The sequence below is a fragment of the Lycium barbarum genome, chromosome 1 (genome assembly GCF_019175385.1).
Source record: "Lycium barbarum isolate Lr01 chromosome 1, ASM1917538v2, whole genome shotgun sequence".
In the NCBI taxonomy this organism is placed as follows: domain Eukaryota; kingdom Viridiplantae; phylum Streptophyta; class Magnoliopsida; order Solanales; family Solanaceae; genus Lycium; species Lycium barbarum.
This window is the reverse complement of record NC_083337.1, coordinates 108,305,430-108,377,518: the sequence shown is the minus strand read 5'-3', so window position 1 is coordinate 108,377,518 and position 72,089 is coordinate 108,305,430.

Sequence of the window (72,089 nt, the reverse complement as noted above, 5' to 3'; positions counted from 1 at the left end):
TAAGGTATAATGTGATATGCTGCCTTGGGGTAACTCTGCTCTGTGATGCTGAGTCTGATTTTGATTCTAATTCACTTCTTGACCTGAGTTTGTGACCCTAGTTCATCCCTTGATATAAGTATTTGATATAAGTATTTTGATATAAGTATTTTGGTACAAGTATTCTGATATACGTATTTTGATATAGGTATTCTGATATAAGTATTTTGATATAAGTGTCTCGATATAAGCATTTTGATATCAGTCTTCTGATATAAGTGTGTCGATATGAGTATTTTGATATAAGTATTCTGATGTAAGTATGCTGATATAAGTATTCCGATATAAGTATCCTGATATGAGAATTCTGAAATCAGTATCCTGATAAGAGCATTCTGATATGTTTATTCTGGTTCGAGAACTTCTGTAAGATTCAATGTCCCTAACTTCCGTATACGATCTCGGATTGCTCTGAAATGTTCGAAGAGGTTTCTGTATCAAGACGTCTCAAATTTTCTTATACGTAAGAATGGTTCCAAAATCTCTATTTGATCTGAGACGTGAGGACATCCGAAGGTGCCTGATATGACTATGACTCTGATTCTCCGAAAAAGGCTTCTGAAACGCTTATAAAGTGCTTTGTACTTCGAACGCATGTAACTTCCTTATACTATGCCGGATTGACCTGAAATCTGTTCCGAGCCTCCAGGTATCGGTACGTATACTGGTCTGTTGAGTCTTGATGTCTATGCATGTGGTTTCTCACGACTCTGCTCGTGCATGACTCAATGTATCTTTCACTGCGACCCGGGCCAGGTTCTGTTATGTCCTCGTGTGTCCGCTACGATATGATTCACTGCGTCTCAGGCCAGGTTCTGTTATCGTGCGCATTCCCCTACATTGTTCACCGCGTCCCTCATAGGCGGGTCGGGCTCTGTTATATGGTATGATGATATGATGATATGGGGTGGTGGCCAGGATGGCATATGATCTGTCTGTTCACCGCGTCCCGTACTAGAGGGCCGGGCTCTGTTACCGCACCCCTCACTTGTTATGTCCAGTGTTTTCGTATATTTGGAAATCGAGAAAAATGAATAAGACTTGTTTGTTATAAGGGAATATTTTGATTCTAGAGAATATGACTATGTTGGTTATCAAACTATTGGTGCTAAGTCATTGGGGAAGGCCGAGGGTAAATTTGGAATTTCGAAAATTAGTTTCGGGAATTACAAAACGAGACTTCAATGGATTGGGCCGAGAAAAATCTAACAAAAAATTGACGCCCAAGTGTTAGGGGTGGCCGGCCAAAGGCCAAGGTCCAAGCCCCATTTTAAATGGTCATGTGAATTACATGTGACCATTAATCAAGATATATATCATTGTACACCTTTAGAATCTTCAAGAAAAAAATCAAACAAACCTTTGGGAGCAAAAACACCCCCTTCGGCCGAACCCCTTATCCCTCAAAAAAAAAAAAAAATTCCTAGCCTTGATTTGATCCTAAAAACCTTGTTCTTTTTGTATTAGTAGTAAGTTCAAGACGCTCTCCGACGTGATACAATTAGTTTGGCGAAAGAGCGACGTTTGCGGCAAATCGGAATTTCAAGAATAAGGTATGATTTCTATGTTTTTATGTTATGAAATGGGTATATATGTGGTAGTGATTAAAGTTGCATGAAGATTATGGAATTGTGTTGTGTTGAGCATGGCCGTGTGTGTGTGTGAAGGGTGTGTTTGGCCGTGAGCCATATTGGTGTGGGACGAGTAGTGAATTTGATCTTGTTTAGTTTGTTCAATGTGTCGTTGCGGCCTTTATGTCGTAAATGAACGTTTAAGGAATGGAATTGGCGTTGGAAAAGGATTTCGGATCATTACGGGAAAGTTTATACCTTTTGTATATTTCCGTATATCATTGTATATCTTTGATACTAAAGACTTTAAATGTGGCTTATGGTTGATGTTAATGAATTCGGAATGAAACAATGCAAGTTAGAATGTTTGTCGTAAATTTTGATGTTTTGAATGAAATATGGAAAGTAATGAATTTCGGGAAATTTCGTATATGGTTTGGAACATATTTGGGATGTGATTGAATAATCTTGAATGAGTGAATGAATACAATAATGTGGATATAGATTTGGAATTTTGAAGTTTGAATGAAGAGTTGCCAACTTATGTAATAAGGTAGAATTTTGAAGTTAGAATGGTTTGATTATGGTTTATGTTGTTTGATGATGTTTGGGTTGTTGTTGTTGATATATTTTGAGCCGAGCTAAGTCTCGGGGGTGTTAGATATATAGGGGAAATGCTGCCGAAATTTCGGTAGACAAAAATCAAGTTAATGGGGATTTTAAGCCTAAGAATCTCTAATTGGTAACTTTGACCATTTGCAGATTCTGGACGACACGGGATTTGATTTTGGGGAAAGCATAAGACGCCTATAAGGTATGTAAAGCTTCCCACTTCTTCGTTTGGAATGTATTAGTATGTTAGGTGAATATTGGAACCTCCGGAGCATTTCTGCTTTTCGAAACCCGATCTACAAAATGACTACTATTCATTCAATTCAATTGAAGCCTAAAGGCTTTGTTTTGGCTAGAATGCAACCAAATGTTCGGAACCTATCGAAATGTGATCGGGTCACTTTGAAATCATTATGTATGATCTTTTGGCCTTTAAATGTTCGTAAATTATGTTCGCCACCGCAATTTGACTCGAGGTGGGCCCGCTAACCCCGAGACGCCCTATTTGTCCTATCGGGCTCTCTTTTTGGATGAACTTCGATATGAGATCTTCGACTTTGAGACTTCCTTCTATGAATTATGTTTTGACTATTATGATATGTTAAGTTTTGTTTTGAGCCATACGTACCACTTTGGAAACATTTTGTGAAATAAACCTTCGTATCAGCTAAGTATTCGATTATTTTGGGTTATGAAATGACTTATGAAATTATTATGTTTTGAAAGGCTATTTTGAAATATGATTTGTATTTGTTTGCTCACGACTCCGCTCGTGCCTCCTTATGACTTCGTTCGCCGGTTCCCGGGCCGGTTATGATTCGTGCGCCCTATGATAATTCGGTCGTATGCTGTGTTACGGTTCCCGAGGCCTCGCCATAGGGCTGGGTTCCGTTTGGAGTTATGCTGTGATATGGCTAGTGACGCGATACGCTCACTTATGTTTGTGTTCGGGGATGTACGGAGATTCGAAACCTTCTGGTGTTATGCTGTGTGTGGCGCCAGCGTCGGAGTGGCGACCACGTTCTTGAGCATTTGCATGATTTCGTTTGCATTATGTATATATATATGATTTGATACGGATTTTGACATACTGATTGGTACTTCCCTTTGATATCCGGTTTGCTTTCAGTTTTGGCTCATATTTCTGTACTCCGTGCTTTACATACTCAGTACATATTTCGTACTGACCCCCTTTCTTCGGGGGCTGCGTTTCATGCCCGCAGGTACAGACATTGGTGATCCTCCACTGTAGGCTTCACTCTCTGCTATTTCGGAGTACTCCTTCTTGACTCGGAGTCCACTTTTGGTACAGACTTCTTTTGCTATGTATATATTCTGTACATTTGACTATTTAGGTACGGCGGGGCCCTGTCTCGCCATATGTCTTTGTTTTGAATTCGTAGAGGCCTGTAGTCATATATGTGGGGCGAGGGTCCTATGTATGTTTGTTTGATTTTGTTTTCTGGTCTTACAGCGGTCAGTTTGTTATGATGGCCCTAAATGGCCCTTATGCTTATATTTGCACTTATGACCGGCGATGTCTATTCCGCCGCTCCGTTTGGATTCGATATGACATTTTGATTTGTGCGACCGCTTAAGACATATTTTGATATAACCTATGTTGATATGACTTTTATGAAATTCTGAAATACGTTCGGATTTGGTAAATGAATATGTGATTTGGTCTGGGTACCCAGGTAGGGTGCCAGTCGCGGCCCACGGGGCTGGGTCGTGACAAAAGTGGTATCAGAGCAGTTTGTCCTCAGAATGTCTACAGGCCGTGTCTCGTAGAGTCTTGTTTATCGATGTGTTGTGCACCGCATCTATAAACAGGAAGCTACAGGGCATTTAGGATGTTACTTTCTTTGGGATCTTAGATCGTGCGATAGAGCTGTGCTATTAGGGTGATTCTGATCTGATTCGCTATTGTGTTTGCAGTGATGCCTCCGAAGAAGGCAACGGCGGCCCAGAAAGGCAAAGCGAGGATGGGAGAGAATAGTCAGGCACAGCGAGCTACCCGGGCTAGTGTTTATGATTTGCCGGAGGTTGTGCCTCGTTCTGAGGGGTCTGCTACACCCCCACTACCCACTAGTACAGCCTGGAGCAGGACCTTCAGCAGCTCCAGAGGTCTGTGTACCCGCTCCTTAGACTCCAGCTCCTCAGCCAGGGGCGGAGGATAGGACCCTGAGGGAGGTTGTACAGTTGTTGACTACACTGGTGGCAGGACAGGCTCGCCGACGCGGGCAGAGGGACGATGATGATGATGACAAGCGGGACAGCCTGAGAGTTCGGGAGTTTTTATTATGTGGCCCTCCAGAGTTTTTCGGGTCTAAGCCCGACGAGGACCCCCACGACTTTATTCGGGGGATGCGGCGCTCACTGGACTTGGTCAGGGCTTCAGAGACCGAGTCGGTCGAGCAGGCTTCACACAGACTTCGAGATATTGCCACTCACTGGTATGAGACTTGGGAGTTATCCAGGGGTGAGGGTGCTCCCCCAGCTACGTGGGACCAGTTTGTGACTGCTTTCACCCGCAACTTTCTACCCCCAGAGTTGCGGCGGGCACGGGCCGACCGATTCTTACATTTGCAGCAGAGGGGTCGGAGTGTTCGCGAGTATAATCTTGAGTTTGATTCTCTGGCCCGATATGCACCGGCCGTGGTAGCAGATATGTCCGATCGGATGCACAGATATGTTATGGGATTGGATCGGTATTTGATCGATGGCTGTATGGCAGTGTCATTGCAGACAGATATGGACATTGCCCGGCTTCAGGCCTATGCGATGGGTATGGAGGATCGTCACAGGTCTGATCATTCTGGTAGAGATCGGGATAGGAGGCCGCCCAAGAGGGCTAGGTCCGCAGGATATTCCGGAGATTTTCGAGGCGGACAGCCTCAGCAGCAGCAGTCAGGGAGATAGCTTCCTCCGTCCGGCCGGAGTACTCAGTCAGGCAGCCGGAGAGTTGACAGTGCAGGACCGTCTGGGGCTAGTCAGAGCTCCAGGGCGGCAGGTTCACAGGTATCCAGAGGCCCCAGCCAGGCCAGACCACCCAGGCCCCGTTGTTCTCATTGCGGGAAGTCTCATCCTGGGGAGTGTTATCGAGCTACTGGAGCTTGTTTTTCGTGCAGTGGTAAGGGCCATTTTATGAGAGATTGTCCGTTGGCCAGCGGTTCTGGTAGTGTGGGTCAGCCGACAGGGTCAGCTGCCGGTTCATCATCTGCTCCATCTGTTGCACGCCCGACAGGGCGAGGTATGCCAGCACCGGCAGGACGCGGTAGAGGCCGCGGTGGTACTTCAGGTTCTAGCGGTCCCTGGAACCGGATATATGCTTTAGCCAGCCGCCAGGATTAGGAGGCTTCGCCAAACGTCGTCACAGGTACATTACTGGTTTTCTCCAGATCTGTATATGCATTGATTGACCCTGGTTCTACTTTATCATATATTTCCCCGCTCGTTGCTAGTAAAATTGGGATAGTGTCTGAGCCTATAGAGCCATTTGAGGTAGCTACGCCGGTTGGGGATTTTATTGTAGCGAGACAGATTTATAGGGATTGTTCTGTGACCATTTATGATCGTAGCACTAAGGCTGATTTGGTAGAGTTAGACATGCTTGAGTTTGACGTCATTATGGGTATGGACTGGTTGTCTTCTTGTTATGCTAATGTTGACTGCCAGAAAAAGGTAGTCCGTTTTCAGTTTCCAGGGGAACCAGTTATAGAGTGGTTCGGATCCACAGCATCGCCGAGGGGTAAGTTTATTTCATACCTCAAGGCTAAGAAGATGATCCAGAAGGGTTATATCTATCATTTGGTTCGTGTGCACGATACTGCAGTGGAGATACCTACCCTTCAGTCTGTTCCGGTCGTCAGTGAGTTTCCAGATGTATTTCCTCACGAGCTTCCTGGCCTTCCGCCTGAGCGGGAGATTGATTTTACTATAGAGTTGATGCCGGATACGCAGCCTATATCTATTCCCCCGTACAGGATGGCACCGGCTGAGTTGAAAGAGTTGAAGGAGCAGCTGAAAGATTTGTTGGATAAGGGCTTTATCAGACCCAGCACATCACCCTGGGGAGCGCCGGTATTGTTTGTTAGAAAGAAAGATAGGTCACTGCGGATGTGTATCGACTACCGACAGTTGAATAAGGTGACTGTTAAGAATAAATATCCCCGCCCCAGGATTGATGACTTGTTTGATCAGCTACAGGGTGCTAAATATTTTTCGAAGGTAGATCTGCGCTCAGGTTATCATCAGGTGCGAGTGCGGTAGTCAGATATCCCGAAGACTGCTTTCAGGACCCGGTACGGGCACTATGAGTTCAGAGTTATGTCTTTCGGGCTGACTAATGCTCCAGCGGTATTTATGGATCTGATGAATCGGGTATTTTGGCCTTTTCTGGACATGTTTGTTATTGTGTTTATTGATGATATTCTGATTTACTCGCGATCAGCCGAGGAGCATTCAGATCATTTGAGGACGGTACATGGCATTCTCCGTCAGCAGAAGTTATATGCTAAATTCTCCAAATGTGAATTCTGTTTGACTTCTGTGGCATTCTTGGGCCATATTGTCGGTGCAGACGGTATTCGGGTCGATACGCAGAAGATTGAGGCCGTACAGAATTGGCCCAGACCTACTACACCGACCGAGGTGCGCAGTTTTCTGGGATTGGCCGGATATTATCGCAGGTTCGTGGAGGATTTTTTTTCTATTGCAGCACCACTGACGACGCTTACTCAGAAACCAGCAAAATTTCAGTGGACCGATGCCTGCGAGCGCAGCTTTCAGATGCTGAAAGAGAGATTGGTTACGGCCCCAGTATTGGCTCTTCCAGAGGGATCAGACGGGTATGTTGTCTATTGTGATGCCTCTGGTATTGGGATAGGTTGTGTATTGATGCAGCACGGTCGAGTCATAGCCTATGCTTCCCGGCAGCTTAGACCGCACGAGAAGAACTATCCCACTCATGATCTTGAGTTGGCCATAGTAATTCATGCTTTGAAGATTTGGCGGCATTATTTATATGGGGTCCATGTTGATATTTATACGGACCATAAGAGTCTCCAGTATATTTTTAAGCAGAAGGAGCTAAATTTGCGGCAGCGGAGATGGCTTGAGTTACTAAAGGATTACGACGTTGATATTCTGTACCATCCGGGGAAAGCCAATGTGGTAGCTGATGCGCTTAGCCGCAAGTCCGTAGGCAGTCTGGCTGGTGTACCATCTGATAAGAGGGATTTGGTTCGTGATATTCATCAGCTGGCCAGCCTCGGAGTTCGTTTGGCGGATTCTGGAGATTCTGGGATTTCTGTTCGTCCAGTTGCTGAGTCATCTATTATTCAGGAGGTAAAGCAGCGCCAGTTTGAAGATCCTCTCCTGATTCAATACAGAGATGTGGCCCTTAATAAAGCAAACACTCAGTTTGAGATCTCGCCTGAAGGAGTATTATTATATGACAGCAGATTCTGTGTACCGGACGTTGCGGGCTTACGGCGGCAGATTATGGGCGAGGCCCATAATGCACGGTATTCTGTTCATCCTGGTTCCACTAAAATGTATCGGGATCTCAGGTGTTTGTATTGGTGGGACGGCATGAAGAAAGATATTGCTGAGTTTGTTAGTCAATGCCCGAACTGCCAGCAAGTTAAGATCGAGCATCAGAAGCCCGGTGGATTATTACAGGAGATGGAAATTCCAGCCTGGAAATGGGAGATGATTAATATGGATTTCGTTGTTGGGTTACCGCGCACTCCACGCAGGTATGATTCTATTTGGGTTATTGTTGACAGATTGACGAAATCAGCCCATTTCCTTCCGGTTCGGACTACTTATTCGGATGAGGACTACGCTAGATTGTACATCAGAGAGATAGTCAGACTTCACGGAGTCCCTATATCTATTATTATCGACCGAGGTGCCCAGTTTACGGCAAATTTCTGGAGGTCATTCCAGGAGGGATTAGGGACTCAGGTGAGCCTCAGTACAACTTTTCATCCTCAGTCCGACGGGCAGGCCGAGCGCACTATTCAGACACTAGAAGATATGTTGCGGGCCTGCGTTATTGATTTCAGGGGCAGCTGGGATGATCATTTGCCGCTTATTGAGTTTGCCTATAATAATAGTTATCACTCCAGCATTCAGATGGCACCGTATGAAGCCCTTTATGGCAGAAAATGCAGATCTCCTATTGGTTGGTTTGACGTGGGCGAGACTAAGCTGATTGGGCCAGATGTGATCCAGGAAGCTGTAGATAAGGTAAAGCTTATACGAGAACGATTATTGGCTGCTCAGAGTCGACAGAAAGCTTATGCAGATAGACGACGTCGACCGTTAGAGTTCCAGATTGGCGACTGGGTATTCCTGAAGGTGTCGCCCATGAAGGGTGTCATGAGATTCGGTAGAAAGAGTAAGTTGAGCCCCCGGTACATTGGGCCGTATCAGATCGTTCGAAAGATAGGCGAGGTCGCCTACGAGCTAGACTTACCATCCGACTTGGAGGCCGTACACCCGGTGTTTCATGTGTCTATGTTGCGGAAATGTATTGGTGATCCTTCCAGGATATTCCCAGTTGATGACATTCAGGTGACCGAGCAGTTATCTTATGACGAGCAGCCTGTATCTATTCTGGATCGACAGGTGCGGAGACTACGCACTAAAGAAGTGCCCTCCGTCAAAGTCCTGTGGCGCAACAATAATCGGGAGGAGATGACTTGGGAGGCGGAGGACGAGATGAAAAGGAAATACCCTCACTTGTTCCCGACGTCCACAGGTAATCTAAACCTTTCAGTTTGTTATGTTGGGTGATAAAAAAAAATAATTTTGTATGCCACTAATAATAAAGAACTCCCCCGCCTTGGTCATAAGACATTATAAGGTTAATTTAACATTCGGGGACGAATGTTCTTAAGGGGGGGAGAATGTTATGTCCCGTGTTTTCGCATATTTGGAAATCGAGAAAAATGAATAAGACTTGTGTGTTATAAGGGAATATTTTGATTCTAGAAAATATGACTATGTTGGTTATGAAACTATTGGTGCTAAGTCATTGGGGAAGGCCAAGGGTAAATTTGGAATTTGGGAAATTAGTTTCGGGAATTACAAAATGAGACATCAATGGATTGGGCCTAGAAAAATTTAACAAAAAATTGAGGCCCAAGTGTTAGGGGTGGCCGGCCAAAGGCCAAGGCCCAAGCCCCATATTAAATGGTCATGTGAATTACATGTGACCATTAATCAAGATATATATCATTGTACACCTTTAGAATCTTCAAGAAAAAAATCAAACAAACCTTTGGGAGCAAAAACACCCCCTTCGGCCGAACCCCTTATCCCTAAAATTAAAATAAAAATTCCTAGCCTTGATTTGATCCTAAAAACCTTGTTCTTTTTGTATTAGTAGTAAGTTCAAGACGCTCTCCGATGTGATACAATTAGTTTGGCGAAAGAGCGACGTTTGCGGCAAATCGAAATTTCAAGAATAAGGTATGATTTCTATGTTTTTATGTTATGAAATGGGTATATATGTGGTAGTGATTAAAGTTACATGAAGATTATGGAATTGTGTTGTGTTGAGCATGGCCGTGTGTGTGTGTGAAGGGTGTGTTTGGCCGTGAGCCATATTGGTGTGGGAGGAGTAGTGAATTTGATCTTGTTTAGTTTGTTCAATGTGTCGTTGCGGCCTTTATGTCGTAAATGAACGTTTAAGGAATGGAATTGGCGTTGGAAAAGGATTTCGGATCATTACGGGAAAGTGTATACCTTTTGTATATTTGCGTATATCATTGTATATCTTTGATACTAAAGACTTTAAATGTGGCTTATGGTTGATGTTAATGAATTCGGAATGAAACAATGCAAGTTAGAATGTTTGTCGTAAATTTTGATGTTTTGAATGAAATATGGAAAGTAATAAATTTCGGGAAATTTTGTATATGGTTTGGAACATATTTGGGATGTGATTGAATAATCTTGACTGAGTGAATGAATACAATAATGTGGATATAGATTTGGAATTTTGAAGTTTGAATGAAGAGTTGCCAACTTATGTAATAAGGTAGAATTTTGAAGTTAGAATGGTTTGATTATGGTTTATGTTGTTTGATGATGTTTGGGTTGTTGTTGTTGATATATTTTGAGCCGAGCTAAGTCTCGGGGGTGTTAGATATATAGGGGAAATGCTGCCGAAATTTCGGTAGACAAAAATCAAGTTAATGGGGATTTTAAGCCTAAGAATCTATAATTGGTAACTTTGACCATTTGCAGATTCTGGACGAAACGGGATTTGATTTTGGGGAAAGCATAAGACGCCTATAAGGTATGTAAAGCTTCCCACTTCTTCGTTTGACATGTCTTAGTATGTTACGTGAATATTGGAACCTCCGGAGCATTTCTGCTCCTCGAAACCTGATCTACAAAACGACTACTATTCATTCAATTAAATTGAAGCCTAAAGGCTCTATTTTGGCTAGAATGCAACCAAATGTTCGGAACCTATCGAAATGTGATCGGGTCACTTTGAAATCATTATGTATGATCTTTTGGCCTTTAAATGTTCGTAAATTATGTTCGCCACCTCAATTTGACTCGAGGTGGGCCCGCTAACCCCGAGACGCCCTATTTGTCCTATCGGGCTCTCTTTTTGGATGAACTTCGATATGAGATCTTCGACTTTGAGACTTCCCTCTATGAATTATGTTTTGACTATTATGATATGTTATGTTTTGTTTTGAGCCATACGTACCACTTTGGAAACATTTTGTGAAATAAACCTTCGTATCAGCTAAGTATTCGATTATTTTGGGTTATGAAATGACTTATGAAATCATTATGTTTTGAAAGGCTATTTTGAAATATGATTTGCATTTTTTTGCTCACGACTCCGCTCGTGCCTGCTTATGACTTCGTTCGCCGGTTCCAGGGCCGGTTATGATTCGTGCACCCTATGATAATTCGTCCGTATGCTGTGTTATGGTTCCCGAGGCCTCGCCATAGGGATGGGTTCCGTTTGGAGTTACGCTGTGATATGGATAGTGACGCGATACACTCACTTATGTTTGTGTTCGGGGATGTACGGAGATTCGAAACCTTTTGGTGTTATGCTGTGTGTGGCGCCAGCGTCGGAGTGGCGACCACGTTCTTGAGCATTTGCATGATTTCGTTTGCATTATGTATATATATATGATTTGATACGGATTTTGACATACTGATTGGTACTTCCCTTTGATATCCGGTTTGCTTTCAGTTTTGGCTCATATTTCTGTACTCCGTGCTTTACATACTCAGTACATATTTCGTACTGACCCCCTTTCTTCTGAGGCTGCGTTTCATGCCCGCAGGTACAGACATTGGTGATCCTCCACTGTAGGCTTCACTCCCTGCTATTTCGGAGTACTCCTTCTTGACTCGGAGTCCACTTTTGGTACAGACTTCTTTTGCTATGTATATATTCTGTACATTTGACTATTTGGGTACGGCGGGGCCCTGTCTCGCCATATGTCTTTGTTTTGAATTCGTAGAGGCCTGTAGTCATATATGTGGGGCGAGGGTCCTATGTATGTTTGTTTGATTTTGTTTTCTGGTCTTACAGCGGTCAGTTTGTTATGATGGCCCTAAATGGCCCTTATGCTTATACTTGCACTTATGACCGGCGATGTCTATTCCGCCGCTCCGTTTGGATTCGATATGACATTTTGATTTGTGCGACCGCTTAAGACATATTTTGATATAACCTATGTTGATATGACTTTTATGAAATTCTGAAATACGTTCGGATTTGGTAAATGAATATGTGATTTGGTCTGGGTACCCAGGTAGGGTGCCAGTCGCGGCCCACGGGGCTGGGTCGTGACATCACTGGAGGGTCGGGTTCTGATATATGCATATATGATACATGAATTTGATATATGATGATTCTGTTTACCGCGTCCCTTATCACAGGGTCGGGTTCTGTTATACGCATATGTGACATACGATTCTGAGTATTCTGTATGTTCTGACATCATCTGAGTATTCTGCATGTTCTGTATTCCGTCCGATATATGATATTATCTGAGTAATCTGTACGTTCTGTATTCCGTCCGATATATGACATCATCTGAGTAATCTGTACGTTCTGTATACCGTCCGATATATGACATCATCTGAGTGTTCAGTATATTCTGTACTCTGTCTGACGTATGACCTTATCTGTGCGTTCTGTACGTGCCACACTCCTTCTGACATCTGGTATCGGTATGTGCGATCTGTGTCTGGAAAGTAAGTATGTCGGCATTCTGTATGCTCTGTATGATTTTGTTATGCTTGTATGATTCTTACGGTCTGTATTGGTCGGTATGGTCTGTGTCGGCCTGTATGGTCGGCATTGGTCTGTATGAACTGTGTCTGAGAATCAAGTAATTTGGTAATCTGGATAACATGTGTACTATTGATACTGTTTGTTTCGATTATGGTTCTGCTTTCTGTATTCTATGCCTTACATACTCAGTACATATTCCGTACTGACCCCTGTTCCTTGGGGGCTGCGTTTCATGCCGCGCAGGTACTCCCAGATGAGATAAGGACACTATAAAAGATGTTTCAGCAGTGGTGGCGAACTCCAATTGCTCCTGGAGGACTGCCGAGTCAGGGTTTGGTATGCGTGTTATGGTTTCTGTATGATGTTAGAGACTTTGCAGACAGCGTCGTGGGTATGGTGTGTCAGTCTGTAAGCGGCTGCATCAGCCGACATGTTGGTCTGTGTTGTGTATTGAATTGTGTATGACTATAGATTTGTTCGCTTGGAAGATTCGACAAGGAATATTTCTGAAAAGAATATTTCAAAAAAAAATTTTACTATGTATTTTACCTGATTTGATTTAAAAAGTTTGACGTAATTTTATGTACAGCAAGCGTCAGAGGGTTCGCTCGGCCCTAAGTAAGGGTCGGGTGCCCATCACACCCTAGTAAGGTCGGGGTGTGACAAAGTGGTATCAGAGCAGGTTGGTCTAAGGGTTGTCTGCGAAGTCGTGCCCGGTAGAGTCTTGTTTATGGGTGTGTAGCGCGCCACACTTATAAACAGGAGGCTACGGGGTATCTAGGAATTGTTGACCTTCTTTGTGCCATAGATCGTGCGATAGAGCCCCGATATAGGGAAACGAGACCCCAAATGTAAGCCTTACATACGCTGGGGAAAAGGTGAATAATGATATGGAAGGCCACAGAGGTAAGTTTTGACATGTTCGTTCTGTTATCAGAAACCGGAAACCCTGTACGACAGTGATTTGGTATGATGTGATATGATCCCATATGAAATGACGCGACGCGATATGATACGATATGATATGATGCGATACGATATGATATGATATAACAAGACATGATATAACAAGACATGATATAACATAATATGACATGATATGGTCTGATATGAGGTAATATGATATGATACGATGTGAAACGATATATAAAGGCCCTGGCCGGCTAGAACATGTTATATATATGTACGATCCGTGAGATGTTGTTGATATTTGTAGTGTGTAAGTGAATTCCGAATAGTAAGGGTTGGAAAAGGGTAAAATGGTAATTGCAAGGATAGAACGGGTTACAGAAATGTCTCAGAATCTGTGAGACCTTGATCTGCTCCGGATTAGGTAATAAAGGTTATAAGGGAAAGTGGACGCGATTATATCGGCCTAAGGCACCGAAATCCATCAAAGTTTCGAGGTTAAGCGTGCTCAGGCGGGGGCAATTTCATGATGGGTGACCCCCTGGGAAGTTGTCTAAAAATTTTGTAAAATTCAGATGTGAGCAGCAGGTCAGGAGCTGGAGTAATCCAAGAGAAATTTAATGTATACGGGATGGTTGGGAAACCATACGAGGTCACATAGAACGCGACAGGCTAGACTGGAAAAGAGACAGAAAGTGCAGTGCAGTTTTGGAATTTGGATAGGCTTGAATAGCGTCTGAAGGTAATTTGCGGGTCAGTTGATACTAATTATATGTGGATATGTATATGAACATGAATGGTATCTCCTATGTCAGGATATCGACGGATAATGAAAGGAAAACTTATGATAAGGAATTTTGCTATGTTGTGCACGGAGTTGAAAAGAAGAACTGTTGGCTTATAAGGAGCCCCTTAAAGGGGGGGGAGGCCATATTAGGCTTACAAGGAATAGCGATGAACGAAATAAGCGTCACCACATGAATTCAAAGACAAGTATGCCTGTATCGAGAGATACGAGAAGAGACTAAGGAAGAGTTGTAGTAAGAATCTAAAAGTGTGACTTTTGTTAAGATACGGTCACGAAACAGTAACAGAAAAGAGATGACCTGAGAAGGACAAGGAAAATATGTCGGCCCAGCGGATTAGGAAACTCATGGCACAGAATAAGGACCCATATAAGGATAGAGAGACTCGATTATATGAAATGGGCATGGAGAAACGGGCAACTATAAAAGAAACCCCCTCCCGAAGTGCTACGAGTCCCCAAAAGGCCAGTTGAACATTCGAGGACGAATGTTCTAAAGGGGGGAGAATGTTATACCCCGCGTTTTGCACGCCAGAGTATTTTAAGTTGGTTGCGACAAGTTAAAGACAAGGCTATTCTTCCGACTTTGTTGTAAGACATAAGTCGCTTATGATTTCATGGGATGGAGACATTAAGGAAAAATTTGGGATAAAAGGGAATCATGGAAGTTAGACATTTCATGGAAATTTGGGGCCAAAAGTGAAGTTTTGGAAATTTTATTTCATGAAAAAAATAATAATAATAATAATAGCCATGTGGCCATGCACATGACTTGTGGGCCATAGTCCACATGTAAGAAGAATTATGGGTAGTGGCTTATTAAGTCATCTTTGTCATTTTCATCTTTAAGAAAATTCTAGAGAATTGGAAAAAAAAAAGAAGGAAAAGAAGAAAAAGACATGGAGCATGTGCATGGTCATGTGAACATTTTTTTTATAGATATATATGTATGGATGACTAAGTCAAGCAAGCTTTCATCATTCTCCACTTGAGAAAGTTCAAGAAATATGAAGAAAAAAACAAAGAGGAGGAGGCACGGCCAAGAGGGGATGGCCGAACCAGCCCCATAAAGTGATCATGAAAATTTGTTTTCTTCAAGCTTTCATATCAATTGGAAGGTCCTCGTCAACATGGAAGGGTTGTTGAAGCAAGAAAAACATCCGTTTGTGTGATTAGGGGGCCTAATCGAGTGAAGAAATCCAATGGAAGAGGTGAGGTTTAATCTTCCTTACATGTTTTATGGATGATTTATGCATGTTGTGATGTGTAGAAATGAATAAAATGAATGGAAGTTTGATGTTGAAGTTGTGGCCATGTGTTGTTGTTGTGGCCGTGACTTGTGCCATATGTTGTAGAAATAATGAATTAATGTTATTTAGTATTTTTGTTATTGTTGTAATGTGTGAAAATGAATGAAAAATCATGAAATTTGTGGGATAGTGGTCATGGGCGAATATGGGTTGTATTGTTGGCAAGGAATGAATAAATTTTATTTAGTGTAATTTGGTGGTTGTGTTGTAGATTATGTGATGGAAATGAAGGTATTGGGTAAAACAAGTTGAAGTTGGGATCGTTTGCAAGCTAATGTAGAAGTTAGCATATTGATAATATAGTTCTTACATTTGCATGAATGATGTTGTAAAATGTGGTTGTTGATGTATTTGATGAAATTGAAAGAAAGAAACGTATTGTTGTTGGAATGGTTGTTGGTATTGTTGTTGTTGTTGAATTGGGCCGAGCCATATTCTCGGGATTGGTACATTTACAGGGGAGATGCTACCGAAATTCCGGCAGAATATAAGTGAATGTGTTTGAAAGATGAGGGCAAGTATGTGACAACGAATCTAATGAATGGATGAATCCTCTTGAATGTAGATTAATAAGTTGGAGGCACAAGTGTAACTAGTTGGTCGCGGCGCAGGTATGTAAGGCTTACCCCTTCTTTCTTTGGCATGTCCTAGAGCCAAGTAAGGTATAATGTGATATGCTGCCTTGGGGTAACTCTGCTCTGTGATGCTGAGTCTGATTATGATTCTAATTCACTTCTTGACCTGAGTTTGTGACCCTAGTTCATCCCTTGATATAAGTATTTGATATAAGTATTTTGATATAAGTAGTTTGGTACAAGTATTCTGATATATGTATTTTGATATAGGTATTCTGATATATGTATTTTGATATAAGTGTCTCGATATAAGCATTTGATATCAGTCTTCTGATATAAGTGTGTCGATATGAGTATTTTGATATAAGTATTCTGATGTAAGTATGCTGATATAAGTATTCCGATATAAGTATCCTGATATGAGAATTCCGAAATCAGTATCCTGATAAGAGCATTCTGATATGTTTATTCTGGTTCGAGAACTTCTGTAAGATTTAATGTCCCTAACTTCCGTATACGATCTCGGATTGCTCTGAAATGTTCGAAGAGGTTTCTGTATCAAGACGTCTAAAATTTTCTTATACGTAAGTATGGTTCCAAAATCTCTATTTGATCTGAGACGTGAGGACATCCGAAGGTGCCTGATATGACTATGACTCTGATTCTCCGAAAAAGGCTTCTGAAACGCTTATAAAGCGCTCTGTACTTCGAACGCACGTAACTTCCTTATACTACGCCGGATTGACCTGAAATCTGTTCCGAGCCTCCAGGTATCGGTACCTATACTGGTCTGTTGAGTCTTGATGTCTATGCATGTGGTTTCTCACGACTCTGCTCGTGCATGACTCAATGTATCTTTCACTGCGACCCGGGCCAGGTTCTGTTATGTCCTCGTGTGTCCGCTACGATATGATTCACTGCGTCCCGGGCCAGGTTCTGTTATCGTGTGCATTCCCCTGCATTGTTCACCGCGTCCCTCATAGGTGGGCTGGGCTCTGTTTTATGGTATGATGATATGATGATATGGGGTGGTGGCCAGGATGGCATATGATCTGTCTGTTCACCGCGTCCCGTACTAGAGGGCCGGGCTCTGTTACCGCACCCCTCACTGGAGGGTCGGGTTCTGATATATGCATATATGATACATGAATTTGATATATGATGATTCTGTTTACCGTGTCCCTTATCACAGGGTCGGGTTCCGTTATACGCATATGTGACATACGATTCTGAGTATTCTGTATGTTCTGACATCATCTGAGTATTCTGCATGTTCTGTATTCCGTCCGATATATGATATTATCTGAGTAATCTGTACGTTCTGTATTCCGTCCGATATATGACATCATCTGAGTAATCTGTACGTTCTGTATACCGTCCGATATATGACATCATATGAGTGTTCAGTATATTCTGTACTCCGTCTGACGTATGACCTTATCTGTGCGTTCTGTACGTGCCACACTCCTTCTGACATCTGGTATCGGTATGTGCGATCTGTGTCTGGAAAGTAAGTATGTCGGCATTCTGTATGCTCTGTATGATTTTGTTATGCTTGTATGATTCGTACGGTCTGTACGGTCTGTATTGGTCGGTATGGTCTGTGTCGGCCTGTATAGTCGGTATTGGTCTATATGAACTGTGTCTGAGAATCAAGTAATTTGGTAATCTGGATAACATGTGTACTATTGATACTGTTTGTTTCGATTATGGTTCTGCTTTCTGTATTCTATGCCTTACATACTCAGTACATATTCCGTACTGACCCCTGTTCCTTGGGGGTTGCGTTTCATGCCGCGCAGGTACTCCCAGATGAGATAAGGACACTATAAAAGATGTTTCAGCAGTGGTGGAGAACTCCAATTGCTCCTGGAGGACTGCCGAGTCAGGGTTTGGTATGCGTGTTATGGTTTCTGTATGATGTTAGAGACTTTGCAGACAGCGTCGTGGGTATGGTGTGTCAGTCTGTAAGCGGCTGCATCAGCCGACATGTTGGTCTGTGTTGTGTATTGAATTGTGTATGACTATAGATTTGTTCGCTTGGAAGATTCGACAAGGAATATTTCTGAAAAGAATATTTCAAAAAAAAAATTTACTATGTATTTTACCTGATTTGATTTAAAAAGTTTGACGTAATTTTATGTACAGCAAGCGTCAGAGGGTTCGCTCGGCCCTAAGTAAGGGTCGGGTGCCCATCACACCCTAGTAAGGTCGGGGTTTGACAAACCCCTTGAGGCTTTCAAATCCCATCATTCTAGAAGTCACAGTATTTAGCAAAACATACCTTTTAGACAAAGCATCCGCCACCATATTTTCCTTACCCTTCTTGTAATGGATCACATAAGGAAATGCTTCAATAAGTTCAACCAATTTTACATGTCTCTTGTTGAGTTTGGATTGGCTCTTCAAATGCTTCAAGGACTCATAATCCGAATGAATCACAAGTTCTTTGTGCCACAAATAATGTTGCCAATGGGTTAATACCCTCACAAGTGCATACAACTCCTTATCATACGTAGAGTAATTCAAAGAAGCTCCCTTCAGCTTTTCACTAAAGCAAGCCAATGGCTTGCCCTATTGCATCAATACTCCACCTATACCAACCCCGGAAGCATCACACTCAACTTCAAATGCCTTCTCAAAATTGGGCAATTGCAAGAATGGTGAAGAAATCAACATGGACTTCAACTCTTGAAAAGCCTTCTCTTGCTCATCTCCCAAAACAAAAGGAACTTCCTTTTTGATCAATTCGGTTAAAGGAGAGGCAATAGTACTAAATCCCTTCACATATCGCCTATAGAAACTTGCCGACCCATGGAAACTGCTTACATCAGTTGCATTTTTAGGAGTTGGCCAAGTTCTAATGGACTCCACCTTTTCTTCATCAACCTCTACACCATTCACACTCACAACAAAACCTAAGAATACCACTTTATCAACCCAAAGGAACACTTCTTGAGATTAACAAACAATTTTTCACCCAATAAGACATCAAACACTTGTCTCAAATGGACTACATGCTCCTCTATTGTTTTACTATACACAAGAATGTCATCAAAATAGACAACCATAAATTTATTAATAAAGGGCTTCAAGACATGATTCATCAACCTCATGAAAGTGCTAGGTGAATTGGTTAGGACGAATGGCATAACAAGCCACTCATAGAGACCAAACTTGGTTTTGAAGGCCGTTTTCCACTCATCACCCAGATTCATACGAATTTGCTGATAGCCACTTCTAAGATTAACCTTCAAAAACACACTTGAGCCACTGTTACACCTCAAAAAATTTCATGTCGTCATGTGGTGGATAGACTAATGTAGGGTGAGATGTATGCGATGTCCCTTCAAGTAAGAAAGGTTACTTAACGGTTCTAATGAAGATTCCAAAGACGTTTGAGGCAAGAGAAGAAAGTTCGTTGAAGAATGTCAATTTGTAAGTCGTATTTTGAAAGGGGTTTGCAAGTACCGAGCTAATGTTGATTTAATAATGTCTTGAGGAAAAGTTATAACGCTCCTTAGATTGCTAATGAACTGTTAAACAAGTGTTAAGAAGGTTCCATAAGGATTAGAGATCAAACAAAACGACGGAAATAATTTCAAAAAAATGGAGTTATACGACCACTTATACGGTCCATATAACCCAACATAAATGGGGATTTTGCTGATGATGAAATACGGTCACTTATACGGACCGTATAAGGGTCCGTATATGTTATACCTTGGAAATTTCCCGTTAACGTACAGCGAATAGGCTAGCGACGGGCACGACATATATGATGTTGTGATAAGAAAGACATAGCATTTGATGATCCTAATCGAGATTCAAAGACATTTGACGTAATGGAAGAAGGTTGTTAAGGTAAGTAAAGAATATGTTGCGTGTCGGGTAAGAATTATGAGCGACGAGTTAATGATGGCATAATGATTTCTTGGAGAAGAGTGGTAACGCCCCTTATATTGGTATTGAGGTGTTAAACAAGTTTCAAGAAGGTTCCATAAGGATTGGAGATCAAACGAGTCGACGAGAACGAAAACGGAACAGCTGGGCATTATACGACCTAACGTACTGGCTGTATAAATTATACTGGCCGTATGTTAGGCCGTATATTTAGCCAAGAGGGGCATCATTATCTGGACCAAACATACGGCCACACATACGGCCCGTATAAAATGTACTGACCATATGTTGGTCCATATATTTCGGTCAGGACTGATTTCAAGATTTAATATAAGGAGCTCTCCCTCATTTTATTTCAGTTCATCTCACTCCTCCACACACCAAGAAACCTCTAGAACGTTCTCCATTATTCATCCTCAAGAAATCAAAGGAAAACAATGATCAACTACACCAAATCCACGAAATAAAGTGTATGAAACCTAACAAAAGTTCATCTACACCAAGAAAACTCAAGGGAAGTGAGTTAGGGTTTTGGTGCAAGAAGAGAAGTCCCACTCAAGGGTTGTTCATCCATCATCCAAGGTGAGTTTTACGATCATTCCATATTGTTTAAGGTATTGGAAGGCTAAGAAACTTTAATTGTAGAAAGGTATAGAAAATGGGTCATGAATGTGTGAATAGTGACATTGTTGGGTAAAGGTTTGGATTGAGTCATGATTATTGATATGTTGTGATTTTGAATATATTATGAATGACATTTAGAGCATGGAATAAGTGTTATATGTGAGAAAATGCAATAATGAATTATGACCATGATTATGGAGAAATTGGAGTGAAATGGCGAAATGCGAATAATGTTGTCACGACCCAACTAGGGGTCGCGACGGGTACCCGAGGCTAACCACCAAGAACCGCTCATTATATTACTCATCATACTAATTTAATGCTCTTTTATCAAATTTATACTCAATTATAAGAAAATCATCTTTCATTTTGAAAACATAGCTACTTTCATATACATATGCCTCTCGGCCATCAAAATAATATACATATACATAACAGCATACTCGTGAGACCATATAACCCACACTGCGTATCTACGAGATTCTACTGGAGTGCTAGACATGGAGACGGGACAGGGCCCTGTCGTGCCCAACATATACAAATGAACACAAAAGAATAATCAAGCACCTCCGGAACAAAGCAGTGCTTTCAATCAGCTAACAGCTCCTACGAGTCTGGATCAAGCTCACCTCCCTGTCTACCCGTGGGCATGAACACAGCGTCCAAAGAAAACGGACGTCAGTACGAATGTTGTACTGAGTATGTAAGGCATGAATGAGATAAACATGATAGAGAAATCATAAGTCATAAGGTGAAGGCGAAACCAGCGCGACCTTTACGGATGAATACATTTCATACACATATCATATATACATAATCGTCGTACATGAATCATCACAGCATATACATCATTATGTCATATAATTCATGGTCGGAGTATCGCATCTGCTCATACACATAAAACATTATCCGTATTTGGCCACGTAGGGCTCGACAATATCCATTTTTGGCCACGTAGTGGCTCGACGGTATCTGTATTCGGCCACGTAGTGGCTCGACAGTATGACATACATATCTTCCGTATTCGGCCACGTAGTGGCTCGACCATATCACATACATCATAACAAGAATCAGTATATCTCATCATCATCATTGTCATCATATTCATCTTATAAGCGTATCGTAACCTTTCATTAAGGCATATATTTAAATTTAAGGACAGTCTATGAAAAACCATATCATATTCGTAGCGTGAATTTCGTATAAGTATCGTATGATAGTCTTTATAATCTTTGGGCTTAAGCTCATCATTTCAATATTCATTTCTATAGCGTATCTCTTACCTTTATCTCATATGAAATCCTTTATGAACATAGACCCGTAGTTTCTCGGAACATTGGTCATAGGACATGCATTAAGGCTTATGGACAATCTACAACAATGTCGGGGTGACGTAAGGTCGAGAACCCCCTATTACATTATAGAGCATTCATAGGTATTCTGCCTCACCTTGAAGGAATTTGTAAATAAGGTGAGTGTATACATCAAGCATCACCAATAGATCGTAGTTAGTGTCGTTAGCTTTGTATAAACATTATACCAAGAACTCTAGAATAATTAGACTTAAGCTTATCATCTTCGTTATCGTGCTCATAACATGTCTCTCATCCTTATCTTACGTGGCTATCTATGAACATAGGCTCTTAGTTTCGGAATATAAGGAAGCCATGGAAATGTAGGGAAATAATATCATATCATAGGATTCATGCCTTGGAAAGAAAGGACTAGCCTTACATACCTTTTCCTTTAGCTATTCTACCGCTTGATCGTTATCTTTCAATTCTCGCGTTCCTTCCTTCAAGAGAGGTCGTATGAACGTTAGTCAATCGATTACTTAAACGTGCTTACTATTTCTAGGAAAATTGGACAACATTTCCTTCGTTTATACTACTTTCCTGACATTCCATATAAACTCTTAAGCGTTCATAACAACATTCTCAATATGATAGACCACACTCATCATTCGTTTACAATATCCGTCTTCAATTTCTCCATAATCATGGCAATGGTTCATCGTTGTATTTTTATCACATAGGATCCTTATTCCACGTTCTAAATGTCATTCATAAGATTTTCATAATTGTTATGTTCCGTGTTTTTGTATAATTGGAAATCGAGAAATAATTAAGATTTGTGTGTTATAAGGAAATATTTTGATTTTAGTGAATATGACTATGTTGATTATGGAAGCATTAATGTTAAGACATCGGGGAAGGCCGAGGGTAAATTTGGAATTTCGGAAATTAGTTTCGAGAATTACAAAACGGGACGTTTTATGAATTGGGCCAAGAAAATATAACACAAAAATTTGAGGCCCAAAACTTAAAGTGGCCGGCCATAGAATGGTCCAAGCCCACTTTTAAAGAGTCATGTGCTATGCACATGACTACTATATGGATATATATGATGTACACACTTAGAGTTATCAAGATTAAAACAAATTCAAGAACACCACAAAAAAAAGGGGTTCGGCCGAAGCTAAAGAAAAAGAGAAAGAAAAATTTCCAAGCTTTGTTGTTGATCAAAAATTCTTGTTCTTCCCATAGTTGTGAAGTGCTCGAGACCCTCTTCAACGGGGTATAATTAGTTTGGCACAAGAACTACGTTTGCGACAAGTCGGGGTTTCAAGAAAAGGTGAGAATTCTTACACTTTAATGTTATGGAATTGATATGAATATGTTAAGGATTGAGAATAGACGAGAATCCCGTAACTTTGATGTATGAATGAAGCCGTGGGTGTGTGTATATTTTGCAAAGTGGCCGTGTGCCTTTAGGAAGGAGAAATAAATGTTAATTGATCTTGTTTAGTTGGTTCGTAGCGTCGTTGTGACATTTAGGACGTAAATGATTAGTTAATGAATTGATTTGGCATTGGAAAATGATATCGGAACGTTATCGGAAAGTATACACCTTTAGTATATTTGTGTATATCATTGTATATCTAGGGTGCCAAAGACCTTAAATATGATTTATGGTTGATGTTAAGGAATTCGGAATGAAGCGACGCAAGTTAGAATGTTCGTCGTGACTTTTGATGTTTTGAATGAAATATGGAAAATAATGAATTTCGGGAACTTTCGTATATGGTTTGGAATATATTTGGGATGTGATTGAATAATCTTGAATGATTGAATGAATACAATAATGTGGATATAGATTTGGAATTTTGAAGCTTGAATGAAAAGTTGCCAACTTATGTAATAAGGTAGAATTTTGAAGTTAGTATGGTTTGAATATGATTTGTGTTGTTTGATGATGTGTGGGCTGTTGTTGTTGATGTATTTTGAGCCGAGCTAAGTCTCGGGGGTGTTAGATTTATAGGGGAAATGCTGCCGAAATTTCGGTAGGCAAAAATGAAGTTAATGGCATTTTTTTTTTAAGCCTAAGAATCTCAAATTGGTAACTTTGACCATTTACAGATTTCGGACGAAACGGGACTTGACTTTTGGGAGAGCATAAGACGTCAGTAAGGTATGTAAAGCTTCCCACTTCTTCTTTTGGCATGTCTTAGTATGTTAGGTGCATATTGGAACCTCCGGAGCATTTCTGCTCCTCGAAACTCGATCCACAGAAAAGTTACTATTCATTCAATTCAATTGAAGCCTAAGGGCTCTATTTTGGCTAGAATGCCACCAATCGTCCGAAACCTATCAAAATGTGATCGGGTCACTTGATAATGATTATGTATGACCTTTTGGCCTATAAATGTTCGTAAACTATGTTCGCCACCTCAATTTGACTCGAGGTGGGCCCGCTAACCCCGAGACGCCCTATTTGTCCTATCGGGCTCTCCTTTTGAATAAAGTTTGATATGACCCCTTTGATTTCGAAACGTTCCTCTATGAGATATGCTTCGATTACTATGATATGTTAAATTACGCTTTTGAGTTATATGCACTACTTTGAAAACGTTTTGTGGAATGAACATTCGTACCAACTAACGATTTGACTATTTTTGGTTTATGAAGGGATATATGAACTCATTATGTTTTGAAAGGCTATTTTGAAATATGTATTGCATTTGTTTGCTCACGACTCCGCTCGTGCCCTATTATGACTTCGTTCACCGGTTCCCGGGCAGGTTATGATTCGTGCGCCTTATAATAATTCGGTCGTATGTTGTGTTCCGGTTCCCGAGGCCTCGCCATAGGGCCGGGTTCCGTTTGGAGTTATGCTGTGATATGGCTCGTGATGCGATACGCTCACCTATGTTGTGTTTGTGTTCGGGGATGTACGGAGATTTGAAACCTTCTGGTGTTATGCTGTGTGTGGCGCCAGCGTCGGAGTGGCGACCACGTTCTTAAGCGTTTGCATGATTTCGTTTGCATTATGTATACGTATATGATTTTGATACGGATTTTGACATACTGATTTGTACTCCACTTTGTCATCTGATTTGCTTTCGGTTTTGGCCCATATTTATGTACTCCGTGCTTTACATACTCAGTACATATTTCGTACTGACCCCCTTTTTTCGGGGGCTGCGTTTCATGCCCGCAGGTGCAGATATTGGTGATCCTCCACTGTAGGCTTCACTCTTTGCTACTTCGGAGTACTCCTTCTTGACTCGGAGTCCACGTTTGGTACAGACTCCCTTTTGCTATGTATATTCTGTACATTTGACTATTTGGGTACGGCGGGGCCCTGTCTCGCCATATGTCTTTGTTTTGAGTTCGTAGAGGCCTGTAGTCATATATGTGAGGCGAGGGTCCTATATATGTTTGTCTGATTTTGTTTTCTGGTCTTAAAGCGGTCCGTTTGTTTTGATGGCCCTGAATGGCCCTTATGCTTATATTTGCATTTTTGACCGGCGATGTCTATTCCGCCACTCAGTTTTGATCCGATATGACATTTTGATTTGTGCGACCGCTTAAGACATATTTTGATATAAACTATGTTTGATATGACTTTTATGAATTCTGAAATAAGTTTGGATTTGGCAATGAATATGTAATTTGGTCTGGGTACCCAAGTAGGGTGCCAGTCGCGGCCCACGGGGCTGGGTCGTGACAAAAGTGGTATCAGAGCAGTCTGTCCTCGGAATGTCTACAGGTCGTGTCTCGTAGAGTCTTGTTTATCGATGTGTTGTGCACCGCATCTATAAACAGGAAGCTACAGGGCATTTAGGATGTTACTTTCTTTGGAATCTTAGATCGTGCGATAGAGCTGTGCTGTTAGGGTGATTTTGATCTGACTCGCTCTTGTGTTTGCAGTGATGCCTCCGAAGAAGGCAACGGCGGCCCAGAAGGGCAATGCGAGGATGGGAGAGACTAGTCAGGCACAGCGCGCTACACGGGCTCGTGTCTATGATTTGCCCGAGGTTGTGCCTCGTTCTGAGGGGTCTGCTACACCCCCACTAGTACAGCCTGGAGCAGGACCTTCAGCAGCTCCAGAGGTCCGTGTACCCGCTCCTGAGACTCCAGCTCCTCAGCCAGGGGCGGAGGATAGGACCTTGAGGGAGGCTGTACAGTTGTTGACTACACTAGTAGCAGGTCAGGCTCGCAGACGCGGGCGGAGGGACGATGATGACGATGAAAGGAGGGACAGCCTGAGAGTTCGGGAGTTTCTATTATGTGGCCCTCCAGAGTTTTTCGGGTCTAAGCCCGACGAGGACCCCCATGACTTTATTCGGGGGATGCGACGCTCACTGGACTTGGTCAGGGCTTCAGAGACCGAGTCAGTCGAGCTGGCTTCGCACAGACTTTGAGATGTTGCCACCCATTGGTACGAGACTTGGGAGCTGTCTAGGGGAGAGGGTGCCCCTCCAGCCACTTGGGATCAGTTTGTGACTGCTTTCACCCGCCACTTTCTGCCCCCAGAGTTACGGCGGGCGCGGGCTGATCGATTCTTACGTCTGCAGCAGAGGGGTCGGAGTGTTCGCGAGTATAATCTTGAGTTTGATTCTCTGGCCCGATATGCACCGGCCTTGGTAGCAGATATGTCCGATCGGATGCACAGATATGTTATGGGATTGGATCGGTATTTGATTGATGGTTGTATGGCAGTGTCATTACAGTCAGATATGGATATTGCCCGACTTCAGGCTTATGCGATGGGTATGGAGGACCGTCGCAGGTCTGATCCTTCTGGCAGAGATCGAGATAGGAGGCCGCCCAAGAGGGCTAGGCCCGCAGGCTATTCTGGAGATTCTCGAGGCGGACAGCCTCAGCAGCAGCAGTCAGATAGACAGTTTCCTCCGTCCGGTCGGAGTACTCAGTCAGGCAGCCGGAGATTCGATAGTGCGGGACCGTCTGGGGCCGGTCAGAGCTCCAGAGCGGCAGGTTCACAGGTATCCAGAGGCCCCAGCCAGGCCAGACCACACAGGCCCCGTTGTTCTCATTGCGGGAAGTCTCATCCTGGGGAGTGCTATCGAGCCACTGGAGCTTGTTTTTCGTGTGGTGGTCAGGGCCATTTTATGAGAGATTGTCCGTTGGCCAGCGGTTTGGTAGTGTGGCTCAGCCGACAGGGTCAGCCGCTGGTTCATCATCTGCCCCATCTATTGCACGCCCAGCAGGGCGAGGTGCGCCGACACCGGCGGGACGCGATCGAGGCCGCGGTGGCGTTTCAGGTTCTAGCGGTCCCTCGAACCGCATATATGCTTTGGCCAGCCGCCAGGATCAGGAGGCTTCGCCAAACATCGTCACAGGTACATTACTGGTTTTCTTCAGATCTGTATATGCATTGATTGACCCTGGTTCTACTTTATCATATATTTCCCCGCTCGTTGCTAGTAAAAATTGGGATAGTGTCTGAGCCTATAGAGCCATTTGAGGTAGCTACGCCAGTTGGGGATTTTGTTATAGCGAGACAGATCTATAGGGATTGTTCTGTGACCATTTATGATCGTAGCACTAAGGCTGATTTGATAGAGTTAGACATGCTTGAGTTTGACGTCATTATGGGTATGGACTGGTTGTCTTCCTGTTATGCTAATGTCGACTGCCAGAAAAAGGTAGTCCGTTTTCAGTTTCCAGGGGAACCAGTTATAGAGTAGTTCGGATCTACAGCATCGCCGAGGGGTAAGTTTATTTCATACCTCAAGGCTAAGAAGATGATCCAGAAGGGTTATATCTATCATTTGGTTCGTGTGCACGATACTGCAGCGGAGATACCTACCCTTCAGTCTGTTCCGGTCGTCAGTGAGTTTCCAGATGTTTTTCCTGACGAGCTTCCTGGACTTCCGCCTGAGCGAGAGATTGATTTTACTATAGAGTTGATGCCGGATACGCAGCCTATATCTATTCCTCCGTACAGGATGGCACCGGCTGAGTTGAAAGAGTTGAAGGAGCAGCTGAAAGATTTGTTGGATAAGGGCTTTATCAGACCCAGCACATCACCCTGGGGAGCGCCGGTATTGTTTGTCAGAAAGAAAGATGGGTCATTGCGGATGTGTATCGACTACCGGCAGCTAAATAAGGTGACTATAAAGAATAAATATCCCCTCCCCCGGATTGATGACTTGTTTGATCAGCTGCAGGGTGCTAAATATTTTTCGAAGATAGATCTGCGCTCAGGTTATCATCAGGTGCGAGTACGGGAGTCAGATATCCCGAAGACCGCTTTCAGGACCCGGTACGGGCATTATGAGTTCAGAGTTATGTCTTTCGGGCTGACTAATGCTCCAGCGGTATTTATGGATCTGATGAACCGGGTATTTAGGCCTTTTCTGGATATGTTTATTATTGTGTTTATTGATGATATTTTGATTTACTCGCGATCAACCGAGGAGCATTCAGATCATTTGAGGACGGTACTTGGCGTTCTCCGTCAGCAGAAGTTATATGCTAAATTCTCCAAATGTGAATTCTGGTTGACTTCTGTGGCATTCTTGGGCCATATTGTCGGTGCAGACGGTATTCGGGTCGATACGCAGAAGATTGAGGCTGTACAGAATTAGTCCAGGCCTACTACACCGACGGAGGTGCGCAGTTTTCTGGGATTGGCCGGATATTATCGCAGGTTCGTGGAGGATTTTTCTTCTATTGCAGCACCACTGACGAGGCTTACCCAGAAAGCAGCAAAATTCCAGTGGACAGATGCCTGCGAGCGCAGCTTTCAGATGCTGAAGGAGAGATTGATTACAGCACCAGTTTTGGCTCTTCCAGAGGGATCTGACGGGTATGTTGTCTATTGTGACGTCTCTGGTATTGGGATAGGATGTGTATTGATGCAGCACGGTCGAGTTATAGCCTATGCTTCCTGGCAGCTCAGACCGCACGAGAAGAACTATCCCACTCATGATCTTGAGTTGGCCGCGGTGATTCATGCTTTGAAGATTTGGCAGCACTATTTATATGGGGTCCATGTTGATATTTATACGGACCACAAGAGTCTTCAGTATATTTGTAAGCAGAAGGAACTAAATCTGCGGCAGCGGAGATGGCTTGAGCTACTAAAGGATTACGACGTTGATATTCTGTACCATCCGGGGAAAGCCAATGTGGTAGCTGATGCGCTTAGGCGCAAGTCCGTAGGCATTCTGGCTGATGTTCCATCTGATAAGAGAGAGTTGGTTCGTGATATTTATCAGCTGGCCAGCCTCGGAGTTCGTTTGGCAGATTTTGGAGATTCTGGGATTTCTGTTCGTCCAGTTGCTGAATCATCTATTGTTCAGGAGGTAAAGCAGCGCCAGTTTGAAGATCCTCTTTTGATTCAGTACAGAGATGTGGCCCTTAATAAAGCAAAGACTCAGTTTGAGATCTCGCCTGAAGGAGTATTATTATATGACGGCAGATTCTGTGTACCGGACGTTGCGGGCTTACGGCGGCAGATTATGGGCGAGGCCCATAATGCACGGTATTCTGTTCATCCTGGTTCCACTAAAATGTATCGGGATCTCATGTGTTTGTATTGGTGGGACGGCATGAAGAAAGATATTGCTGAGTTTGTTAGTCAGTGCCCGAACTGCCAGCAAGTTAAGATCGAGCATCAGAAGCCCGGTGGATTATTACAGGAGATGGAAATTCCAGCCTGGAAATGGGAGATGATTAATATGGATTTCGTTGTTGGGTTACCGCGCACTCCACGCATGTACGACTCTATCTGGGTTATTGTTGACAGGCTGACGAAATCAGCCCATTTCCTTCCGGTTCGGACTACTTATTCGGCTGAGGACTATGCCAGATTGTATATCAGAGAGGTAGTCAGACTTCACGGAGTCCCTATATCTATTATTACTGACCGAGGTGCCCAGTTTACAGCTAATTTCTGGAGGTCATTTCAGGAGGGATTAGGGACTCAGGTGAGCCTTAGTACAACTTTTCACCCTCAGTCCGACGGGCAGGCCGAGCGCACTATTCAGACGCTCGAAGATATGTTGCGGGCCTGCTTTATTGATTTCAGGGGCAGCTGGGATGATCATTTGCCGCTTATTGAGTTTGCCTATAATAATAGTTATCACTCCAGCATTCAGATGGCACCGTATGAAGCCCTGTATGGGAGGAAATGCAGATCTTCTATTGGTTGGTTTGACGTGGGCGAGACTAAGCTGATTGGGCCAGACGTGATCCAGGAAGCTGTAGATAAGGTAAAGCTTATTCGAGAACGATTATTGGCTGCTCAGAGTCGACAGAAAGCTTATGCAAATAGACGACGTCGACCGTTAGAGTTCCAGATTGGCGACTGGGTATTCCTGAAGGTGTCGCCTATGAAGGGTGTCATGAGATTCGGTAGAAAGGGTAAGTTGAGCCCCCGGTACATTGGGCCGTATCAGATCGTTCGAAAGATAGGCGAGGTCGCCTATGAGCTAGACTTACCATCCGACTTGGAGGCCGTACACCCGGTGTTTCATGTGTCTATGTTGCGGAAATGTATTGGTGATCCTTCCAGGATATTCCCAGTTGATGACATCCAGGTGACGGAGCAGTTATCTTATGACGAGCAGCCTGTATCTATTCTGGATCGACAGGTGCGGAGACTACGCACTAAAGAAGTGCCCTCCGTCAAAGTCCTGTGGCGCAACAATAATCGGGAAGAGATGACTTGGGAGGCGGAGGACGAGATGAAGAAGAAATACCCCCATTTGTTCCCGACGTCCACAGGTAATCTAATCCTTTCAGTTTGTTATGTTGGTTGATAAAAATAATTTTTGTATGCCTCTAATAATAAAGAACTCCCCCCGCCTGGGTCATAAGACTTTATAAGGTTAATTTAACATTCGGGGATGAATGTTCTTAAGGGGGGGGGATGTTATGTTCCGTGTTTTTGTATAATTAGAAATCAAGAAATAATTAAGATTTGTGTGTTATAAGGAAATATTTTGATTTTAGTGAATATGACTAGGTTGATTATGGAAGCATTAATGTTAAGACATCGGGGAAGGCCAAGGGTAAATTTGGAATTTCGGAAATTAGTTTCGGGAATTACAAAACGGGACGTTTTATGAATTGGGCCAAGAAAATATAACACAAAAATTTGAGGCCCAAAACTTAAAGTGGCCGGCCATAGAATGGTCCAAGCCCACTTTTAAAGAGTCATGTGCTATGCACATGACTCCTATATGGATATATATGATGTACACACTTAGAGTTATCAAGATTAAAACAAATTCAAGAACACCACAAAAAAAAGGGGTTCGGCCGAAGCTAAAGAAAAAGAGAAAGAAACATTTCCAAGCTTTGTTGTTGATCAAAAATTCTTGTTCTTCCCATAGTTGTGAAGTGCTCGAGACCCTCTTCAACGGGGTATAATTAGTTTGGCACAAGAACTACGTTTGCGACAAGTCGGGGTTTCAAGAAAAGGTGAGAATTCTTACACTTTAATGTTATGGAATTGATATGAATATGTTAAGGATTGAGAATAGATGAGAATCCCGTAACTTTGATGTATGAATGAAGCCGTGGGTGTGTGTATATTTTGCAAAGTGGCCGTGTGCCTTTAGGAAGGAGAAATAAATGTTAATTGATCTTGTTTAGTTGGTTCGTAGCGTCGTTGTGACATTTAGGACGTAAATGATTAGTTAATGAATTGATTTGGCATTGGAAAATGATTTCGGAACGTTATCGGAAAGTATACACCTTTAGTATATTTGTGTATATCATTGTATATCTAGGGTGCCAAAGACCTTAAATATGATTTATGGTTGATGTTAAGGAATTCGGAATGAAGCGACGCAAGTTAGAATGTTCGTCGTGACTTTTGATGTTTTGAATGAAATATGGAAAATAATGAATTTCGGGAACTTTCGTATATGGTTTGGAATATATTTGGGATGTGATTGAATAATCTTGAATGATTGAATGAATACAATAATGTAGATATAGATTTGGAATTTTGAAGCTTGAATGAAAAGTTGCCAACTTATGTAATAAGGTAGAATTTTGAAGTTAGTATAGTTTGAATATGATTTGTGTTGTTTGATGATGTGTGGGCTGTTGTTGTTGATGTATTTTTAGCCGAGCTAAGCCTCGGGGGTGTTAGATTTATAGGGGAAATGCTGCCGAAATTTCGGTAGGCAAAAATGAAGTTAATGGCATTTTTTTTTAAGCCTAAGAATCTCAAATTGGTAACTTTGACCATTTACAGATTTCGGACGAAACGGGACTTGACTTTTGGGAGAGCGAGCATAAGACGTCAGTAAGGTATGTAAAGCTTCCCACTTCTTCGTTTGGCATGTCTTAGTATGTTAGGTGAATATTGGAACCTCCGGAGCATTTCTGCTCCTCGAAACCCGATCCACAGAAAAGTTACTATTCATTCAATTCAATTGAAGCCTAAGGGCTCTATTTTGGCTAGAATGCCACCAATCGTCTGAAACCTATCAAAATGTGATCGGGTCACTTGATAATGATTATGTATGACCTTTTGGCCTATAAATGTTCGTAAACTATGTTCGCCACCTCAATTTGACTCGAGGTGGGCCTGCTAAACCCGAGACGCCCTATTTGTCCTATCGGGCTCTCCTTTTGAATAAAGTTTGATATGACCCCTTTGATTTCGAAACGTTCCTCTATGAGATATGCTTCGATTACTATGATATGTTAAATTACGCTTTTGAGTTATATGCACTACTTTGAAAACGTTTTGTGGAATGAACATTCGTACCAACTAACGATTTGACTATTTTTGGTTTATGAAGGGATATATGAACTCATTATGTTTTGAAAGGCTATTTTGAAATATGTATTGCATTTGTTTGCTCACGACTTCGCTCGTGCCCTATTATGACTTCGTTCATCGGTTCCCGGGCCGGTTATGATTCGTGCGCCTTATAATAATTCGGCCGTATGCTGTGTTTCGGTTCCCGAGGCCTCGCCATAGGGCCGGGTTCTGTTTGGAGTTATGCTGTGATATGGCTCGTGATGCGATACGCTCACCTATGTTGTGTTTGTGTTCGGGGATGTACGGAGATTTGAAACCTTCTGGTGTTATGCTGTGTGTGGCGCCAGCGTCGGAGTGGCGACCACGTTCTTAAGCGTTTGCATGATTTCGTTTGCATTATGTATACGTATATGATTTTGATATGGATTTTGACATACTGATTTGTACTCCACTTTGTCATCTGATTTGCTTTCGGTTTTGGCCCATATTTCTGTACTCCGTGCTATACATACTCAGTACATATTTCGTACTGACCCCCTTTTTTCGGGGGCTGCGTTTCATGCCCGCAGGTGCAGATATTGGTGATCCTCCACTGTAGGCTTCACTCTTTGCTACTTCGGAGTACTCCTTCTTGACTCGGAGTCCACTTTTGGTACAGACGCCCTTTTGCTATGTATATTCTGTACATTTGACTATTTGGGTACGGCGGGGCCCTGTCTCGCCATATGTCTTTGTTTTGAGTTCGTAGAGGCCTGTAGTCATATATGTGGGGCGAGGGTCCTATATATGTTTGTCTGATTTTATTTTCTGGTCTTAAAGCGGTCCGTTTGTTTTGATGGCCCTGAATGGCCCTTAAGCTTATATTTGCATTTTTGACCGGCGATGTCTATTCCGCCACTCAGTTTGGATCCGATATGACATTTTGATTTGTGCGACCGCTTAAGACATATTTTGATATAAACTATGTTTGATATGACTTTTATGAATTCTGAAATAAGTTTGGATTTGGCAATGAATATGTAATTTGGTCTGGGTACCCAAGTAGGGTGCCAGTCGCGGCCCACGGGGCTGGGTCATGACAATAATCACAAATTATGAATGATCATGGCTCAATTGAAACCTTTACTCAACATTGCTACTATTCACACTTTCATGACCCATTTCTTACATCCTTCTATAATCCAAGTGTTTCAACTCTTCCATACCCTAAATAACATGTAAATTCCATAAAAACTACCTTAGATGTTGTAGGAACAAGCCTTGATTGGTATTACCCTTCTTGCACCAAAACCCTAGTTTACTTCACTTGAAATTTCTTAACTTGGATGAACTTTGATGAGTTTCATACACTTGATTCACTTGGATTCTTGATATTGATCGTTCATTTCATTTGTTTTCTTGTAGATCAAGAGTGGAGAATATTCTAGAGGTTTCTAGAGAGAAGTATCGTGGAAATAAAATGAATTTAATGAGCTTGGGTCTCCTTTTAATGACTTAAAATCTGATTTGGAATGAACAGTAGTTGAAGTGCACAGTGCTCGTAAACCCAGTTTACGGTCTGTATTCCAGTTTACGGCCCATATTGTGTGGGCGTATTTAAGCATAACAGAACCAGAAAGGTAGGCTGAGGGCATGGTGGTTTACGACTCAGTTTACGGGCCGTATTTTAGTTTACGGTCCGTATTTCAAGTCTTCTTTAACCATTCAAGTCTTTGGTAGAAAGTTGAAGTTTTGTAAGTTGAAATATGACATGGTAGTTTACGCGCGGTATACCACTTTACGGTCCGTATTTCATTTTACGATCGACTGGGCCGAAGTGCAAATCTGCAACTTTCACATCTTCAGAACCTATAATTAGTCATTGTGGAGCATAACCTATCTCTTATTCCAATTGCCTTTGAAATCTTACTTAGGGTCGTCAAACGTCATTCCCTTCTGCTTAAAACGTCGTATACTCGTATTCTTCGTTAGTCTATTCATTGTACGTTCACGGGGAAATTTCCGAGGTGTAACATTCTTCCCCCCTTTGGAACATTCGTCCTTGAATGTTAAACACATAATATCTTTTCCTCAAAAGGCTACAACACGATATCAACGTATCTATGGCCACACACGACCAAAAGCATGAAAAGAAAACTTACATACCTTTTTCAAGCTTGGTTCTTAACTTGCATCCTGGGGCTATTTGGGGGGGGGGGTGGATATGCTCATGTCTGCCTACATCTCTCCCATTCTGTTTCTAGCATACAGTAAATTCTTCTAGAACATCTCTTATGTCCTTTATTGATTATGCAGCCTCGTACTACTAACTCAATAATCCTGTAATGGTAACTTCTAAAGTGCTACAACTCATATCTCGGATATTTTCCTTACACTCACATCTTCATAAAATATATATATTGACAATATGGTCTGCACGATAAGGAAGCTTTCATTAATAACTAACTTGCTTGGTAGCGTATGTCACTCTCTTACTTTTCTAACTGACCCTATCTTTTCTCTATTGTTTAGTAACCGCAATCTTGGAGGTTCTACCCTTTACACCCTACTTCCTTAAAGCTTGTGTAGCATTGTCCTTACAATCCCCTTTAAGTCTTATCGGTAGTACTTCTAAAGGTATTTCATATAGATTACAGGTGGTAGATCAATACTATCCCCAAGGATATATATATATATATATATATATATATATATATATATAAACTGTCAACATCACATATCGTAATTTACCGATTACCGTCGCTACATAGCATAAAACCCTTCAATTCATACTTGTGTAATATGATAAATATATATTTCTCCTTTCACACATTATCAAAGATGCAGATATACCTGTGACGGCATCGGGAAATGACACTGGATCCTGTCGCTCAACTAAAGTATATATACGGGGCTGAGTGGTACCTGAAGTAGATGCTCCCCTTCTGCCGCTACCTCGACCTGCCAGAACCGGGGAAGTCTGCCCTCCCGAGCACACCGAAGAAGAACCAGCCGCTGATCCTGCGGGCTGAACCGCATGCTTACAGGCTCGAAACGGGCACTCTCTCATAATATGACCTATCTGGCTGCAAACATAACAAACATCCGAACCCAATCGGCATGGTCCCCAATGTAGCTTACCGCACTAGGCACATTGTGGTATAGATGATCTCCTCTGGCCTGAATCACTCCTATACCGAGAGCCCGACTCTGTGAAACTCTACTCCGGTCTGGGATAACTAGAGAAGTCGGACCCCTGGCCTACAACTCGTGGAGGTATACTAGTCACCGACTGACCTGAGTGTCTGGAATACGTCTACCTCTATCCCCTTCTGTGGTTGCTATCAGCACCTACGGATCTGGCCCTCTTACGTGCCCCCTGATCTGTATCACGCCTGCCCCTTTGCGGATGTCGTTGCTCTTTTAGATTTTGAGCATGGGCTTGAATGAGAGAAATATCCATCCCGTCTTGCAATGAAGCTGTTAAGCAATCTTTGAACAAATGGGGCCCTAGGCCACTCACAAACCAATGCACTCTATCTCCCATATCGGCCACCATAGCCAGGGCATATCTAGCCAACGAATTGAATTGAAGGCAATACTGTCGGGCACTCATATTCCCTTGTTTCAAATTTAGGAACCTGTCCAATCTAGCTCGGCGGACCTCGGGTGGCAAGTAGTGGTGGATGAAGGCATCTACAAATTCTTGCCAAACCAGAGGAGGCGCTTTCTCTCCTCTTGATAATACCCAGTTATTATACCACAATACCACCACATCTCGGAGTCTATAAGATGCCAGCTCCACAAATTCAGTCTCGGAGGCATGGATAATCCTTAATGTTCTTCGCATCTCATCAATAAAATCTTGCGGGTCTTCATCCGGCTTTGACCAGAAAAAATCCGGAGGATTTAGACTCATAAAATCACGGGCTCGGGTACTAGCTGCCCTATCAGTTGAACCAACATTTTTCCGCTGTGCCTATGCGGCAAACAATTGTGTCAATAAATGAATGGGCTCGGTCACTTGTTGACCCAAAGCACTCGGTGGAGGAATTGGAGCTGAAGCTCCTCCTTGTTCTTCTGCGTTGGGCGGGGTAGAGGAAGTATTAGCTAAGGCTTCATTATGTGATTCGCCCTCTTCTATATTCATCGGAGTCTCTCTTTCTACCCGCCTTTTTGTAGTAGTCTTGCCCTTTTGGGCGGCTGTAGCTTTCCCTTTGGCGGCATTTCTGAAATCACAACACTGTATTAAGGAGGATAAAATCTTATACACTGCTCTATCGCACGATCTCATGAAAAGAAATATGGTCATTTTTCCTAAATTCCCTGTAGGCTATTGTTTATTAGGGTGGCGCGCAACACACCATAAACAAGACTCTACTAGACACGGCTCATAGATACTTCCTAGGACTGAACTGCTCTGATACCACTTTTGTCACGACTCGACTAGGGGTCGCGACGGGTACCAGGGGCTAACCATCGAGCACCGCTCGTTCTATTACTCATCATACTAATTTAATGCTCTTTTATCAAATTTATACTTAGTTATAAGAAAATCATCTTTCATTTTGAAAACATAGCTACTTTCATATACATATGCCTCTCGGCCATCAAAATAATATACACATACATAACAGCATCCTCGTGAGACCATATAACCCACACTGCGTATCTACGAGCCTCTACTAGAGTGCTAGACATGGAGACGAGACAGGACCCCATCGTGCCCAACATCTACAAATGTACGCAAAAGAATAATCAAGCACCTCCAGAACAAAGGAGTGCTTTCAATCAGCTAACAACTCCTACCAGTCTAGATCAAGCTCACCTCCTTGTCTACCTGTGGGCATGAACACAGCGTCCAATGAAAACGGACATCAGTACGAATGTTGTACTGAGTATGTAAGGCATGAATGAGATAAACATGATAGAGAAATCATAAGTCATAAGGTGAAGGCGAAACCTGCGCGACCTTTACGGATGAATACATTTCATACACATATCATATATACATAATCGTCGTACATGAATCATCACAACATATACATCATTATGCCATATAATTCATCGTCGGAGTACCGTATCTGCTCATACACATAAAACATTATCCGTATTCGGCCACGTAGTGGCTCGACAGTATCACATATATATCTTCCGTATTCGGCCACGTGGTGGCTCGACCATATCACATACATCATAACATGAATCAGTATATCTCATCATTATCATTGTCATCAAATTCATCTTATAGGCGTATCGTAACCTTTCATTAAGCCATATATTTAAATTTAAGGACAGTGTATGAAAAACCATATCATATTCGTAGCGTGAATTTCGTATAAGTATCGTATGATAGTCTTTATAATCTTTGGGCTTAAGCTCATCATTTCCATATTCATTTCTCTAGAGTATCTCTTACCTTTATCTCATATGAAATCCTTTATGAACATAGACTCGTAGTTTCTTGGAACATTGGTCATAGGACATGCATTAAGGCTTATGGACAATCTACAACAATGTCGGGGTGACGTAAGGTCGAGAACCCCCGATTACATTATAGAGCATTCATAGGTATTCTGCCTCACCTTGAAGGTATTTGTAAATAAGGTGAGTGTATACATCAAGCATCACCAATAGATCGTAGTTAGTGTCGTTAGCTTTGTATAAACATTATACCATGAACTCTAGAATATTTAGACTTAAGCTTATCATCTTCGTTATCGTGCTCATAACATGTCTCTCATCCTTATATTACGTGGCTATCTATGAACATAGGCTCTTGGTTTCGGAATATAAGAAAGCCATGGAAATGTAGGGAAATAATATCATATCATAGGATTCATGCCTTGGAAAGAAAGGACTAGCCTTACATACCTTTTCCTTTAGCTATTCTACCGCTTGATCGTTCTCCTTCAATGCTCGCGTTCCTACCTTCAAGAGAGGTCGTACGAACGTTAGTCAATCGATTACTTAAATGTGCTTACTATTTCTAGGAAAATTGGACAACATTTCCTTCGTTTATACTACTTTCCCCACATTCTATATCAACTCTCGAGCGTTCATAACAACATTCTCATCATTCGTTTACAATATTCGTCTTCAATTTCTCCATAATCATGGTAATGGTTCATCGTTGCATTTTTCACACATAGGATCCTTATTCCACGTTCTAAATGTCATTCATAATATTTTCATAATCACAAAGTATTAATGATCATGGCTCAATTCAAACCTTTACTCAACATTGCTACTATTCACACTTTCATGACCCATTTCTTACATCCTTCTATAATCCAAGTGTTTCAACTCTTCCATACCCTAAATAATATGTAAATGCCATTAAAACTACCTTAGATGTTGTAGGAACAAGCCTTGAGTTGTATTACCCTTCTTGCACCAAAACCCTAGTTTGCTTCTCTTGAAATTTCTTAACTTGAATGAACTTTGATGAGTTTCATACACTTGATTCACTTGGATTCTTGATATTGATCATTGATTTCATTTGTTTTCTTGTAGATGAAGAGTGGAGAATATTCTAGAGATTTCTAGAGAGAAGTATCGTGGAAATAAAATGAATTTAATGAGCTTGGGTCTCCTTTTAATGACTTAAAATCTGATTTGGAATAAACAGTAGTTTAAGTGCACAGTGGTCGTAAACCCAGTTTACGGTCCTGTTATATCCCGTATTTTATACGTTCGGACATTCCAAGGTAGTCGTGGCAAGTTAAGGGAAAGGCTACGTTCAAAAATTATTTTAATATATAAGTTGGTTATAAATATCAATTATGGATATTAGTGTTATGGAAATATTGAGAAAAGTTAAGGGTAAAAAGGGAAGAGAACTCTAGGTAATAAAGAAAGGAGCATGTGGACATTTCATAAGTGAAGGGGGCAACGTGTAAATATGGAAGGGCTAAAGTGTAAAAAGAGAGAAGACACTTGGTCTTCTTTGACCAAGTAAGAAAATTCAAAGAAAAGAAAAGTCAAGAAAAAGGAAGAAAGTTCTAGAGAGGGGCATGTGCCCCTCACATGCTTGGGTATATATATATATATATATATATATATATATATGAGCTTTTCTTCCAATTCAAGACAAAAGAAGAAGAACAAAAGAAAAAAAAAAGATGAATAGAGTGCAAGGGTTTCGGCCATGGCTCTAGAAATTTAGCCATGGGAAATTGACCAAGGAAAATTATTTTCTCCTAGCTTTTCTACTAATTGGAAGATGCTATTTAACATGGTTAAGTTGTTGGAGCAAGCAAGACACTTATATGGACAATTCATGAACCTTAACCAAGTGGAGAAGTTGAAGAAGAAAGGTGAGTTTTAATCTTGTCTTATGTGTTATGAAGGGTTTATATGTGTTGTAGTATGCTAAGATGGAAGTTTGCATGATGAATATGTAAGTATGCATGTGGCCGAATGGAAGTGGTATAATGTAGATGTGACAAATCGATTTTATCTAGTAATTTGATTGTTGCGTTGTGAATTCTATGATGTGAAATGAATGAAAACCATGAGACCTTGCATGTTGTGTGTTGGCCGTGTGTATGTAGTATGTTGGCCGTGCATATGTTATGTGGTATAGAAAGAATGGAATAATTTATGAAGTATGTTGGTTGTTGTTGTAATGTATAGAAATGAATGGAAAACTCATGAAAATATGCATGTTGTTGTGGAGGCCGAACATGGTGATATTTTGGCAAATTGTAGTGAATTAATTCTTCTTAATGTTTTAGTTGTTGTATTGAGAATTGCATGGTGAAAAATGAAGGTTTGGTGATTTAAGATGAAGTGGTAATCGTTATCGGAATAATGAAGAAATAATGCGACGCTAGCTTGAATTCGTATATTGCATAAGTAAGGTTGTCAATGCATGGTTGTTGATGAGAATTGTGAACCTAAAATAAGAGAAATGTGTTGTTAATTGTTATTGTTTTTGTTGGAGTTGGAAAGTCTTGAAGGAAGTAGTATGTTAATTGAAATTGTTATTATTATTGTTGGCATTGTTGTTGATAGTTTGGCCGGGTTGAATTCCCGGGATTGTTGTTGATTAGAATTGGCCAAGTTGAACTTGGTGGGATGGCACATTTACAGGGGAGATGCTGCCGAAATTTCGGCAGATGAAGTATTACTTCAACGAATCAACTTCTAAAGGCTCTAATCATGTTTTGGTAAACATGACCAATTTGTAGATTTTGGCGGGTTTGGAACGTGAATTTGGAGTCGCATAAGAAGCAGAAAAGGTATGTAAGGCTTCACCCTTCTTTCTATGGCATGTCTTAGATGTAATATGTTGAATAAGAACCTCGGGGACCCTTCTACCCTCCAGAATCCACATCTAAAGTTTCCCCTTTTTCAATCAGAAGAATTGAACTAAAAAGTGTGCAAAATGTTGGAAGAATTTCCTAAACCTCTAGAACTCGCATAAATAGAACCCGACTACCCTAAAACCCTCACAAGTAACGCCATGACATGTAACATATGTAAATTTGGTGCGCTGCCTCATTTGATCCGAGATGGGCCCACTGTTCCCGGATTTACCTTATTGTTCCGCTTGACTTACCTTGAAGCTGAATCCAAAAGAAACCTTCGATCCTTATCCCATTACCAAATGGCAAGTACTATATCTATCCCGACAAGAATACTTCTATGATGATAAAGATAGCTATGATGTCAGAAAAGAGAATATGCTCATGATAAGTACGACAAGAATGATTCCATGACTAAGAGTCTTGAGCTAAGAACCCAATGTGAATATGAAAGTGTTATACTAGTTCTTAAACCTTAATTCTATTCCGTAGCCATGACACTAGTTTCTAAAAGACTCCAAAGCGTATGAATTGACGGTTATAATGCCCATAATTTCATTTTATGCTCTCTCTTAAAGCTATTTTCCGTTGGTAGTCTCGCCTTAAAATACTTGTTCCTTCAAGGCGAGACAAGGCGACCACGATTGTTCCATAATGTAATCGGAGGCTACCGACCTTACGTCACTCCGACGTGGAAATGGTTTTCTTGGACTCTCGAACATGTTGTATGCATGTTACGAGTATATGTATATGATAAAAGAACCAGAGCGCTATAGACGCTGATGTATGTACATGACACACGTATATGTATATGATAAAAGAGCCAGAGCGCTATAGACGCTAATATATGTGCATGATGTATGTCTACGCATACGGGGAAGATGGAAATAAGGGCAGCGCGTTATAAACGCATATCCACCTGATCAGTTGACATTATATGACATGATATCGTCCCGGACGCGGGATGTGTATATTTATGGTTAAATGGATCGGCTGCTGACGCCTCGGCAATATGATATGTCTTATTTTTATATATACATATGAACAAGGAAAGATTTTAAAGGAAAGCTAAGCATGCATGGTATCCGCCAAAGGGCATTTATATGTACAGGTTAACTTTCCACCTCATGACATGCGCTATGTCTCCTTTATGTTAGTATCTCTGTTCTATACCTTCTGTATGTTATTATGCATGCCTTACATACTCAGTACATTGCTCGTACTGACCCCTCTTCTTCGGGGGCTGCTGTTATAGCCCGTATTTTATACGTTCGGAAATTTCGGGGTAGATGTGTTACGTTGACGGCAAGACAATTTTCAAAATTTATTTTAGTGTACAAGTTGTTGTGAATATAATTTATGGATATTGGTAGTATGGAAACATTGAGAAAGACTAAGGGCAAAAAGGAAAATTTCAAAAGGGCGTCATAGTAATTTTGTGGAAAGGCTAGGGGTAAAACGGGAATTTTACATGAGTCTTGAAAATTCCATAAAAATGGCCACATGGCCGGAAAAAAAAGAGAGGGACTAAATAGTCTTTGGAAAATTTGAGAAAAGTCTAGAAAAATAAAAAGAAGAAAAGTCTAGAGAGGGGCATGTGCCCCTCACATGCTTGGACATACATGTACATATATATATGAGTTATCTTCTAGTGGAAGAACAAAAAAAAAAAAAGAAGGAGAAGGGAGCTAAGGCCTATTCGGCCATGGTCCCAAAATATGGGGCCATAACAATGGATCAAGAAAAATATTTTCTTTCTAGTTTTCCTACCAATTGAAGGATGCTCATTAACGTGGAAGTGTTATTGGAAGCGTTAGATTGTCCGTTTTCATCCGTGGCCAACTTTAGGCAAGTTGTGAAGTAAGGAAGCAAGGTAAAAGTTTAATCTTATTTCTTATATGTTATGGGTGTCTTGTACAAGTTGGAGTATGTAGAAATGAATAACAATTCCTGGAAGTGTGTATGTTGATGTGGCCGTGTAGGTGTATGTGTGTAGGAGTGATGAACTAGCTCTATTTAGCATGTTTGGTTGTTGTAGTGTGTTGAAAGGAATGAAAATCATGAAGTTTGTATGTAGGTGTGGTGGCCGAATATGGCCTCTTGATGTGGTTATGAGTGAACAAATTCTAGTTAGTATTTTAGTTGTCGTCGTTATGGATTCTATGACGGAAATGAGAATTTAATGATTTAAGATGAAGTTGTAAGTGATATGGGACGTTTGACGCCTTAATGTGATTCTTATGTAATTTTTATATTTATGGAAATGACATTGTTAAGGTGTGGCTCGTTGATGTAAATTATGAATTTGGGAAAGAGGAATGTGTTGTTGATGTTGTTCACGGGTTTGGGGATGAATTCAGGTAAGTTGGTGTCACGACCCAGCCCCGTGGGCCGCGACTGGCACCCTACCTGGGTACCCAGACCAAATCGCATATTCGTTACCAAATCCAAACTTATTTCAGAATTTGATAAAAGTCACATCAAACATAATTTATATCAAAAATATGTCCTAAGCGGTCGCACAAATCAAAATGTCATATCGAATCCAAACGGAGCGGCGGAATAGACATCGCCGGTCACAAGTGCAAATATAAGCATAAGGGCCATTTAGGGCCATCATAACAAACGGACCGCTTTAAGACCAGAAAACAAAATCAAACAAACATATATAGGACCCTCGCCCCACATATATGACTACAGGCCTCTACGAATTCAAAACAAAGACATATGGCGAGACAGGGCCCCGCCGTACCCAAATAGTCAAATGTACAGAATATATACATAGCAAAAGAAGTCTGTACCAAAAGTGGACTCCGAGTCAAGAAGGAGTACTCCGAAATAGCAAAGAGTGAAGCCTACAGTGGAGGATCACCAATGTCTGTACCTGCGGGCATGAAACGCAGCCCCCGAAGAAAGGGGGTCAGTACGAAATATGTACTGAGTATGTAAAGCACGGAGTACAGAAATATGAGCCAAAACTGAAAGCAAACCGGATATCAAAAGGGAAGTACCAATCAGTATGTCAAAATCCGTATCAAATCATATACATATACATAATGCAAACGAAATCATGCAAACGCTCAAGAACGTGGTCGCCACTCCGACGCTGGCGCCACACACAGCATAACACCAGAAGGTTTCGAATCTTCGTACATCCCCGAACACAAACATAAGTGAGCGTATCGCATCACTAGCCATATCACAGCATAACTCTAAACGGAACTCGGCCCTATGGCGAGGCCTCGGGAACCGTAACACAGCATACGGCCAAATTATCATAGGGCGCACGAATCATAACCGGCCCGGGAACCGGTGAACGAAGTCAAAATAAGGCACGAGCGGAGTCGTGAGCAAACAAATGCAATTTATATTTCAAAATTGCCTTTCAAAACTTAATAATCTCATAAGTCATTTCGTAAACCAAAATAGTCCAATGATTAGTTCATACGAAAGTTTATCTCACAAATGGTTTCCAAAGTGGTACGTATGGCTCAAACGAAACTTAACACATCATAATAGTCAAAACATAATTCAGAGAGGGAAGTCTCAAAGTCAAAGATCTCATATCGAAGTTCATCCAAAAAGAGAGCCCGATAGGACAAATAGGGCGTCTCGGGGTTAGCGGGCCCACCTCGAGTCAAATTGAGGTGACGAACATAATTTACGAACATTTAGAGGCTAAAGATCATACATAATGATTTCAAAGTGACCCGATCAAATTTCGATAGGTTTCGGACATTTGAGTGCATTCTAGCCAAAATAGAGCCCTTTAGGCTTCAATTGAATTGAATGAATAGTAGTCGTTTTGTAGATCGGGTTTCGAGGAGCAGAAATGCTCCGGAGGTTCCAATATTCACCTAACATACTAAGACATGCCGAACGAAGAAGTGGGAAGCTTTACATACCTTATGGACGTCTTATGCTTTCCTTAAAATCAAATCCCGTTTCGTCCAGAATCTGCAAATGGTCAAAGTTACCAATTAGAGATTCTTAGGCTTAAGATTTCCATTAACTTGATTTTTGTCTACCGAAATTTCGGCAGCATTTCCCCTATATATCTAACACCCCCGAGACTTAGCTCGGCTCAATAAACATCAACAACAACAGCCCAAACGTCATCAAACAACATAAACCATAATCAAACCATTCTAACTTCAATGTTCTTCCTTACTATATAAGTTGGCAACTTTCATTCAAACTTCAAAATTCCAAATCTATGTCCACATTATTGTATTCATTCACTCATTCAAGGTTATTCAAACATATTCCAATCATATTCCAAACGATGTACAAAATTTCCCGAAGTTCAATACTTTCCATATTTCATCAAAAACATCAAAAATTACTACGAACATTCTAACTCGCATTGTTTCATTCCAAATTCATTAACATCAACCATAAATCACATTTAAAGTCTTTAGCATCATAATTATACAACAATATACACAAATATAGAAAAGGTATACACTTTCCCATAATACTCCGCAATCATTTCCAACTCCAATTCAATTCACTAAACATTCATTTACGTCATAAAGGTCACAACGACGCAACTAACGAACTATCAAATCAATTCCACCTTGCCTTACACACCATATGGCTCACGACTAGCATACTAAACCTACATACACACACGGCTTCATACACATACATCAAAACTACGGAATTCTCGTCTATTCTCAATCCTTATCACATTCATACAAATTCCATAACAAAAGAATAGCAAAATTCTTACCTTTTCTTGAATTTCCGACTTGTCGCAGACGCGCACCTTTCGTCAAACTAATTGTACCCCGTTGAAGAGGGTCTTGAGTACTCTACAAATATGTGAAAATCAAGATTTTTGGATTAGAATCAAAGGCTTGGGATTTTTTTTTTTCCTTTCTCCTATTCTCGGCCGAGAGCCTTATCTATGGTGTTCTTCAAATTTTTTGTGTTTTTGATTTAATGCTTGATAATTACATAGAAGATGTGGATATATATCAACTTAAGGGTCATGTGAAACTCACATAACAACTTAATAAGAGGCTTGGGCCTAGCCAAGTGGCCGGCCACCTCTTTGAACTTGGGCCCAATCTTTGTTGTTCAATTTTCTTGGCCCAATTGATTAAAGTCCCGTTTTGTAATTCCCGAAACTAATTTCCGAAATTCCAAATTTACCCTCGGCCTTCCCCGATGTCTTAACATTAATGATTTCATAACCAACATAGTCATATCCACTAAAATCAAAATATTTCCTCATAACACACAAGTCTTGATTATTTCTCGATTTCCAATTATACGAAAACACGGAACATAACATTCTCCCCCCCTTAAGAACATTCGTCCCCGAATGTTAAATAAACCTTATAAAGTCTCATGACCAAGGCGGGGGAGTTCTTTATTATTAGTGGCATACAATTTTTTTTTTTATCAACCAACATAACAAACTGAAAGGTTTAGATTACCTGTGGACGTCGGGAACAAGTGAGGGTATTTCCTTTTCATCTCGTCCTCCGCCTCCCAAGTAATATCCTCCCGATTATTGTTGCGCCACAGGACTTTGACGGAGGGCACTTCTTTAGTGCGTAGTCTCCGCACCTGTCGATCCAGAATAGATACAAGCTGCTCGTCATAAGATAACTGCTCCGTCACCTGAATGTCATCAACTAGGAATATCCTGGAAGGATCACCAATACATTTCCGCAACATAGACACATGAAACACCGGGTGTACGGCCTCCAAGTCGGATGGTACGTCTAGCTCATAGGCGACCTCGCCTATCTTTCGAACGATCTGATACGGCCCAATGTACCGGGGGCTCAACTTACCCTTTCTACCGAATCTCATGACACCCTTCATGGGCGACACCTTCAGGAATACCCAGTCGCCGATCTGGAACTCTAACGGTCGACGTCGTCTATCTGCATAAGCTTTCTGTCGACTCTGAGCAGCCAATAATCGTTCTCGAATAAGCTTTACCTTATCTACAGCTTCCTGGATCACATCTGGCCCAATCAGCTTAGTCTCGCCCACGTCAACCCAGCCAATAGGAGATCTGCATTTCCTGCCATAAAGGGCCTCGTACGGATCCATCTGAATGCTGGAGTGATAACTGTTATTATAGGCAAACTCAATAAGCGGCAAATGATCATCCCAGCAGCCCCTGAAAACAATAACGCAGGCTCGCAACATATCTTCGAGCGTCTGAATAGTGTGCTCGGCCTGCCCGTCGGACTGAGGGTGAAAAGCTGTACTAAGGCTCACCTGAGTCCCTAATCCCTCCTGAAATGACCTCCAGAAATTAGCTGTAAACTGGGCACCTCGGTCAGTAATAATAGATATAGGGACTCCGTGAAGTCTGACTATCTCTTTAATATACAATCTGGCATAGTCCTCAGCCGAATAAGTAGTCCGAACCGGAAGGAAATGGGTTGATTTCGTCAGCCTGTCAACAATAACCCAAATAGAATCATACCTGCGTGGAGTGCGCGGTAACCCAACAACGAAATCCATATTAATCATCTCCCATTTCCAGGCTGGAATTTCCATCTCCTGTAATAACCCACCGGGCTTCTGATGCTCGATCTTAACTTGCTGGCAGTTCGGGCACTGACTAACAAACTCAGCAATATCTTTCTTCATGCCGTCCCACCAATACAAACACCTGAGATCCCGATACATTTTAGTGGAACCAGGATGAACAGAATACCTTGCATTATGGGCCTCGCCCATAATCTGCCGCCGTAAGCCCGCAACGTCCGGTACACAGAATCTGTCGTCATATAATAATACTCCTTCAGGCGAGATCTCAAACTGAGTCTTTGCTTTATTAAGAGCCACATCTCTGTACTGAATCAAAAGAGGATCTTCAAACTGGCGCTGCTTTACCTCCTGAATAATAGATGATTCAGCAACTGCACGAACAGAAATCCCAGAATCTCCAGAATCCGCCAAACGAACTCCGAGGCTGGCCAGCTGATGAATATCACGAACCAAATCCCTCTTATCAGATGGTACACCAGCCAGACTGCCTACGGACTTGCGGCTAAGCGCATCAGCTACCACATTGGCTTTCCCCGGATGGTACAGAATATCAACGTCGTAATCCTTTACTAGCTCAAGCCATCTCTGCTGCCGCAAATTTAATTCCTTTTGCTTAAAGATATACTGCAGACTCTTATGGTCCGTATAGATATCAACATGGACCCCATATAAATAATGCCGCCAAATCTTCAAGGCATGAATTACCGCGGCCAACTCAAGATCATGAGTGGGATAGTTCTTCTCGTGCGGTCTGAGCTGCCGGGAAGCATAGGCTATGACTCGACTGTGCTGCATCAATACACAACCTATCCCAATACCAGAGGCGTCACAATAGACAACATACCCGTCTGATCCCTCTGGAAGAGCCAATACTGGTGCCGTAACCAATCTCTCTTTCAGCATCTGAAAGCTGCGCTCGCAGGCATCGGTCCACTGAAATTTTGCTGCTTTCTGAGTAAGCCTCGTCAGTGGTGCTGCAATAGAAGAAAACTCCTCCACGAACCTGCGATAATATCCGGCCAATCCCAGAAAACTGCGCACCTCCGTCGGTGTAGTAGGCCTGGGCCAATTATGTACAGCCTCAATCTTCTGCGTATCGACCCGAATACCGTCTGCACCGACAATATGGCCCAAGAATGCCACAGAAGTCAACCAGAATTCACATTTGGAGAATTTAGCATATAACTTCTGCTGACGGAGAATGCCAAGTACCGTCCTCAAATGATCTGAATGCTCCTCGGCTGATCGCGAGTAAATCAGAATATCATCAATAAACACAATAACAAACATGTCCAGAAAAGGCCGAAATACCCGATTCATCAGATCCATAAATACCGCTGGAGCGTTAGTCAGCCCGAAAGACATAACTCTGAACTCATAGTGCCCGTACCGGGTCCTGAAAGCAGTCTTCGGGATATCTGACTCCCGCACTCGCACCTGATGATAACCTGAGCGCAGATCTACCTTCGAAAAATATTTAGCACCCTGCAGCTTATCAAACAAGTCATCAATCCGGGGGAGGGGATATTTATTCTTAATAGTCACCTTATTCAGCTGCCGGTAGTCGATACACATCCGCAGTGACCCATCTTTCTTTCTAACAAACAATACCGGCGCTCCCCATGGTGATGTGCTGGGTCTGATAAAGCCGTTATCCAACAAATCTTTCAGCTGCTCCTTCAACTCTTTCAACTCAGCCGGTGCCATCCTGTACGGGGGAATAGATATAGGCTGCGTATCCGGCATCAACTCTATAGTAAAATCAATCTCCCGCTCAGGCGGAAGGCCAGGAAGCTCGTCAGGAAAAACATCTGGAAACTCACTGACGACCGGAACAGACTGAAGGGTAGGTATCTCCGCTGCAGTATCGTGCACACGAACCAAATGATAGATATAACCCTTCTGGATCATCTTCTTAGCCTTGAGGTATGAAATAAACTTACCCCTCGGCGATGCTGTGGATCCGAACCACTCTATAACTGGTTCCCCTGGAAACTGAAAACGGACTACCTTTTTCTGGTAGTCAACATTAGCATAACAAGAAGACAACCAGTCCATACCCATAATGACGTCAAACTCTAGCATGTCTAACTCTATCAGATCAGCCCTAGTGCAACGATCATAAATAGTCACAGAACAATCCCTATAGATCTGTCTCGCTATAACAAAATCCCCAACTGGCGTAGCTACCTCAAATGGCTCTATAGGCTCAGACACTATCCCAATTTTACTAGCAACGAGTGGGGAAATATATGATAAAGTAGAACCAGGGTCAATCAATTCATATACAGATCTGGAGAAAACTAGTAATGTACCTGTGACGACGTTTGGCGAAGCCTCCTGATCCTGGCGGCTGGCCAAAGCATATATGCGGTTCGAGGGACCGCTAGAACCTGAAACACCACCGTGGCCTCGACCGCGTCTCGCCGGTGTCGGCGCACCTCACCCTGCAGGGCGTGCAACAGATGGGGCAGATGATGAACCGGCGGCTGACCCTGTCGGCTGAGCCACACTACCAGAACCGCTGGCCAACGGACAATCTCTCATAAAATGGCCCTGACCACCGCACGAAAAACAAGTTCCAGTAGCTCGATAACACTCCCCAGGATGAGACTTCCCGCAATGAGAACAACGGGGCCTGGGTGGTCTGGTCTGGCTGGGACCTCTAGCCATCTGTGAACCTGCCGCTCTGGAGCTCTGACCGGCCCCAGACGGTCCCGCACTGTCAAATCTCCGGTTGCCTGACTGAGTACTCCGGCCGGACGGAGGTAGCTGTCTGCCTGACTGCTGCTGTTGAGGCTGTCCGCCTCGAGAATCCCCGGAATAACCTGCGGACCTAGCCCTCTTGGGCGGCCTCCTGTCCCGGTCTCTACCAGAATGATCAGACCTGTGACGGTCCTCCATACCCATCGCATAGGCCTGAAGTCGGGCAATGTCCATATCTGTCTGCAATGACACTGCCATACAGCCGTCGATCAAATACCGATCCAATCCCATAACATATCTGTGCATCCGATCTGACATATCTGCTACCACGGCCGGTGCATATCGGGCCAGAGAATCAAACTCAAGATTATACTCGCGAACACTCCGACCCCTCTGCTGCAAATGTAAGAATCGGTCGGCCTGTGCCCGCCGCAACTCTGGGGGTAGAAAGTGGCGGGTGAAAGCAGTCACAAACTGGTCCCACGTAGCTGGGGGAGCACCCTCACCCCTGGATAACTCCCAAGTCTCATACCAGTGAGTGGCAACATCTCGAAGCCTGTGCGAAGCCAGCTCGATCTCTGAAGCCCTGACCAAGTCCAGTGAGCGCCGCATCCCCCGAATAAAGTCATGGGGGTCCTCGTTGGGCTTAGACCCGAAAAGCTCTGGAGGGCCACATAATAAAAACTCCCGAACTCTCAGGCTGTCCCGCCTGTCGTCATCATCATCGTCCCTCCGCCCGCGTCGGCGAGCCTGTCCTGCCACCAGTGTAGTCAGCAACTGTACAGCCTCCCTCAGGGTCCTATCCTCCGCCCCTGGCTGAGGAGCTGGAGTCTCAGGAGCGGGTACACGGACCTCTGGAGCTGCTGAAGGTCTTGCTCCAGGCTGTATTAGTGGGGGTGTAGCAGACCCCTCAGAATGAGGCACAACCTCAGGCAAATCATAAACACGAGCCCGGGTAGATCGCTGTGCCTGACTAGTCTCTCCCATCCTCGCTTTGCCCTTCTGGGCCGCTGTTGCCTTTTTCGGAGGCATCACTGCAAACACAAGAACGAGTCAGGTCAGAATCATCCTAATAGCACAACTCTATCGCACGATCTAAGATTCCAAAGAAAGTAACATCCTAAATGCCCTGTAGTTCCCTGTGTATAGATGTGGTGCACAACACATCGATAAACAAGACTCTACGAGACACGGCCTGTAGACATTCCGAGGACAAATTGCTCTGATACCACTTTTGTCACGACCCAGCCCCGTGGGCCGCGACTGGCACCCTACCTGGGTACCCAGACCAAATCGCATATTCGTTACCAAATCCAAACTTATTTCAGAATTTGATAAAAGTCACATCAAACATAATTTATATCAAAAATATGTCCTAAGCGGTCGCACAAATCAAAATGTCATATCGAATCCAAACGGAGCGGCGGAATAGACATCGCCGGTCACAAGTGCAAATATAAGCATAAGGGCCATTTAGGGCCATCATAACAAACGGACCGCTTTAAGACCAGAAAACAAAATCAAACAAACATATATAGGACCCTCGCCCCACATATATGACTACAGGCCTCTACGAATTCAAAACAAAGACATATGGCGAGACAGGGCCCCGCCGTACCCAAATAGTCAAATGTACAGAATATATACATAGCAAAAGAAGTCTGTACCAAAAGTGGACTCCGAGTCAAGAAGGAGTACTCCGAAATAGCAAAGAGTGAAGCCTACAGTGGAGGATCACCAATGTCTGTACCTGCGGGCATGAAACGCAGCCCCCGAAGAAAGGGGGTCAGTACGAAATATGTACTGAGTATGTAAAGCACGGAGTACAGAAATATGAGCCAAAATTGAAAGCAAACCGGATATCAAAAGGGAAGTACCAATCAGTATGTCAAAATCCGTATCAAATCATATACATATACATAATGCAAACGAAATCATGCAAACGCTCAAGAACGTGGTCGCCACTCCGACGCTGGCGCCACACACAACATAACACCAGAAGGTTTCGAATCTCCGTACATCCCCAAACACAAACATAAGTGAGCGTATCGCATCACTAGTCATATCACAGCATAACTCCAAACGGAACTCGGCCCTATGGCGAGGCCTCGGGAACCGTAACACAGCATACGGCCAAATTATCATAGGGCGCACGAATCATAACCGGCCCGGGAACCGGTGAACGAAGTCAAAATAAGGCACGAGCGGAGTCGTGAGCAAACAAATGCAATTTATATTTCAAAATTGCCTTTCAAAACTTAATAATCTCATAAGTCATTTCGTAAACCAAAATAGTCGAATGATTAGTTCATACGAAAGTTTATCTCACAAATGGTTTCCAAAGTGGTACGTATGGCTCAAACGAAACTTAACATATCATAATAGTCAAAACATAATTCAGAGAGGGAAGTCTCAAAGTCGAAGATCTCATATCGAAGTTCATCCAAAAAGAGAGCCCGATAGGACAAATAGGGCGTCTCGGGGTTAGCGGGCCCACCTCGAGTCAAATTGAGGTGACGAACATAATTTACGAACATTTAGAGGCTAAAGATCATACATAATGATTTCAAAGTGACCCGATCACATTTCGATAGGTTTCGGACATTTGAGTGCATTCTAGCCAAAATAGAGCCCTTTAGGCTTCAATTGAATTGAATGAATAGTAGTCGTTTTGTAGATCGGGTTTCGAGGAGCAGAAATGCTCCGGAGGTTCCAATATTCACCTAACATACTAAGACATGCCAAACGAAGAAGTGGGAAGCTTTACATACCTTATGGACGTCTTATGCTTTCCTTAAAATCAAATCCCGTTTCGTCCAGAATCTGCAAATGGTCAAAGTTACCAATTAGAGATTCTTAGGCTTAAGATTTCCATTAACTTGATTTTTGTCTACCGAAGTTTCGGCAGCATTTCCCCTATATATCTAACACCCCCGAGACTTAGCTCGGCTCAATAAACATCAACAACAACAGCCCAAACGTCATCAAACAACATAAACCATAATCAAACCATTCTAACTTCAATGTTCTTCCTTACTATATAAGTTGGCAACTTTCATTCAAACTTCAAAATTCCAAATCTATGTCCACATTATTGTATTCATTCACTCATTCAAGGTTATTCAAACATATTCCAATCATATTCCAAACGATGTACAAAATTTCCCAAAGTTCATTACTTTCCATATTTCATCCAAAACATCAACAATTACGACGAACATTCGAACTCGCATTGTTTCATTCCAAATTCATTAACATCAACCATAAATCACATTTAATGTCTTTAGCATCATAATTATACAACAATATACACAAATATACAAAAGGTATACACTTTCCCATAATACTCCGCAATCATTTCCAACTCCAATTCAATTCACTAAACATTCATTTACGTCATAAAGGTCACAACGACGCAACTAACGAACTAACAAATCAATTCCACCTTGCCTTACACACCATATGGCTCACGGCTAGCATACTAAACCCACATACACACACGGCTTCATACACATACATCAAAACTACGGAATTCTCGTCTATTCTCAATCCTTATCACATTCATACAAATTCCATAACAAAAGAATAGCAAAATTCTTACCTTTTCTTGAATTTCCGACTTGTCGCAAACGCGCACCTTTCGCCAAACTAATTGTACCCCGTTGAAGAGGGTCTTGAGTACTCTACAAATATGTGAAAATCAAGATTTTTGGATTAGAATCAAAGGCTTGGGAATTTTTTTTTCCTTTCTCCTATTCTCGGCCGAGAGCCTTATCTATGGTGTTCTTAAAATTTTTTGTGTTTTTGATTTAATGCTTGATAATTACATAGAAGATGTGGATATATATCAACTTAAGGGTCATGTGAAACTCACATGACCACTTAATAAGAGGCTTGGGCCTAGCCAAGTGGCCGGCCACCTCTTTGATCTTGGGCCCAATCTTTGTTGTTCAATTTTCTTGGCCCAATTGATTAAAGTCCCGTTTTGTAATTCCCGAAACTAATTTCCGAAATTCCAAATTTACCCTCAGCCTTCCCCGATGTCTTAACATTAATGATTTCATAACCAACATAGTCATATCCACTAAAATCAAAATATTTCCTCATAACACACAAGTCTTGATTATTTCTCGATTTCCAATTATACGAAAACACGGAACATAACAGTTGGCGTGTTGGTTGGGTCGTTTGAAATATTGTGTGAATTGTTTAAAGGGTTTTGAATATTGTTTAGAATGGTTTCGGATCAGTAATTGAATGTATGAACGTTGATGTTGGTTTGAATGTAAGTAGTTGAATTGAATATGAGGTTATGTTGTTGAATTGCGTAGGAGTCATCAATGTTAGAATGCGTTCAAATTGATTCCTAACGACTATTGTTATGGTTGTTGGTATTGTTGTTGTTGATTTGGAGCCGAGCCGTATTCTCGGGGTTGGTATATTTACATGGGAGGTGCTGCCGAAATTCCGGCAGAATATAAGTGAATGCGTTTGAAAGGTTAAGGCAAGTATGTGATAATGAATCTAGCGAATGGATGAGTTCGGCCGAATGGCCCGTCATTTTTTTTCTTTCTTTCCAAGCTTCTTCATCTTCTAAAAGATGAAGAGAAATATGTCTTATTTATCTTTCTTTTTCTACCACTTATCTATATTTATTTTTAAGCCCCTCAAGTAAGAATTATGAACACATGGCCCTACTCTTCTTTTTCTCCAAGCTTATAGAATTTTTTTGTAGAGAAATATGACTAATTAGTCATTTTGATATATTTATATTATACATTCATATGGGCTAAAGCCCAACCAGCCACCTTTGGCCATTTCAAGCCCAACACATTTTTTTTTCTAGCCCACTTACTTTGGTTGGTATTTTATAATTCATGAAACTAATTTTCGAAATTATAATTTTTCCCTTAGCCTTTCTCGATATTTCCACATCCATACCCTTATAAACAACTTGTGTGCTAATCAAGGTTAGAATGTAGGCTTGCACTCAACCTCCCGCAATTGTCTTGAATTTTCCGAATGCGCGAAATGCGGGATATAACAGAAGTTGCCCTGTGAGTCAGCATGGCTGCATATGCATTTGTATGGGTATGGCGGGGCCCTGTTCCGGCCACTTTATGTCATGTACTCCTGTAGAGGCTCGTGGACAGATATTCAAAGTTAGATATCTTATAATTATCTCGACTTGTACTATGTTGTATCATTATTATGGATAGCCTTACCGGCACATGCACTCGAGATTAGTTGAAGACGTAAGTATGTTATCTTTTGGGCTTGTGCCCCTATGGCTTATAGTACCTTGGCCTTATGTTGCCTTTCGAGATACAGAAAACGTGAGTTACTGTCACGACCCAACCCCGTAGGCCGTGACTAGTGCCCGATCTGGGCACCCGAACGCATCTACCAAATGCTATCTCAAATTGTATCAAACGCATCCTAGTATAAAGCAGAAGCCGACAAGGCTTTATTTCCAAATTAGATAATTTCCAGAAAAATTTCGGCAGAGTTTCCTTTGTTTTACGGACTATCCCACATACCCTGCACGCAGAAAACACCAACAAAGGCCACACAGGGCCAACAGAGTAACATCTAAATATATGCGGACCGGCCGCCACGGCGAATGGGATCGCCCAAACACAACATATACACACAGCTGTACAGAAAGATCCCAACCCACAAACATGTCCACAGACCTCTAACAGACCGACAGAATCATATGACGGGACAGGGCCCCGCCGTACCCATGAACGAGAATATACATATATAGAGGTGACAGACTATACCAAAAGATGGCTCTGAATAAAAGAGCGCTCCAAAAATAGCAGAATGAGATCCTAAGCGGACGGATCAGCAAACCTGTCGTCGGTACCTGCGCGGCATGAAAACGCAGCCCCCGAGGAAAGGGGGTCAGCACGAAATATGTACTGAATATGTAAAGCCTGAGTTACAGAAACAAAATCATAACTGGTGCAGAACATACAGAAAGTAAACGGAAAATCCAAAGTATCAGATACATATTTCCAAAACATGCAGAGTGTGTACAGAATATATGTCATATCAAATCCGGCCCCTGCCAAGGGACTCGGCAGACAGAACGTGGCCACCCTCCCGACGCTGGTGCCACAACACAGAAGAATCAGAATAGGGGCATAACCCCGTAACATAATATGTCAGATCAGATGGCCATAGTAAATCATATCAGAACAAACGTACATGGCACAGCATACTCCACAAACCCATGTACGCGTATACCTGCCCCCTCACATCGAGGCACGGCGAACAATGCAGGGGATTACGCTTGACAACATATCCTGGCCCGGGCTCAGTGTGGGAAACATTGGGGCATCCACGAATAGAGTAGTGAGAAACTAAATGCAGTTAAAATATCATAAATATTTTCAGAGACTCGATGAGGCATATTAATGACAAACAAATCCAATGAAGTCAGACGGAGTTATAATACGTGGGGTTCGGATGTCATAAAGAATTACAGAAGCATAATCTTTCTGAAATCGTTCCGGGTGCCAAAACAATTTATAAGACTTAATGGAATATTTAAAACAGTTTTTGTTTAGTAATTAAAAGAGTAGTTAGGACATTTCTTTCAAAAACTGCTCGAAAACAAGCCTTAAGTACAATAAGGGTAAAACCGGGAATAGTGGGCCCACCTCGGGACAAGCAAGGCGGTGGGCTCAAATTACGCATTTTTATGCTTATGAGGTCACCTAGAAAGACTCTAGGGCATTCCGTAGTTTTCTAGACCATTTGGGGAAAATATGCATAATTCTCCAAAAAGGACTCTTAAGGTGTTCAACTCCATTGAATGAAAATGCGACAATTTCAATCGCGGATTCCGATGAACAGAATAATCCCCGAGGCGTAAATCCAAGCCTAGTACATCTAGGACATGCCAAGAGAAGAATCGGGATAGCTTTACATACCTTTTGAGCTTTTTATACCTTTCCAAACTCAGTTCCCGTTTCGTCAGAAATCTGCAAATGGTCACATTTACCAATTGTAAATTATGGATTCTACGAATTCACTTAAGTTCACATTTGTCTACCGAAATTTCGGCAGCACCTCCCCTATACATATAGCACCCCCGAGAATTCAATTCGGCCCAAAACAATCAACAACAACCTAATAACAATACCAACAACAACAACGCTCACAATATAACACAATATAACATAACTAGTTCTACCTTGCGACATACTACGATAACTTCCATTCCGACTTCACACTTCCAACCCAAGTTCAATGTTTTCATATTTATCATTAATCAAGATCATCACCATATAGTTTAGAAGCATTTCATATCATTTATTCAAAATATTCATACGATATACATAATATACAACTTTCCGCTAAGGTCATAATTCATTCAAAACTTCTAATCTTTGGCATACATATTCATAACATGATTCCATCTTCCAAATCTATCCATGATCATCATAATTTGCAACCTAACAACTTCGTTTTTCATAATGTCATAAAATTGTACTAAGCGACATAAGTTTCTACATTCCGTTTCAATACAAACTTACGTCATTTTATCTTCATTTACGAGCAAGGATTCCTACAACTCAACTAACACACCAAATAAATTAATTCATTGCCATCTTCCCAACACCATACCACACGGCCAACTTCTATATTCCAACTTCCACCAAATTTATTCAACTTTCCTTTCCAATGTGAATTCCACCATAAACATAACTAGAATACAACATAATTTTAACTCACCATATATATACAACAATAGGCATACACGGCTAGACACTATATCCCAAAACCACTTTGAAATCTTCCATATTTCTATACTTTCAACTCATTTCTACATACTACAACACAAACAAGACTTCATAACACAATAAAAAGGAATGAATCCTTACCTTTTTCTCTAGTCTTCTTCACTTGGGTATATGATCAAATTGATGAACCAATGCCTCTTTCTTCCAAACCAACTACGCCAAGTTGAAAAGGGACCTTGAATTAGTAGGAATTCAACAAGAAATTAATTTTTGAAGCAAGATTTTTTATGGTAAATTTTCTATGGCCAAACCCGAAATGGGTTCCTTGTCTTGCTCTTGGTTTTTTTCTTCTTTCTCTTGAAACTTCTAATAGATGATAACTAATATAATATGGTCCCTTTATTAACTTGTCACATGACCAAGCACATGACTAATTCATGTGGATCATGGGCCAAAGCTTGGCCGGCCATGCCCCTTAATTTGGGCCTCCATTCCATTAATTTTTTGAGCCCAATTGGTTGCGGATCTTATTTTGTAATTCCCGAAAATAATTCCCGAAACTCCAACTTTTCCCTTGGGCTTCTCCGACTCTTCCACATTAATATTCTTTCATAAACAACTCATGTGTTAATTAGAATCAATTATGGCCTTACTTCTTAAAAGTCAAGATTATTTCAAATTTTCCAAATGTGCGAAAACACGGGATATAACAGTTACAATTTGGTTCTCTCGGTTCCCATAGGGTGCCGAGTGCCAGTCTCGCCTTACCAAGGTTGGGGTGTGACAAATTGGTATCAGAGCAGTTCCTCCTAGGATTGGTCTACGAGCCTTGTCCAGTAGAGTCTTGTTTATGGGTGTGAAGCGCGCCACACTTATAAGCAGGAGGCTGCAGGGCATTCAAGAGGGTTACCCTTCTTTGTATCTTAAATCGTGCTATAGACCTGAGTCATAGGGTGTAAATCCTCGATTCCGACTTCTGTTGTTTTATAGGTTGACGATGACTCCTTCGGAAGGAATATGATTGGTTAGAAAAGGTAAAAGACCGATGCTCGTCACTCAATGAGCTAGATATTGACTAGGGCTTCCTTATTGTATAGAGTATATTGGCAAGGATAGTATACAGAGATATGAGGTTCATATAGCCGCATTTGTTTTCAAAACCAAATGAGGTTCAGATAGAGATGCCATGACCTTGAGGTATGTATATATATATTGCTAGTTAATATTATTGGGGCTGCTGTTATAGCCCTATATGGCATTGTGCTATTGGTTTACCGCGAGACAGGTTGGTAGTATTGCAGTTATAGGGAAAGCTCTGCCAAAATTTTCATAAGATCCGTGAGAGTTTAACATTCGTCGATGAAAGGGGAGGGGGGAGGGGGGAGAAGGTTACACCCCGTACTTCCAGATGAACGTTCGCTAAGTTTAAGTACAAGTACATGGAATTATGATCAAGATGAGTCGTCTTTCGGGTTTAAGGAATGGCGTAATTATCAGGTATACTTATGGATAAAGTGATATATGAGGAGTGCTGGGAAGTCTCACGACCAAATGGAGTTGATGAAATAAGCGATTGAGACCTTGAATTTTGTGGAAAATATGAAGGGAAAATTTTGGCCCAACTAGGAAAAAGAATATCTTTTAATATATGAGAAGTTTTGAAGCAAATCAAAAGCCTAAAATGAAGTTCGTCGAGTCTAGTTTCCAATGCAACAAACCGTTCATCGATACGACAACGGAGTAGCGAATTATGGACGTTACAAGTTAGGCTGACAAACGAGAAACGATGCTATAGTAACCGGGCTGCTACAGTACTACTACAGTACCGACTTACTACATTACTGCTACAATGACCCGACCCGAATTTGACCCACTATTTATGGACCAAATCTGATCCTAAACTTCATTTTTCAGCCAAGAACATTTCAACTATTACCCAAATTCTCTAGAAAACTCTCCCAACTTCCGTCCACTAGATTTTAATGCAAACTAAGTGAAATCCCCGAATTTAAGTTTTGACAACACATGGCTGCGATTATAATATCGAATAGCGGCGAAACTTCGCTTGGATTCAAGGTGATAATCGAAGATATTGCGATTCTAGTGGATGAAAGGTATGAATCTTTCCTTATTAGTATTGATTTAAGTTTATCTATGGAGGAAAAATTACTAAATGAGTAAGGAATTTATGGTTCGAGAAATTCGATAAAACATCGTGTGGGATGTTTATGGAATATTTTGGTGTTGATAATATTTTTGTTGTTGTTGTTGGTATTGTTGTTGTTGTTGTTGGTTGCTGAATTGAGATTTTGGACTAGGCATATAAACAGAGGAGATGCTGCCGAAATTTCGGTAGATTCTGGAAAGATTTATTTGGAGACTTAGGATATGTATATAACAACGGTCCTAACAATAGTATGAATGGTTTTATATGTAGATTTCAAGACGGGAGGTTGGTTGGAAAGTCGAGAAGCGAGCTTCCAGGTATGTTAAGGCTAAACCCTTTCTTTCTAAAGGCATGATTCCTTGTTGTAAACCTTTGTACTATATCCATAATATTGTTGCTTCCACAAAAGCTAGAAGCCTATGAATCTTATGATCCTTATGATATTATTGAGCTTATTCATGACCTCTGGAATCATTCATTGCGATTGATCTCACCTTATGATTCTTGTTCCTTCAAGGTGAGATATAGCGATGACGATAGTTCCATAATATCAATAATCCAACGAGTTTAGGAAGGTGTCCTAAGGAAGGTTTTGTGGGAAATGAATAGAGTCCTAGTAGAGGATCCCTAATGAGGTATTTAATGTTCGAAGAGAGGTTTATGTTGTATCTTAGGATTTGGTTATAGCCTAGTCAAGTTGGAAGAAGTACTAATGACCTGAGTTGTGCTTATAAGTCTTATTTGATTATGTAGACCTTACGGGTTAAGTGATGACCACGGGAAGTGCATAGAGATTACTTGTAGAAATTTAGTTAAGATGTTGATTATAATCACCACTGGTCTACGACCAGTTGGGCAGATGTATATATTTACCGCTAGACTGCAGCCAGTCGGATAGTTACCATTATGCTATGGCCGGTCGAGCAGTTACCGCTAATCAGTCGGGCAGTTGCGCTCTACCGTCAGGCGATAATCGGACGGGTAGTTATTACCACCGGACTGTAGCCGGTCGAGTAGTTACCACTGATCAGTTGGGCAGTTAGTATAGGATGATTGGTTAGATAAAGGCACAGTACTGTACATAGATATGGTTAAGCATGCGAGAGTATAGAGAGACATGTATCATATATGGATCGGGTTGCACGCCGCAACACGTGTTCATATAACATTTTATGATAAGGTAACCAGGACTATGGTAGGGTATACAGACCTAGTAAAGATCGCAAGAAGATAAAGAGGTATGTATACATATGCTAGATTTCCATCAGTAGTTCAGAAATGCCAGGTTGATTTTTAATCTTCTCATCTTTAGTCTATGGCTATTGTATTGCACTTTTCGCCTTGCATACTCGATACATTGCTCGTACTGACGTCCTTTTGCTGGGGGCGCTGCGTTTCATGCTCGCAGGTTTTGAGATACAGCTTGACGGATCTTTCAGTAAGGATACCAGCTCGGCAAGCAGAGTTGTGGCACTCCACTTGCTTTGGAGTTGCCCTGTGAGTCAGCATGGCTACATATGCATTTGTATGGGTATGGCGGGCCCTGTTCAGGCCACTTTATGTCATGTACTCTTGTAGAGGCTTGTAGACAGATATGCACAGTTTCATATCTTCTAATTATCTCGACTTGTACTATGTTGTATCATTATTATGGATAGCCTTACCGGCACATGCACTCGAGATTAGTTGAAGACGTAAGTATGATATCTTTTGGGCTTGTGCCCCTATGTCTTATAGTACCTTGGCCTTATGTTTCCTTTCGAGATACAGAAAACGGGAGTTACAGTTTGGTTCGCTCGGTTCCCGTAAGGTGCCGAGTGCCAGTCACGCCTTACCAAGGTTGGGGTGTGACACGCCTGACCAGCTGGTGCACTATGATGACGATATGAGAATCAGGCTACCAGTATCGCAGTAATGTATATGATGATGGCCGCAGAGAGGCCGATATTATATGAAAAAAGGGACATGCATTATATACGCACCTATATATTGATGTATGACCTTCGTTGATAGGCATGAACATGCATATTATGCCCCCACAGAGGCATTGTTTGTTATACAGGTTTGCGCAGATTCAATCAGACATTAGTTCATACAAGTAAATGCATTCTGTTATTTCAGCTTACGAGTTCAGATACTATCCATGATTCTCATGTGTTTACATATATATGATGTTGTTCTTATGCTTTTCATGCTCAGTACATTACCCATACTGACTCCCCGTTGCTCGGGGGGCTGCGTTCACGCCCGCAGGTACAGGGAGACAGACAAGTGGTCCAGCTCAGTAGGACCTCTAGATCTAGCAGTGGTCGGTACGCTCCATTCGATCCGGAGCTACAGTAAGTTTTGGTATGCCCCTTTTGAGATGTGTATGCATATGGGTATGACGGGGCCCTGTCCCGTCCTTTCTACAGCTTTCGTTCCAGTAGAGGTCTGTAGACAATTGTATGTATTAGTCAAATGACATAGCCTTGTCGGCTCTATTCGCTTGTGTACAGTATATGTAGCAGCCTAGCTGGCTAGCACTGTTCTTCCGCATGTTGTGTATATATGTACGCAGATTGTATAGAGTTCTGATGTTTCTTTTTTATGAGATTAGCTTGTGTCATTCATGGGCCTTTGATGTTCAGTATGTTTCAGATAAGTATTTAGGGGTGTTTTGTCGCTTAGGCCAGGCTCCCGTCACGGCTCATCGGGTTGGGTTGTGACAGAAGTGGTATAAGAGCAGTTTCGTCCTAGGGTTGTCTACAGACCGTGTCTAGTAGAGTCTTGTTTATGGGAGTGTTGTGCACTACACTTATAAACAGGAGGCTATAGGACATTTAAGATGATGTCATTATTTCTCTCCTAGATTGTGCGATAGAGCCATATGTTAGGTGTTCGCTTTCTAAAGAATTGTTAGGATTTCAGCGATGCCTCCCAAGAAAGCTACAACTGTCCAGAAGGGCAAGAAAGCCGCAGGTGAGGCCACTATCGGCACTCGACAGGCCACGAGAGCCTAGGATGAGATTCAGAGTGAGGGACCGTCTAAGACATTGCATATACCACCTTTAGCACCTGCCCCAGTTCCTCAGCCGGATGCACCGGGCCAAGATGTGCGGGATGTCGTACATTTTTTGACCATATTAGTAGCCGCCCAAGATCAGCGGCAGGGAGTTGGTGTTGACCAGGCAGATGGGACTGGTAGTTCGAGGGTTAAGACCTTCCTTGGGTTAGGTCCTCCACAGTTTTCCGTGGTAAAGCAGAATATGGACCCCCAGGATTTCATTGATGGTATGCAGAGGACTTTGAGGGTTATGCATGCGGATGAGGTCGAGTCCGTAGAGTTTGCTTCGTATTGGCTTCGTGATATTGCAGTACAGTGATATCAGACTTGGGAGTTATCTAGAGGAGAGAATGCCCCTCCAGCTTTGTGGCGAGAGTTCGCAGATGCTTTTATTCACCATTATTTGCCTCCTGAGGTCAGGCGAGCTCAAGCGGATAGATTCCTACGTATTGAGCAGGGCAGTATGAGTGTCCATGAGTATTGCGTGTATTTTGAATCTATGGCCAGATATGCTCCAGCCATAGTGGCTGAGATAGAGGATAGAGTTCATCGCTTTGTGGCTGGTTTGGGACCACATTTGATTGATGCTTGTACAACTGCCACATTACAGCCAGGCATGGATATCTCCGGTATACATACAGGCATATGCGAAGAATTTAGACGATCGCAAGCGCCAGAGATCATGACCGTGACTGGGGAGATGGTAAGAGGTCTAGATCTTTTGATAGTGGGGGTGAGTTTAGGGGAGGACAGAGACAGCAGCATCCCCGATATCCTTTCCATCCAGCAGGGAGTGCATCTCCGCAGTTTCCAGGTCCGAGATATAACCGGTCTTCTTATTCTGGTGCAGGCCAGAGTTCTAGAGCACCAGGCTCTCAGTACAGACCGGAGTCAGGCCAGATGAGACCCCCTTTGCCGTGATGTGCCTAGTGTGGCAAGTTACACGCCGGTCAGTGTCGACTGGGATCAGATGGTTGTTATGCTTGTGGCCAGCTAGGCCATAGGGTGAGGGAGTGCCCGATGAGGATTAGTACAGGCGTGGTTCAGCCTACCGGGTCTGTGGCTGGCACTTCTTCTATAGTACGCCCCTCAGGGCAAGTTTTTCAGTCGCCAGCAGGGCTAGGTAGAGAGAGGATTGGAGCGTCCAGCTCGAGCGGTCCTCAGCACAGCGTGTATGCATTGGCTGGTAGACAGGACCGCGAGACGTCTCCTGATGTCGTTACAGGTATGTTATTGGTTTCCTCCCATGATGTTTATGCACTGATTGATCCAAGTTTCACTTTATCATATGTTACACCATTTGTTACTGGCAAGTTTGGGGTAGAGCCTGAGTTAATCAAAACTTTCGAGGTTTCCACGCCAGTCGATGATCCAGTTATAGCTAGGCGAGTATACCGGGACTGTGTTGTTATAGTTTATGACCACACCGTAGCAGATTTGATTGAGTTAGATATGATTTATTTTGATGTTATTATGGGCATAGACTGGTTAGCTTCTTGTTATGCGTTGTAGAGCAAAGATGGTTCTATTTCAATTTCCAGGCGAGCCAGTCCTAGAGTGGAAGGGCAACGCTGCTTCGCCTAGAGGTAGGTTTATTTCCTACCTTAAGGCAGAGAAGATGATCAGAAAAGGGTATATTTTTCGTCTAGTTGGAGTTCAAGATGTGCAAGAAGAGCCGCTAACTCTTCAGTCTGTTCATGTGGTTAATGAGTTCCCAAAAGTGTTTCCAGATGAGCTTCCAGGCATTCCCGTCAGAGGACGATCATGCATAACACCTGCGGACAGTGCTCGGATTCTTCGAGGGAAAGAGTGATATGCCAAGTTTTCTAAGTGTGAGTTCTGGTTGAACTCTATGGCTTTTCTGGGTTACGTTATTTCAGAGGAAGGCATTAGAGTGGATGCCCAGAAGATTGAGGCTGTGAAGAATTGGCCAAGGCCCACGGCACCAACAGAGATACGTAGTTTCTTGGGCTTGGCAGGTTATTATAGAAGGTTTGTAGAAGGAATTTCCTCTCTTTTAGCTCCATTGACCAAATTAACTCAGAAATCAGCTAAGTTCCAATGGATAGATGCTTGTGAGCAGAGTTTTCAGACGTTGAAGGATAAGATATCTTCAGCACCAGTTTTGACTCTTCCAGAAAGAGAAGATGGCTATGTGGTATATTGTGATGCTTCATGTGTTGGATTGGGCTGTGTATTGATGCAGCATGGTAAGGTTGTTTCTGATTCTTCCAGACAGTTGAAGAAGCACGAGAAGAATTATCCAACCCATGATCTTGATTTAGAGGTAGTGATGCATGCCTTGAAGATATGGATGCACTACCTATACGGTGTCCATGTTGATATCTATACTGATCATAAGAGTCTCCAGTACATCTTTACACAGAAGGATTTGAACTTGCGTGAGAGGCGATGGTTGGAGAGGCTAAAAGATTATGATGTGGATATTCTATATCATGCCGGGAAGGCTAATGTAGTAGCTGATGCCCTCAGTCGTAAACCTATGGGTAGCTTGTCATACGTGCCGCCAGAGAAAAGCGAGATGGTCCGTGAGGTTCATCGATTAGCTAGCCTCGGAGTTCGATTGATAGATTCAGGTGATGCAGGGGTTACTGTTCAAGACACAGCGGTATCATCCTTGGTAGTTGAGATAAATGAGCGTCAGTATGAAGATCCTGCTCTAGTTCATTACCGAGATACAGCACCTTAGAAAGAGAAGACACCCTTTGTGATCACTGGTGATGGAGTACTCAGATATCGAGGTAGATTGTGTGTTCCTAGTGTTACAGGACTCCGTCAGTAGGTTATGGGGGAGGCACATTACTCCCGCTATTCTATTCATCCAGGCTCAACAAAAATGTACCATGATCTCAAGAAAGTTTATTGGTGGGATGGTATGAAAGGAGATATAGCAGATTTTGTCGCTCAGTGCTCAAATTGTCAGCAGGTCAAAATAGAACTCTAGAAGCCTAGAGGTCTATTGCAAGCTATGGAGATCCCGACATGGAAGTGGGAGGTAATTAATATGGACTTTATTGTAGGGTTGCCCCGTACTCAGCGGAAGTGTGATTCGATATGGGTCATAGTTGATAGGCTCACAAAGTCAGCTCATTTTGTGCCTGTCAGAACTACTTATGCAGCCAAGGATTATGCGAGGCTTTATCTTAAAGAGATTGTACGACTCCATGGTGTTCCTTCAGCCATTATTTCAGATAGGGGAGCACAGTTCACAGCCAGATTCTGGAAGTCTTTTAAGAGGGGATTGGGGACTCAGTGAGTCATTGCACCGCATTCCACCCCCAGACAGATGGACAAGCAGAGTGTACTATACAGACCCTTGAGGATATGCTCAGAGCTTGTGTGCTTGACTTTCAGGGCAGTTGGGCGGATTATTTGCCTCTTATCGAGTTCGCGTATAACAACAATTACCATTCCAGTTGTCACGACCCGACTAGGGGCCGTGACGAGTACCCGATACTTATACCGAGCACCCCTCGTCTATTATATTACCTTTACCTCTTAGCAAGCCGAGTAAATAGAGCCACTTTTTTTTTTTGAACATTAACATTAGCAGCGTCATTCTGAACATGAACTAGTAAACTTCGTTATTACTTTATACAACAACCATGCCAAAACACCATATATCTAACCGTACCTGACTGACTGTACATATCTGTCTACGAGCCTCTAGACATAGTACATTTATACATAGAAAGGGCCGAGTACTGTCGTGCCCGAGAATACATACACAAAATAGTACCACTGAAGTGAGGCTCCGAAACAACTGGAGCGCTGTCAGGTGTGGCTGGTAGAGCTTCTTAGGGTCACGTCCACCGGTCTGCTGACCTGCGCGGCATGAAACGCAGCGTCCACAAGAAGGGACGTCAGTACGAATAGTGTACCGAGTATGTAAGGCATAGAAAATAATACAAGCAGTAACATAGAGTACGATTAATAATATCATGGAGTCACAGGACATATAACGAGGCGAGAAAGTAACATGTGCATAGGAAGGCCCCTTTTCAGGCCGGCTGTCATGTAGGCTTTTCCTTTCGTCTTTGAACGTCTCTTTTCAGAAGCATAGGAATTAACATTTATATATTACTTATTCTCGTGTACAGAAAACAGTACATTTCAGTAACGGTACCTTTTGCTCACATTTACAGACGCCGAATACAATCGGCTCCACCCCCACGGTGTCCCTTATTCTCGTATCCAGAAAACAGTACAATTCAGTAAACAGTATCTTTTATTCACATTTACAGACGCCGAATACATCGGCTCTCCCAACCCCCTCCCCAACGGTGTCCCAACACATTACATCATATATATGTATCATACATTATATATATATACAGACGCCGCGTACGGCTCTCCCATATCCCGCGTCCGGGCATCCCGCGTCCAGGATGGAATCCAGCTGAATCAGGTGGTGATATAACAGTGGCCTTTCCCCTTTCACCATACACATATACATATACCTTTGTTTATCTTCTATACATATACACGTCTCATATACAATTACTTATCTTATTTATATATACATATCTATACACATATACCTGTTTTATATACATATATCGTATAAGCACACAAGAGCCAAGGAAAATCATGTACCCATCGGAGTGAAGTAAGGTCGGTGACCTCCGATTACGTTATGGAATGCTAGTTATAGCTTTGTCTCACCTTGAAGGAACAAGTATTTTAAGGCGAGACTATCAACGGAGAATAGTATTACAGTAATCGTAGGATGAAATCGTGGGCATCATAGATGACCGTCATAGGCTTTGGAGCTAGAGAAAATAAAGATATAGCTAGGAAATATAAATACGATTCAAAAATTAGTGTCTCACTTTCATGTTTACATAAGATACTTAACTTAGTCATCCTAGTCATAGAGTCGTTCCGGTCGTACTTATCAAAGGTACATTCTCTTGTCTAACATTGCCATTATCATTATCCTCGTAGAAACATTCTCGTTAGAGTAGTCATAGTACTTATCATTCGGTAACGAGACCGGGATCAAAAGTCCCCTTTGGATTTACTTCAAGTAAGTCAACCACGGCTATAGGAAAATCCGAGAGTAACGGGCCCACCTCGGGCCGGATGAGGTAGCGTATACGATTTACGTATGTTACGTGTCATAGCGTTACTTGTGGGGGGGTCTAGGGGTAATCGGGTCCCATTTATACAAGTTCTAAGGTTGTAGGAGGCTTTTCCAACAATTGGCACACTTTCTAGTTCAATTCTATTGAACAAAAAGTAGAAAACTTTAGGTGCGGATTCCGGGGGACCGGGTTGTCCCCGAGGCTCGTACCCAACTTATTACAACTAAGACATGCCATAGAAAGAAGGGTGAAGCCTTACATACCTCTTTTCGCTCCTTTTGCTATTCCAAATTCACGTTGCAATATCGTCAAAATCTGCAATTTGGTCATGTTTACCAAAACTCTTATTAGGATACTTAGAGTTAGAATCTTAAGGAAACACTTGGCTACCGAAATTTCGGCAGCATTTCCCCTATATATATAACATCCCCGAGACTTAGCTCGGCTTAATTTATCAACACAGCAACCCAGAAACAACATCAATATCAACAACAAGCATTACAAGACACATAATATGGCATACTAGCCATCTTTCCGACATAACATAACATCCTTCATTCCGACCTTGCATTTCCAAACCAATCTTACCATTTTCATATTTATCAATCATCAAGATCACTTCAACATAATTCGGAGGCATATCATATCGTTTTCACCAAATATACATAAGGTATACACAATATACAAGTTTCCTATCAAAAGCATAATTCGCCCACAACTTTCAATCTTTTAGCAAACATGTTCATGACATATTTCCACCTTCCAACTTCATCAATGATAATCAAAATTTGCATCTTCCTACTTTCATTTCCACATTTACATAATTACAATAAACTTGCATGTTTTCCTACAACAACTTAACAATCATTTTCCATAACAACAAGAGCCATTATTCTTCCATTCATTTCACAATATCACAATTAACATACTAGTGAAATTTAATTCACCTTCCATCCTAGACATAGCACCACACGGCCACACACTAAAATTTCCAACTTGTGCTAATTCATCCAACTTTCATTTCTAATACAATTTCTACCATAACCTCAACTAGATTTCAACATAAAATTCAATTCATATTGTCAACACATCAAGGTACATACACGGCCATACATGCATATAAATACTATGCAAACTTCCATATTTCCATGAATTTTAACCATTTCTACATTCTACAACACAAACCAAACTTTCATAACACATAGAAAGGGATTAAATCTTACCCTTTCTCTTCAACTTCTTCACTTGGATAGGTTGCCAAATTAAAGAAGCAAGTCCTCCTTTCTCCAAACCAACTACACCAAGTTGTTGAGGACCCTTAATATAGTAGGAATACCACAAGAAAACAATTTTTGGAGGAAGATTGTTTAGGGTGATTTTCCCAAGTTCTTGGCCGAATGGCCTCTAATGTTTGCCCTTGCTCTTGTTTTCTCTCCTTCTATTATTTTCTTGAAACTTCTATAAGATAAGGACCATTATATAATAATTGGCACATGGGAAATTAATTCATGGCCATGGGTTGGGCCATTGTTGGCTGGCCACCCTCCAAACTTTGGGCCAAAATTTCATTAATTTTTTTCTTGAGCCCAAAGACTTATAACTCTCGTTTTGTAATTCCCGAAACTAATTTACGAAATATGTACTGAATATGTAAAGCCTGAGTTGCAGAAACAAAATCATAACTAGTATAGAACGTACAGAAAGTAACCAAAAAATACAAAGTATCAGATATATATTTTCAAAACATGCGGAGTGTGTACAGAAACATATGTCATATCAAATCCGGCCCCTGCCAAGGGACTCGGCAGACAGAACGTGGCCACCCTCCCGACGCTGGTGCCACAACACAAAAGAATCAGAATAGGGGCATAACCCCGTAACATAATATGTCATATCAGATGGCCATAGTAAATCATATCAGAACAAGCGTACATGGCACAGCATACTCCACAAACCCATGTACGTGTATACCTGCCCCCATCGAGGCATGGCGAACAATGCAAAGGATCACGCTTGACAACATATCCTGGCCCGGGCTCAGTGTGGGAAACATTGGGGCATCCACGAATGGAGTAGTGAGAGACTAATGCAATTAAAATATCATAAATGTTTTAATAGACTCGATGAGGCATATCAAAGACAAACCGATCCAATGAAGTTGAACGGGAACATAATAAACGAGTTACGGATATCATAATGGATTACAGAAGTATAACCTTTCTGAAATCGTTCCGAGTGTCAAAACAATTTATCGGACTCAATGGAATATTTAAAACAATGTTTGTTAGGTAATTAGAATAGTAGTCAAAACATTTCTTTTAAGAACTGCTCGAAAAGAAGACTTAAGTACATTAAGGGAAAAACCAGGAATAGCGGGCCCACCTCGGGAAAAACAAGGCGGCGGGCTCAAATTATGCCCTTTTAAGCTTATGGGGTCACCTAAAAAGGTTCTACGGACATTCTATAGCTTTCCAAGTAATTTAGAGAAAGTTTGCATAATTTCAGGGAAAGCACACCAAATGGGCTCAATCTTACTGAAGGAAAAAGCGAGATTTTCAATTGCGGATTCCGAGGGGCAGGAAGTCTTTCGAGGCCCGAATTCGATTCTAATACACTTAGGCATGCCAAAAGAAGGATCGGGTTAGCTTTACATACCTTTTGAGATTTTTGAGTCTATCCAAGCTCACTTCCCGTTTCGTCAAAAATCTGCAAATGGTCACATTTACCAGTTAATGCCATGATTTCAACTTAATGCATATTTGTCTACCGAAGATTTCGGCAGCACTTCCCCTATACATATAGCACCCCCCAGAATTCAACTCGGTTAGAAACCATCAACCACAACCCAAACGACAACATCAACATCAACAACGAACATTAAAAACACAAATATCCTTCAACTAGTCATCTTTCTAACAAGTTGACATAACCTTCATTCTAACCCAAACTTTCAAACTGATATCAATGATTTCACATTCATTAACAATCAAGATCATCACAATTAGCAACTAAACAACTTCATTTTCTTATTGTCGGAAAAATCATACTAAAACGACATAGGTTCCTACATTCCAATTCAATACAAACTTATATCATTCTAACTTCATTTACATTGCAACCATCACAATAACACACTAACATACTAAACAACTTAATTCATTTCCATCCCAAATCCAACATACCACACGACCAAAAGCCTTTTTTGTCAACTTCAACTAAATCATTCAACTTCCTATTCCAATATGCATTTCATCACAACCACAACTAGAATATAACATGAATTCAACACATTGTGGTTGTACCACCTATACATACACACGGCTACAAGCCATATTCCAAACCCGCTTCACAAACTTCCATTTTTCCATACAATCAACACATTTCTATATACTACAACACAAACAAGACTTAATAACACAAAGATAAGGGAGAAATTCTTACCTTTTCCTCAAGTCTTCTTCACTTGGAGATATGATCACTTTGATGAATCTAAAGCTTCTCCCTCCAAACCAACTATACCAAGTTACAAAGGGACCTTGAATTAGTGGAAATCCAACAAGAGAACAATTTTTAGAACAATATTTTTGGTAGCCAAATTTTCCTCCCAAACCCGAGACCTTCCTTCTCTTCTTCTAATTTTTGCTCTTGTTTATCTTCTTGCTGATCTTATCCTAGTCTTCTAATGTGTATATAATTGAAGTGCTTGGTCACATGACCCATAAAATGGGCTTGGACCAAGCCAAAGTGGCCGGCCAAGGTCCCCTCTTTGGGCCTCAATTCCACTTAAATATTTGAGCCCAATAAC